This window comes from Salvelinus fontinalis, chromosome 28 (genome assembly GCF_029448725.1).
Source record: "Salvelinus fontinalis isolate EN_2023a chromosome 28, ASM2944872v1, whole genome shotgun sequence".
In the NCBI taxonomy this organism is placed as follows: Eukaryota; Metazoa; Chordata; class Actinopteri; order Salmoniformes; family Salmonidae; genus Salvelinus; species Salvelinus fontinalis.
In genome coordinates, this window is record NC_074692.1 from 4,417,587 (window position 1) to 4,489,675 (window position 72,089).

Genomic DNA, 72,089 nt, shown 5'->3' on the forward strand with positions numbered 1-72,089 from the left:
ACTTGACATGACGGTTTAATAAAAAAAATAGACACAGTGGGCTTTTGGTTTCTCTCCCTCTAAAAACAGAAATAAATCATTCTAAATAACAAGCTGGCTTTATTTACCACAGTGCGAAAGAGTGATAGCCCCTCTATATAAAGTGAGTTTCTGAAAGGGTCCTTCTTTGCTGATGTGAAGAGAGTCCAACTAGGATAGGGAGGGAAAAAAGGTTGCCCATATTTTCAAGACCAGAGCTACTATTTAGTAGGCTATTTCGCAGCATTAAGCTATATTTGTCAGCATAAAGCTGAGTGACTCACTGATTTGTGGCTTTGAATGCCAACATTCTTTCTGATAGTTTTTAATAAAGAAATGTTTTGACCAAATTAATCTACTCATGTTGTGTATGTTCAATTATTTGTGACATTGTGGTTACAGTGAAGAATGTAAACAAAATAAATGGAATAAATCCTATTCATAATGAATAATCAGACAATACAAAACATACACACACAAAGGACAATTGCACCACACCTGCCCATGACTAATAAAGAAACTTGAACTTGAACACACACGGTCAACAGCAGATCCACAGCAGTGGTTTGGTTTTGCATGCAATCATCCATCTTATTGCTATAGCAGAGGCGTAGCCTTGCGGGCAGTGCAGGAATCCTAGTGTCTGTCCGCTGGCCTGGCCAGACCCAGTCTCCCCTGGGAGCCTCCATTGATTCCACTGAATGGCCCTAATGACCTAAGTTACTCCCAGGCCGCCATTTGTCTAACAGGTGACACGAAGGGGTCAAAGGTCAGGTCAATGTGGATGTCAATATGTGACCTCTTAAGAGACAAAATCAAATCACAAAAATAACTCTAAAGCAGGACCTTATTCACGTTCATCAAACAGACTCATTCATTCTCAACGATGCTAACGACCTCTTCACAAATTACATTTATATGTGTTTATTTTGCTTTCTTTTGGTCAAGTCAACCTTATTGAAAACCAAACACAAAATACAGTTGTCAGAACAAAAGCCCAAACCATGTTTTACACATGAATTTTGGATCCAATTTTTATTTTCATGTATATAGTGTAGCTACACTAAATATGGATACTTAAGACAGCTGTATTTTTCTGCATAATTGCCCAGATTAATTCCATAATAAAGAAACTCGACTACATATACAGCTAACTGCCAAAATAAAGGAAACACCAACATAAAGAATCTCCCATAAGTGTTCAATTGGGTTGATATCTGGTAACTGAGATGGCGATGACATATGATTGATATAATTTTCATGCTCATCAAGTCATTAAGTGACCACTCGTGCCCTGTGGATGGGGGCATTGTCATTCTATTGGGCCATAGCCATGGTAGCCCAAATAAGGGCCTACCCAGCATTTCTATACATGACCCTAAGCATGATGGGATGTATATTACTTAAATAACTCAGGAACCACACCTGTGTGGAAGCACCTGCTTTCAATATACTTTGTATCCCTCATTTATTCAAGTGTTTCCATTATTGTGCACTTAGCTGTATATTGATCCATGAAAGAGTTGATATGTGTTTATTATCCTCTATATGATGAGATTCTATTGTTCTCAATCTAATGTAAATGTCATTTCCTGATAGTACAGTACAGTGTTAAATTGTCTTAATGAGGAACATAGCTTGATTTTCAGGAACTGTGTGGAAGAGCTGGGGGTTTAGCACTCTGTGAATGTATTGTTCATCGTCAGCCTTAATGAAATAATGTGCTGCAAATGAACTCTATTAGAATTGAGACATGCAGGAAACGTGGCCTGTTGCAGAAATAATGCAGATGTCAGCCATGTGTGTGTGTGTGTGTGTGTTGTGTGTTGTGTGTTGTGTGTTGTGTGTTGTGTGTGTGTGTGTGTGTGTGTGTGTGTGTGTGTGTGTGTGTGTGTGTGTGTGTGTGAGGCCCAGGGTTTAGGAGGTTCAATTAGTGGTGTTGCACGTTATATCAATCTATCACAGAGTCTAAATCTTATCAAACCAAAATGCAATCCACGGACCAATATTTAATTGAATTGGGAAAGATTACTTATTGGGTAGACTTTTTTCCCCACTCTCTTCGATGCACTACAATGTAATGATAGCACAATAGGCCAATGGATGAGGACAGCGGTCACCATCACAATCTGTCAATCATGCTGATGTTCCATGTGTGACACTAATATCGTGTGATGCATTTCAAATCACAGACACCCTCATTGCACATCCCTATAAACTACAGCAGAATTTCAGGCTATTCCACCCCTTACTATCATGATTGGAACTTGAGACAAATAGAAGTCCGGTACCGTTGCTGAAGAGAAACCATGATCTTACGCTTAAAAAATATAGATTTGCATTCGTCACCTGGTTCTGTTGGATATGAACGCTTTAATAAGCTGCTTTCTCACTGGACGATCCAGCGCAGTTCTGTCCATAGACACTAGGGGGAAGTCAACCCTGTTTCTTCATGAATGAGGAGATCCCTATAAATGATCAAACCTGATGAAAAATATCAATTGATTGGCATTGACTTTGATGTTGTGTTTCCACTTGGTGCAACAATTCAGTGTCTATCTGATTTCCGGGTGATCCTTTGTAATATAAAAGTCTAATGTAAAGCCCTATATTTGTCCTACTGTACTTACATTATCTGTATAAAATGTCCAAAACAGAAGGATAAACTACCAGATCTAACAGCTATTATGTTTTTATTTTGAAAATCACATTTTCTGTAGCTGTGTTTTATAAACTTTTATGAACGATCATTATATCACTTGACTGATTCCTCACGCGTGTTCACGCATGTGCGTGTGCACACGCACACACACACACACACACACAATTTAACCCTAACCCTTACCTAACTTTAATTCTAATCCTAACCCTAACCCTAAACCAAACCTCTATGCCTAAAATAGCCTTTTTCCTTTAAGGACCGTAGAAATTAACCCACTTGCCAAAACCTAACTTCTAAAACCTAAATCTAAACCCAACCCCCGAACCTAACCCGAACTCCTAACCCTTAACCTCACCACTAACCTCTAAACTTAACCCTAAATCGAACCCTAAGCCTAAACCTAACCCCGAAGCCTAAAATAGCCTTTTTACAAGTGTGAACCGACAAAATGTCCTCACTTCTCAGAATTTGTGTTGGTTTACTACTCTTGTGGAACTCAAAAGTATAGTAAAACGTGGACACAGACACACACGTTTGTTTTACTGTCCTTGTGGGGACCGAACAATTGATTCCCATTCAAAATCCTATTTTCTCTAACACCTAACCCTAACCTTAACACCACACCTCTAACTCTAAACTTAAGAAAAAAGGAACGTTTGGTGTGGCGATAAGAATAAAATGACATTCGGTGTGGTGATACAGAGATTTATACTTTTTATAAACACTTAGCTATACGTTTGATATTTCCTGTCTCTGACCTGAGTTTAAGCATGGCAAACTCCTCTATTTTGGAGTCGGATGTGGAAATGGATAGTAAAGCCATAAAATGTGAGACCTGTGACATGTTCATTGTAGTCAAACAGGAAGAGTATACTTACCTATATACTTGTGATAAATGCAAACAGCTCCGTGCCTCAAAGGACCAGGATCATTGAGCTACTAGAGGAGAATAGGGTCCTAAGAGAACATCACGCTCTGGCTAAGGAGACTTCAAGACTGCATGCTATTTTTGATGCGACAATTCTAAATGACCGAGGGGAAATTCTGGGTGCTCTACGAGATTGGGCTCATCTGCAGTAGCTACTGTGGATACTACCTTGGACCACTTTCACATCCCACCGACAAGAACCGGAGATCTACTGCGTTTTTTTCCCTACACCATCAGAAGTAAAGTGGAAAAGAGTTAGAAGTAAGAGATGAGGATGATTCCAATGAATTTTCCCTCTCCCACTCATTCAGACCTACGGCTCTCTAACCGTTTTTCGGCTCTGAGCCCCCTGACTTCACTGGGGCCCTCCGTCAAATGACCTAATCCGCCCCACACGCCCTTCCCACTCAACCTCTGGTCGTGGGTTGCTGAGCCGGCCACGCCCCCTTCATACATCAGCCATCCAGGATCTCTGGCTTTGGGAATCCACGACCCCTCCTCCCAAGGTAGCCATCGTCGGGAGTTCCATTATCCGGGATGTGGTGGTTGTTGGGGCAAAGACTTTCTGCTTCCCTAAAGCCAGGGTGTGTGACATTACCCGGGAGCTTACGGCCATCCTAGACTGAAACCCGGAGCTGCACACGGTGGTCATGCATTTCAGTACTAACAACATCAGGCTGCGGCAATGAGGGGAGTTGAGACAGGATTTCGAAAACCTGAGGGAAAGGCTATTGGCAACCGACAAGCTGATGATCTTTTCTGGCACTATTCCTACACACGATCGTTGAGTTGAAAGAGCAAATGTATTGTCAATTTCAACTTATTCTGAGAACGTCCACCGTTCTTAAAAAAGGACAGCTTGCACCCGAATAGGATAGGAGCTAGGATGCTGAGAGCTAATATTGAAGAAAACATTTATTATGGGATATCAGTCCTTACCCTCAACAGGTAACCCTAATTGACTCTTGTTCATGGCATAGGCTTAAAGGTTCCGTTCTAGGCAATCTCTAAGTATCTATTCCAATTCAAGCAAACCCCATGGTATTTTCTAGTAGGGGGTTACCTGCTGAATATGGCATGTTTGTATTAAAAAATCCGTCTGATCTGAAATCCCGCAGTTGCGGCCTTGAACTGATCCGTGTTAAAAGCCAGAAGTTTGATTACGAAAATGTATTTTATTGCAAACCAACGAGGACATTTTGGTTGTAACTGACTCTAACGCCTACCAAACCCGGATCCGGGAGCCCCCCCATCACAAAAGCTGACTAGCATAGCCTAGCCTAAAGCCACAGGGATATCATATAATAAAATGTTCATGAAATCACAAGTCCAAGACACCAAATGAAAGATACACATCTTGTGAATAAAGCCATCATTTCTGATTTTTAAAATGTTTTACAGGGAAGACAAAATATGTAAATCTATTAGCTAATTAGCAAAAGACACCACTTCCATACTCCACCATTTTCTTACTGCATCAGTAGCTATCACAAATTCGAACAAATAAAGTTAGAAATAGCCACTAACCAAGAAACAACTTCATCAGATGACAGTCTGATAACATATTTATTGTATAGCATAGGTTTTGTTAGAAAAATGTGCATATTTCAGGTATAAATCATAGTTTACCATTGCAGCCCCCATCACAACTCTCACTAAAATGACTAGAATAACTACAGAGACCATCGTGTATTAATTAATTACTCATCATAAAACATTTCTTAAAAATACCCAGCGTGCAGCAGATGAAAGACACAGATCTTGTGAATCAAGACAATATTTCAGATTTTCTAAGTGTTTTACAGCGAAAACACAATATAGCGTTATATTAGCTTAGCACAATAGCGAACATTACAACAGCATTGATTCAAGGCAAAAATAGCTATAACGTATAAACCACCAAAATATATTAATTTTTTCACTAACCTTCTCAGAATTCTTCAGATGACAGTCCTGTAACATCATATTACACAATGCATATAGAGTTTGTTCGAAAATGTGCATATTTAGCGGCACAAATTGTGCTTATGTAACGGATGTGAAATGGCTAGCTAGTTAGCGGGTACGCGCTAGTAGCATTTCAATCAGTTACGTCACTTGCTCTGAGACTTTAAGTAGGGTTGCCCCTTGCTCTGCAAGGGCCGCGGCTTTTGTGGAGCTATGGGTAACGACGCTTCGTGGGTGTCAGTTGTTGATGTGTGCAAAGGGTCCTAGGTTCGCGCCCGTGTCGGGGCGAGGGGACGACGTAAAGTTATACTGTTACACTTATACAATGAGAAAAGTAGCCAAGAGCTCGAGCAATCTGTCCGGCGCCATCTTGGAAAGCCACCTACTCTTATCGAAAACTATTCATAAACTTGACTAAAAAAATACAGGTTGGACAGCAATTGAAAGACAAATTAGTTCTTAATGCAATCGCTGAATTACATTACATTACACAATTACACATTTTTAAAATTAACCTTACTGCGCAATACAGGCTGCGATAACACAATGCTACACTGCAAGCAATGGCGTTTCATGCATTTGACATTTTTCAACAGAACAATGAATTATCAGCATAAATAGTTCTTACTTTTCGATGAACCCTCATCAGAATCTTGGGAAAAGTGTCCTTTGTCAAAAAGAATCGTTGATAGGTTGGAGAACATCCTCTTCAGAGTTGCAATTAGCAGTAAACATTAGCACGAAAGAGAGAGATACCCACATTCCTACAGCGCCAAGGAAATAAATACCCGAAAATCGCAATATACTGACATAAACTGATATAATTCGGTTCAAAATAACAACATTACGATGTCTTCAACACCTATATCGAATAAAAACACAGCCGGAAATGTCTGAGATCTATAACCGATGGTTCCAAAAGAACGTCCCCAGGTCCTCAATTCGCCCGAGCGAAGGTGAAAAGAATCAGCCACCTCGTTCCCAATCAATTTATAAACTTTGGGAACTACGTAGAGACGCCATTTCAAGACTCCCTATTCGCTAACAACCAGGGGAAGGCGTATGCAGTGCATCTCAACCAATAGAAGACAGTCAGAGTTATCCACAGGTCTGGGAACAGCAAGCAGATTTAAGCAATTTCAAATCCTCATAGGAGAATTGCTCTAAGTCTAGTTCTGTTTCACTTACAGATATAATTCAAACGGGTTTAGAAACTAGAGAGTGTTTTCTATCCAATAGTAATAATAATATGCATATTGTACGAGCAAGAATTGAGTACGAGGCAGTTTAATTTGGAAACGAATTTGTACTATGTCGAAATGGCACCCCCCTAGTGGCAAGAAGTTTTAAAAGAAGTCTGTGCCAGACTCTGACGTGTATTTGACTGGTTATAATGTTTTTAGATCTGATACAGTTGGCAGAGGAGTGGGTGTCGCCTTATACATACAGAGCAACTTAATTAAATGTTTCTGTATCCATTACCACCTCTGTCGCTAAGCAATTTGAATGTCTAGTCCTAAATGTGGGACCACCTGACGCTACCGGGAATTTATCACCCTCCCTTGGACTCCATATGTGCTCTTAGTCTGGATTGGTTGATGGCAGTATCTGATGGGCTGAAAGATATTTGTACTGAGCTAAATCTAATTTAGCTGAGAACTAAACCAACTCACCCCAACTTTCAACACCCTGAAAAAATCGAATCTTGTAGATATTATTCTAGCAAATGCCCCTCATAAGTTTATAGCCAATGGGATATTTGCCAATGAGTTCAGTGACCGTTGTCCCGTTGCCTTTATAAGAAATGTTAAAATGCCTAAATCTCGCTCATTATTACAAAAATACATTTTAGGAATTTGAACCCTTTTACATGTCTGATCACATGTCTGTGATCATTGTTGAGTGTTCCGTGTGGCGTACTATCGCAAATATGTGATTGGAACAGTAGCAAAAGAACGTATGATGCGACAAACGTGTTTAAACATCATTGTTATCTGAAAAGCATCTAAACAATGTTTTGTACTGATGGGAAATAAAGGTCTTTACAACTTTATTCCTCAATTTCACCTTTTATTGTATAAGATTAATGCAAACTTCATCATCCAAACATCACACGGAACACAACCACAGCCAAACTCATTCCATAAACCTGTCTAAATAACAGGTTGCGTGGCCCAAAAAAACAAAAACATACAGTGAATTCGAAAAGTATTCAGACCCATTGACTTTTTCCACAATTTGTTACATTACAGCCTTATTTTAAAATGGATTAAATATTTTTTTCCCCCTCATCAATCTAAACACAATACCCCATAATGACAAAGTGAAAACATGAAATACAATATTTACATAATTATTCAGACCGTTTGCTTTGAGACTCGAAAGGGAAGTGGCCAAGAACCTGATGGTCATACTAAAAGAGCTCTAGAGTTACTCTGTGGAGATGGGAGAACCTTCCAGAAGGACAACCATCTCTGCAGCACTCCACCAATCAGGACTTTATGGTAGAGTGGCCAGACGGAAGCCACTCCTCAGTAAATTGCACATGACAGCCCACTTGGAGTTTGCCAAAAGGCAACTAAAGACTCTCAGACCATGAGAAACAAGATTCTCTGGTCTGATGAAACCAAGATAGAACTCTTAGCCTGATTGCCAAGCGTCACATCTGGAGGAAACCTGGCACCATCCCCACGGTGAAGCATGGTGGTGGCAGCATCATGCTGTAGGGATATTTTTCAGCGGCAGGGACTGAGAGACTCTTCAAGATCGAGGAAAAGATGAACAGAGCAAAGTACAGAGAGATCCTTGATGAAAACCTGCTCAAGAGCGCTCAGAACCTCAGACTGCGGTGAAAGTTAATCTTCCAATTGGACAACGACCCTAAGCACACAGCCAAGACAACGCAGGAGTTGCTTAGCCTGTTAAGGCTAGGGGGTGCTGTTGTCACTATTTATGGTAATCGTGTAATTTTTGAAACGGCTTCCTACAAAATTCTTGATCGTACAATATGCATATTATTATTATTATTGGATGGAAAACAGTCTATAGTTTCTATAGGAGTTGGAATTTTGTCTCTAAGTGGAACAGAACTCATTCTATAGCAATTTCCCTGACATGGAGTCAAATTTCAGAAATATTGGCCCCTGTTCTGGAGTCAGTTTTAAGGCCACTGTTATTCCTATGAGTATACGGACACTGCTTACGTCTTCCCCTGGATGCCTTTACGTGATGACGATTTGAATGGTGTCGATTGCGCAATCACAGGCACTATAAATGAAAAAACCCTGTATGTAGGAACTCTTTTCTTGGTGCGTCATGCGCGCGGAGGATACCGACCCACTGTTTTTCCAAGCACTAGTGAAGCCAGTTATATTTCTCCGGTCATATTTCTACTCGTTATAGGAGTTAAAAACATCATAAGGTAGTTCATTTAAAGCGTTTTATAGCAATTTATATCCGTTTAGTGCGATTTTGGGACATTTATTTCTGAGACACTGTGAATCTCTGGGCACGCTTCCAATTCATGCCGAACGCAGTTGGCATTTCCACATGGCAAGAGGACAGCTTTCCACCAAAAGACGATTAGACCCAAGAAAGGATGCTTTGCCCAAGATTCTGATGGAAGAACAGCTCAAAGTAGGAACAATTTATTATGATAAATCGTGTTTCTGTCGAAAAATGTTAGTGGCTTAGGACGCCATTTTTTTTGACTTAGCTTCGCTTGGCGCAAACTGTATTGAAAAGTAAGGATAATTTAAAAAATGTAATTCCGCGATTGTATTAAGAATTAAATTGTCTATCAATCGCTGTCCACCCTATATTTTTTAGTCACGTTTATGAGTATTTATGTATACGACTAGATCACTGTCTAATATGGCGCACAAACATTTTCTGACCAGCTGGGCTACTTTTCTCATTGTCTAACCATGATTTTGGTGGCTAAATATGCACATTTTCGAACAAACTGTATATGTATGTTGTAATGTGATGTTACAGGAGTGTCATCTGAAGAATTCTGAGAAGGTTAGTGAAAAAATTTATATATTTTGGCGATGTTTACGTTATCGCTCTCTTTGGCTAGAATCAATGCTGGGGTAATGTTTGCACATGTGCTATGCTAATATAACGATTTATTGTGTTTCCGCTGTAAGACACTTAGAAAATCTGAAATATTGTCTGTATTCACAGGATCTGTGTCTTTCGATTAGTGTATGCTGTGTATTTTTACGAAATGTTTGATGATTAGTAGTTAGGTAAACACGTTGCTCATTGTAATTATTCTAGTCCATTTGTGACGGTGGGTGCAATTGTAAACTATGCCATCTACCTGAAATATGCACATTTTTCTAACAAAACCTATCCTATACCATAAATATGTTATCAGACTGTCATCTGATGAGTATTTTTCTTGGTTAGGGGCTATAAATATCTTAGTTTAGCCGAATTGGTGATAGCTACTGTTGTTGGTGGACAAAGTAAAGATGGTGGATTATGCTAATGTGTTTTTAGCTAATAGATTTACATCTTTACATATTGTGTCTTCCCTGTAAAACATTTTAAAAATCGGACATGTTGGCTGGATTCACAAGATCTGTGTCTTTCATTAGCTGTATTGGACTTTAATGTGTGAAAGTTAAATATTTAAAAAAAATATTTTTTTTGAATTTCGTGGCTCTGCCTTTTCAGTGGGGGTGGGGGGGGTGTGGCGCTAGCGGCACCCCAGTCCTAGACAGGTTAGGGACAAGTCTCTGAATGTCTTGAACCTAAGACTTGAACCCGATCGAACAACTCTGGAGAGAGCTGAAATTAGCTGTGCAGCAACGCCCCTCAGAAAAATGGGAGAAACTGCCCAAGTACAGGTGTGCCAAGCGTGTAGCGTCATACCCAAGAAGACTCAACGCTGTAATCGCTGCCAAAGGGGGCTTCAACAAAACGCTGAGTAAATGGTCTGAATAATTATGTAAATGTAATATCAGTTTTTTATTTTTAAAACATTTGCAAACATTTTTAAAAACCTGTTTTTCTTTGTCATTGTGGGGGATTGTGTGTAGATTGATGAGGATTTTATCAATTGTAGAATAAGGTTGAAACATAACAAAATGTGAAAAAAGTCACGGGGTCTGAATACTTTCTGAATGTACTCTTAGTGTCGTGACATTACTTTCATTAATCTGCTTACATTTACATTTACATTTAAGTCATTTAGCAGACGCTCTTATCCAGAGCGACTTACAAATTGGTGCATTCACCTAATGACATCCAGTGGAACAGCCACTTTACAATAGTGCATCTAGATCTTTTAAGGGGGGGGGGGGGGCAGAAGGATTGCTTTATCCTATCCTAGGTATTCCTTGAAGAGGTGGGGTTTCAGGTGTCTCCGGAAGGTGGTGATTGACTCCGCTGTCCTGGCGTCGTGAGGGAGTTTGTTCCACCATTGGGGTGCCAGGGCAGCGAACAGTTTTGACTGGGCTGAGCGGGAACTGTACTTCCTCAGTGGTAGGGAGGCGAGCAGGCCAGAGGTGGATGAACGCAGTGCCCTTGTTTGGGTGTAGGGCCTGATCAGAGCCTGAAGGTACTGAGGTGCCGTTCCCCTCACAGCTCCGTAGGCAAGCACCATGGTCTTGTAGCGGATGCGAGCTTCAACTGGAAGCCAGTGGAGAGAGCGGAGGAGCGGGGTGACGTGAGAGAACTTGGGAAGGTTGAACACCAGACGGGCTGCGGCGTTCTGGATGAGTTGTAGGGGTTTAATGGCACAGGCAGGGAGCCCAGCCAACAGCGAGTTGCAGTAATCCAGACGGGAGATGACAAGTGCCTGGATTAGGACCTGCGCCGCTTCCTGTGTGAGGCAGGGTCGTACTCTGCGGATGTTGTAGAGCATGAACCTACAGGAACGGGCCACCGCCTTGATGTTGGTGGAGAACGACAGGGTGTTGTCCAGGATCACGCCAAGGTTCTTAGCGCTCTGGGAGGAGGACACAATGGAGTTGTCAACCGTGATGGCGAGATCATGGAACGGACAGTCCTTCCCCGGGAGGAAGAGCAGCTCCGTCTTGCCGAGGTTCAGCTTGAGGTGGTGATCCGTCATCCACACTGATATGTCTGCCAGACATGCAGAGATGCGATTCGCCACCTGGTCATCAGAAGGGGGAAAGGAGAAGATTAATTGTGTGTCGTCTGCATAGCAATGATAGGAGAGACCATGTGAGGTTATGACAGAGCCAAGTGACTTGGTGTATAGCGAGAATAGGAGAGGGCCTAGAACAGAGCCCTGGGGGACACCAGTGGTGAGAGCGCGTGGTGAGGAGACAGATTCTCGCCACGCCACCTGGTAGGAGCGACCTGTCAGGTAGGACGCAATCCAGGCGTGGGCCGCGCCGGAGATGCCCAACTCGGAGAGGGTGGAGAGGAGGATCTGATGGTTCACAGTATCGAAGGCAGCCGATAGGTCTAGAAGGATGAGAGCAGAGGAGAGAGAGTTAGCTTTAGCAGTGCGGAGCGCCTCCGTGATACAGAGAAGAGCAGTCTCAGTTGAGTGACTAGTCTTGAAACCTGACTGATTTGGATCAAGAAGGTCATTCTGAGAGAGATAGCAGGAGAGCTGGCCAAGGACGGCACGTTCAAGAGTTTTGGAGAGAAAAGACAGAAGGGATACTGGTCTGTAGTTGTTGACATCGGAGGGATCGAGTGTAGGTTTTTTCAGAAGGGGTGCAACTCTCGCTCTCTTGAAGACGGAAGGGACGTAGCCAGCGGTCAAGGATGAGTTGATGAGCGAGGTGAGGTAAGGTAGAAGGTCTCCGGAAATGGTCTGGAGAAGAGAGGAGGGGATAGGGTCAAGCGGGCAGGTTGTTGGGCGGCCGGCCGTCACAAGACGCGAGATTTCATCTGGAGAGAGAGGGGAGAAAGAGGTCAAAGCACAGGGTTGGGCAGTGTGAGCAGAACCAGCGGTGTCGTTTGACTTAGCAAACGAGGATCGGATGTCGTCGACCTTCTTTTCAAAATGGTTGACGAAGTCGTCTGCAGAGAGGGAGGAGGGGGGGGGGGGGGGGGGCGGGGGCGGAGGATTCAGGAGGGAGGAGAAGGTGGCAAAGAGCTTCCTAGGGTTAGAGGCAGATGCTTGGAATTTAGAGTGGTAGAAAGTGGCTTTAGCAGCAGAGACAGAAGAGGAAAATGTAGAGAGGAGGGAGTGAAAGGATGCCAGGTCCGCAGGGAGGCGAGTTTTCCTCCATTTCCGCTCGGCTGCCCGGAGCCCTGTTCTGTGAGCTCGCAATGAGTCGTCGAGCTACGGAGCGGGAGGGGAGGACCGAGCCGGCCTGGAGGATAGGGGACAGAGAGAGTCAAAGGATGCAGAAAGGGAGGAGAGGAGGGTTGAGGAGGCAGAATCAGGAGATAGGTTGGAGAAGGTTTGGGCAGAGGGAAGAGATGATAGGATGGAAGAGGAGAGAGTAGCGGGGGAGAGAGAGCGGAGGTTGGGACGGCGCGATACCATCCGAGTAGGGGCAGTGTGGGAAGTGTTGGATGAGAGCGAGAGGGAAAAGGATACAAGGTAGTGGTCGGAGACTTGGAGGGGAGTTGCAATGAGGTTAGTGGAAGAACAGCATCTAGTAAAGATGAGGTCAAGCGTATTGCCTGCCTTGTGAGTAGGGGGGGAAGGTGAGAGGGTGAGGTCAAAAGAGGAGAGGAGTGGAAAGAAGGAGGCAGAGAGGAATGAGTCAAAGGTAGACATGGGGAGGTTAAAGTCACCCAGAACTGTGAGAGGTGAGCCGTCCTCAGGAAAGGAGCTTATCAAGGCATCAAGCTCATTGATGAACTCTCCAAGGGAACCTGGAGGGCGATAAATGATAAGGATGTTAAGCTTGAAAGGGCTGGTAACTGTGACAGCATGGAATTCAAAGGAGGCGATAGTCAGATGGGTAAGGGGAGAAAGAGAGAATGACCACTTGGGAGAGATGAGGATCCCGGTGCCACCACCCCGCTGACCAGAAGGTCTCGGGGTGTGCGAGAACACGTGGGCAGACGAAGAGAGAGCAGTAGGAGTAGCAGTGTTATCTGTGGTGAGCCATGTTTCCGTCAGTGCCAAGAAGTCGAGGGACTGGAGGGACGCATAGGCTGAGATGAGCTCTGCCTTGTTGGCCGCAGATCGGCAGTTCCAGAGGCTACCGGAGACCTGGAACTCCACGTGGGTCGTGCGGGCTGGGACCACCAGGTTAGGGTGGGCGCGGCCACGCGGTGTGAAGCGTTTGTATGGTCTGTGCAGAGAGGAGAGAACAGGGATAGACAGACACATAGTTGACAGGCTACAGAAGAGGCTACGCTAATGCAAAGGAGATTAGAATGACAAGTGGGCTACACGTCTCGAATGTTCAGAAAGTTAAGCTTACGTTGCAAAAAAATAAAAATAAAATACAAGATCTTATTGACTAAAATGATATAGTACTGCTGGCTGGTGAAGTAGCCTGGCTAGCAGTGGCTACGTTGTTGAAAGTGAAGCTGGCTAGGTAACCTCGACCATTTCACTAAATTTCTCTAAACTACACAATTATCATGGATACAAGGACAGCAAAGACAACTAGCTAACACTACGCTAATCAAGTCGTTCCGTTGTAATGTAAGTTTCTACAGTGCTGCTATTCGGTAGAAGTTGGCTAGCTAGCAGCGTTGGCTAGGTAGGAGGACGGCAGCGCGGCAGGCGAAAAATAGCTGGCTAGCTAACCGATAATTACTCAAAGCTACACAATTATCTTAGATACAAAGATAGCAAAGAAAACTATGTAGCTAGCTAACACTACACAAGTCAAGTCGTTCCGTTGTAATGTAATCGTTTCTACAGTGCTGCTAATCGGTGGCTAGCTGGCTAGCTAGCAGGGTTGACTACGTTACGTTACGTTACGTTAGGGCGAGAATACCTGGCTAGCGAACCTCAGCGAACCTTGATAACTACACAATTATCACCGATACAAAGACGGCTATGTAGCCAGCTAAGTAGCTAGCTAAGATCGAACAAATACAAATCAAAGATAGCAAAGACAACTGTGTAGTCAGCCAACACTACACTGATCAAGTCGTTCCGTTGTAATGCACTCGTTTCTACAATGCTGCTATTCGGTGGCAAGCTGGCTAGCTAGCAGTGTTGGCTACGTTGCGTTACGTTAGGGCAAAAATAGCTGGCTGGCGAACCTCAATAACTACACAATTATGTTTGATGCAAAGACGGCTATGTAGCTAGCTAAGATCAAACAAATCAAACCGTTGTACTGTAATGAAAATGAAAATCTGCTGACTGTTATTTATCGAATCAACTAACTATGTTTGATTGTTACCCGATTAAAGGAATAATTTAACAATTAACTCATTAGTAATTGTGGGCACCATGAGAGCGGTTGTTTAAAGAGTTACCATCTCCCGAAGTAAACTCTAAAGGTCTTTCCCTATCACATCTATAAACAGTCAATGCATTATATCATAACCTCTTATATATCATATCATCATTCTGAACAGTTGTAACCTTCTAGGATCTGCAAACACCCCAGCCTTACTTATGATTCAGTACTACACAGATTGGTAAAATTATTTATTTACTAGCTAACTAAATAATAACACAGAATAAGCATACACACTTAATACATGAGAAAAGGGTCCCTAGCGGACTAACACAACATATGGTGGCTTGTTACACAGAAAATGAAGTACCAGCCCTCCTTAGGAAGGTTGTTGTCCTTTCAGTTGAATGCTTGTATGGCTCTGATTGTCCGAGAGGGGTCTCCCCTGTTCCGTCTTCTACTGATGTTCACTCTGGAAGATGCTCCTTGGAAAGGCTAGCCAGCCGTGTCGACGGTTCCCATTGGTGATGAGCGTAGTAGGATACGGTGATTTGAGAAGAGTAATGGGATGGTCCCCCTTAAATTTGCTTTTCTAGGTATTTGGCTTAGAACAGCTAATCAGCCGTACCAGTGATTGTCCGAGAGGGGAGTTTTCTCCTCTCTCCGCCTCGTGTTGATAGTCAGAGTTTGAACCACTTTACACGGGCAGCTGCAACCTAGCCATGTTCTGGTCTAGTCTCGGAGGTGAGTATATTTTCTTCACCTCGTGTTGAGGTTCAAAGTTCCAACCATTTCCAGCGTGTAGCGACCGCTCCACGCTTTCTGGTCTAATGTTAATCTCTCTACCAATCCTTTTATGCACTCTGGCCCGAAGGGGATGGTTCCGTCAGTCTGACACGCTCTCTGACCTCACTCGGGACGTGGCTACTTACTATGCACAGATTAAAGGAGATAGATTATTTTATGGCTCCTAAAATCAGTCATAGTTTAAGAAAAATATGTTCAGAATTTTTCTTATTTCATATCCAACGTTAAGAATGGAACTTGACAGTTGACGGATATACTTTCCAAGTTACAGTACTTCCTTTATAACCTTTTGTATGACATCATCAAAATAAAAACCAATATGACATTAGTTTTCTATATATCATCTCTGACCATTCCCCATCTTCTTATGTTAGAAATATTGTTGCAGTATTCGCTTTAGAAACTGTTAGAGTTTTGGTGGGAAGACAGTCTGTTAAAACTTCTTATGGCTGCAATCCCGTTAACCGGATGATATGACAACAGCTAGTGAAAGTGCAGGGCGCCAAATTCAAACAACAGACATCTCATAATTAAAATTCCTCAAACATACATGTATCTTATACCATTTTAAAGGTAATCTTGTTGTTAATCCCACCAATTTCAAATAGGCTTTTCAGCGAAAGCAGCACTAACGATTATGTTAGGTCACCACCAACTCACAGAAAAATTCAGCCATTTTCCCAGCCAAATAGAGGAGTCACAAAAAGCACAAATAGAGATAAAATGAATAACTAACCTTTGATGATCTTCATCAGATGACACTCATAGGACTTCATGTTACACAATACATATACGTCTTGTTCGATTAAGTTCATATTTATATCCAAAAACATCCGTTTACATTGGCGCCATGTTCAGAAATGCCTCCAAAATATCCGGAGAAATTGCAGAGAGCCACGTCAAATAACAGAAATACTCATCATAAACCTTGATGAAAGATACATGTTTTACATAGAATTAAAGATACACTTGTTCTTAATGCAACCGCTATGTCAGATTTAATAAAAGCTTTACGGCAAAACACAATATTCAATAATCTGAGAACAGCGTTCAGCCACAAAAGGAAGCCATACAGTTACCCGCCAAATTGTGCAGTCAACAAAACTCATAAAAAGCATTATAAATCTTCACTTACATTTGCTGATCTTCGTCGGAATGCACTCCCAGGACTCCCACTTCCACAAGAAATGTTTGTTTTGTTCGGTAATGTCCATCATTTATGTCCAAATAGCTATTTTTGTTAGCGTGTTTGGTAAAACAAATCCAAAGTCAGGAAGCGAGTTCACTAAAAGCAGACGAAATGTCAAAAAGTTCCGTAACAGTCAGTAGAAACATGTCAAACGATGTATTGAATCAATCTTTAGAATATTTTTAACATAAATCTTCAATAATGTTCCAACCGGAGAATTACATTGACTTCAGATGTGCGATGGCGCAGAGCTCCCTCCCATGTGAACGCGCATGGTCAGAGCATGGTCAGCTCATGGTAGACCTGACTAATTCCTGTATCCTTCGGCCCCACTTCACAGTAGAGGCATCAGACAAGGTTCTACAGACTGTTGACATCTAGTGGAAGCCGTAGGAAGTGCAAACTCATCCATATCCCACTGTGTATTCAATAGGGGCTGGGTTGAAAATCGACCAACCTGAGATTTCCCATTTCCTGTTTGGATTTTTTCTCAGGTTTTTGCCTGCCATATGAGTTCTGTTATACTCACAGACATCATTCAAACAGTTTTAGAAACTTTGTGTGATTTCTATCCAATACTAATATTACTATGCATATATTAGCAACTGGGACTGAGGAGCAGGCAGTTTACTATGGGCACCTTTCATCCAAGCTACTCAATACTGCCCCTGCAGCCATAAGAAGTTTAAGATCATGTTTGGTGTATCTCAGAGGCAGGATCTATACACCAAACATGATCTTAAACTTCTTATGGCTGCAGGGGCAGTATTGAGTAGCTTGGATGAAAGGTTGTGGGTACTGGTGTTACTGACATTATCATACCATTCACAGACTGGAGTATTCCTTTTGATGTTCACTCTCAGTCACACAATATGTTTTAGGAATCTTTTTTGAACCATTGCAAATATTCTGGCCAAGATATTTTGTCTATATTTAGTCAAATATGATACAAGGGAGTATGTGGGTCTTATTTGTGTACAACTTAGGTAAGATGAGATGGTAAGGTACACCAAATCAAACGAATTCAGTCTATACCCTGCCTCAAATGATGATGATTTTGAAAATAGACTACAGGTTTGAGAAAACAAAATCTGTTGCTGGGCTCAAGCTATTAAAAATGGTGTGTATGATCTGCCCTTGATATAATTGACGGCCCTTTCGGCAGGCCACGTTTTCCCTTGTCCCAAATCTGAAGTAGAATTGCTAACGTTCTATAAAAACAGATCAGAGGCTTCCAGGGAAATGTTATGTCCTCTTTTGGCCCATTCAATCCTCAAGGTCAGGTCATTGATGGAGTAGCTCCTCTTTATTGCTACTAGTTCTCACAATCCCAATAACACAATGGTGGAATTCCTATTATCCCTCAGACAGAGAGCTAGCGATTAAAGGAACACCTCTCCAGAAGATTCTGTCATTCTTGCTCTGGAATGGGGTGGTGGGGGTCTGGAGGGGTACATCAACCCCCCAAAGGGGTGCTCTGTGGCACTCTGTAGAGAACAGACTGGTCTGAATAGGCCCCCCTCAAGGGAAAGAAAGGAACCTCTCCAGAGGTTTGTTTTGAGATCCTGCCTCTGAAATGAATGTATTGGCCCAGTTTCTCCTGTTCATATGGAATATGGACAATGGCACTCACAGGCTTTATTACAGCTCCTCTGCACTATCCAATGAATGCCTCATAATGCTTGAGTTGGATGAGAATGACCCCCCGGTCCTACAACACACCACCCCAACCATACAACGGAGGACAGGCAAAGCAAATCAATAGATTGATTTAGCCAATTTCAGGTTATACAAGGACTTCCATTTAGTCTAAAGTGACATTCTGGGCTAAATCAAAATTTAGGATGACAAAACTATATTGAACACCATATCTTGAGCGTCTGGTTTATAATGAAGTAGAACATGTGTTTCTCAAACGTGACTAGTTGGAGGCTTTGGAACGCAAAGTAATCTAGAGTGAGAGGCTTATCAGACCAATGAATTTATCAATGTACTTGACAGGCTGGTGCTAACCTTGTGAGGACCAAACCTGGACTGAGCCAGAAGGGACCAAAACATGTTGAATAACAAGGCCACTTACTAAAGTACATGTCTTTATTTGCTTCTGTTTAAACTATGCAACACTAGAATGTTGTTGCTATTAACCGTGGCCAGGTTACACATGATACTGTAACACAACATCTCCAGTAACAGTTGCAGAGTTGTCTCACAGTTTGTTAAAGTCTGCCCCGCCATCTTGACAACCCCTGAGCTAAATAAAAGCAGGGGTGTAGTGTCATAATACAAACTAACAGTAATTATACTGTATGTATTACACTGAACAAAAACACAACATGAAGTGTTGGTCCCATGTTTCATGAGCTGAAACAAAAGACCCCATCGATATTCCATACACAAAAAAAGTTTATTTCTCAAAAATGTTGAGCTCACTTTTGTTTACATCCCTGTTAGTGAGTATTCCTCATTTGTCAAGATAATCCATCCAACTGACAGGTGTGGCATATCTAGAAGCTGATTAAACAGCATGCTCATTACACAGGTGCACCTTGTGCTGGGGACAATAAAAGGCCACTAAAATGTGCAGTTTGTAACATAACACAATGCCACCGATGTCTCAAGTTTTGAGGGAGTGTGCAACTGGCATGCTGACTGCAAGAAAGTGCCCCATGGTGGCAGTGGGGTTATGGTATGGGCATGCATAAGCTATGGACAACGAACACAATTGCATTTTATCGATGGCAATTTGAATGCGCAGAGATACCGTGACAAGATCCCGAGGCCCATTGTCGCGCAATTCATCTGCTGCCATCATCTCATGTTTCAGCATGATAATGCACAGCCCCATGTCACAAGGATCTGTACACAACTCCTTGAAGCTGAAAATGTCCCAGTTCTTCCACGGCCTGCATACTCACCAGACATGTCACTCTTTGAACATGTGTGGGATGTCCTGGATCGACAGCGTTTCCCAGTTCCCGCCAATATCCAGCAACTTCGCACAGCCTCTGAGTAGTGGAACCACATTGCACAGGCTACAATCAACTGCCTGATCAACACTATGTGAAAGAGATGTGTCGCGCTGCATGAGGCAAAAGGTGGTAACACCACATTCTGACTGGTTTTCTGATCCACTCTCTTACCTTTAAGGTATCTGTAACCAACAGATGCATATCTGTATTCCCAGTCATGTAAAATCCATAGATTAGGACCTAATGAATTTATTTCAATTGACTGATTTCCTTATATGAACTGTAACTCAGTAAATTCTTATAAATTGTTACATGTGTTTATATTTTTGTTCAGAATATATTAATCTGGCATTTTCATTGCGGTTTTAAAACACTCAAAATTGTATGGATGTAACTCATCCCATCCAAGGCCAATGTTTAGGTCTTACCTGGGTGATGCACGGCCGCCTTTTTGAATTGACAATAACAGGGTGAGCCTTAACACATTGGGCACGTTCCACTGCCCAGGCATTGCTAATGAATGCCAGATCTTACAACGCCTAGATAGGTATTTTAAGGATCAGCTAACTACATCATACGTTATAGAAATCTGTCAAACGATGACGTGGCACACAACCAGTGGTTGAGGGTTGCAACGTCTGAGCAGGGGAACACAACCATTGACTGACTGTCATCGCAATGCCTCGACAGAGGGAGGGACAATACAAGGACACATTACACAGTCTTTTGCAAGGCACCGTTTCTGAAGTTGTCCACCATTTGTGCTGTACTGAACACTATCTAACAATACTGAAAGACTAGGAGGAAATTAAAAGTGTAGCTAATGTTTTGCACTGGTAACATATGGATTATTAGGAGTCTGGACACGATTCTCACAAGGCCTCATTTTAACACTTGTCCATTGGCAAATTTCTGCATTAGCTGTCGAGAACAGGTACACGTATGCCATGCCTCTGGTGGGTAAAGTGGGTCCTTCCTGCAATGTCCACACCTCTGATGCGGGAAAGCTCAAGTGAACAGCAGTCAAAAAAGGTCCTCGCTAATATTTCAGAACAAACCTGTTCAAAATTGAAAAACTTTAGATAATAAAAGACTTGAATGTAACCCTCAAGCTGAGTAACTATTTGTAACAATCACGCAACCTGTGGGGGCCTCTGGGATAGTAAGCCTCTGGGCCAATAAAATAGCTTTTCCTTGTGCAGTATTTAATCACAGCCAATTATCAACCAGTAAGTCAGTAAACAAAATGTATTGAGATCAAAACCAAATTCCAAAACACATGGTAATGATTTGAATTTATTAAAAGACAAACTAAACCAGAAATAATAAATACATAGAGTAAGTGTAATACTTTAGAACTAAGAGAAAAAGAAAAGGAAAAAAAAGAAACACTAAAGTGGTGACAGACAAGGCAAACAATGCCTTTTTGGCCAATGGATTGTAAAAGTATCCCAGCTACTTTTGACATATCAGGGAAAATATATATCTAAAAAGATACAATTTGCGATTTGTCTTGTACACGTCTCTGAACTGATTGAAAGCATCATAGTCCAATAATACATTGTTTGGTGTTAAGGTTATACATTTTCTACAGGCCCCCAAAATATATTGAACTTATAACCCAGTTTCCGAGTGGGTAGGGAGGATGTGGGCGGGAGGGGGGGGGGGGGGATGGGCCAGCTTCATATTCTTTTATTTGATTGTTTTTGTGCTTGTAACCCCCCTCTGAAAAAGAAAAATGACAAAACTAAATAAAAAGTTGGTCACAAAAGAAAACATGGTGTTCAGAGGTAAAAAAGAATCTTCCGTTGACCTAATCACGAGGTATAGGGCTAGGAATAGGAGCCAAGTGCAGTCATTAACCGTCGAGGGTAGAAATTAAAATCACATACCAATAATTTATCACAAAGAAACATCTGAAATTAGGCAGGATTGATACATTCATAGTGTGCATACTCTCCACCTTTCAAATAAATAAGAACAAGTGAAGACTTTTGACAGCTCTTTAAAAGCTTGAAATGGGCTGGGTCTAACGTACTCGACATCCAAAAACACACAGTACGAGTCAAATGTTTGGACACACCTACTCATGGAAGGGTTTTTCGGAAGTTTTGCTATTTTCTACATTGTAGAATGGTGAAGACATCAAAACTATGAGATAACACACATGGAATCATGTAGTGACCAAAAAAAGTGAGAAACAAATAAAAATATATTTTATATTTGAGATTCTTCAAAGTAGCCACCCTTTGCCTTGATAACAGCTTTGCACACTCTTGGCCTTCTCTCAACCAGCTTCATGAGGTAATCACCTGGAATGCATTACAATTAACAGGTACTTCATGGCCCGTTTAAAAGTTACATTTGTGGGGCCTCCCGGGTGGCGCAGTGGTCTAGGGCACTGCATCGCAGTGCTAACTGCGCCACCAGAGTCTCTGGGTTCGCCCCCAGGCTCTGTCGCAGCCGGCCGCGACCGGGAGGTCCGTGGGGCGACGCACAATTGGGCTAGCGTCGTCCGGGTTAGGGAGGGTTTGGCCGGTAGGGATTTCCTTGTCTCATCGCGCTCCAGCGACTCCTGTGGCGGGCTGGGCGCAGTGCGCGCTAACCAAGGGGGCCAGGTGCACGGTGTTTCCTCCGACACATTGGTGCGGCTGGCTTCCGGGTTGGAGGCGCGCTGTGTTAAAGAAGCAGTGCGGCTTGGTTGGGTTGTGCCTCGGAGGACGCATGGCTTTCGACCTTCGTCTCTCCCGAGCCCGTACGGGAGTTGTAGCGATGAGACAAGATAGTAATTACTAGCGATTGGATACCACGAAAATTGGGGGTAAAAGGGGCTAAAAAAATAAATAAAAAGTTACATTTGTGGAATTTATTTCCTTCTTAAATGTGTTTGAGCCAATTGTAACAAGGTAGGGGTGGTATACAGAAGATAACCCTATTTGGTAAAAGACCAAGTACATACTATGGCAAGAACAGCTCAAATAAGCAAAGAGAAACGACAATCCATCATTTCTTTATTAGACATAACAGTCAGTCAATCCGGAACATTTCAAGAACGTTGAAAGTTTCTTCACGTTCAGTCGTGGCCTCCCGAGTGACGCAGTGGCCTAAGGTACTGCATCGCAGTTGCTAGCTGTGCCACTAGAGATACTGGTTTGAGTCAGCCGGCCACGACTGAGACCCATGGGGCATCACACAATTGGCCCAGCGTTGTCCGGGTTAAGGGAGGGTTAAGGGAGAGTTTGGCCGGCAGGGATGTCCTTGTCCAATCGTGCTCTAGCAACTCCTGTGGCGGGCCGGGCACATGCAGACTGACACGGTTGCCAGGTGTACGGTGCGTTTCCTCCGACACATTGGTGTGGCTGGCTTCCGGGTTAAGAGGGCATTGTGTCAAGAAGCAGTGCGGCTTCGTTGGGTCGTGTTAAGGAGGACGCATGACTTGCGACATAAGCCTCTCCCGAGTCCTTACAGGAGTTGCGGCGATGAGACAAGACTAACTACCAACTGAATACCACAAAATTTGGGAGAAAAAGGGGTAAAAATAATTTAAAAAATTATAAGTTCCATCGCAAAAACTATCAAGCGCTATGATAAAACTGGCTCATAAGTATCGCCACAGGAATGGAAGACCCAGAGTTACCTCTGCTGCAGAGGATAAGTTCATTAGAGTTAACTGCACCTCAGATTGCAGCCAAAACAAATGCTTCACAGAGATCAAGTAGCAGACACATATCAACATCAACTGTTCAGAGGAGACTGCGTGAATCAGGCCTTCATGGTCGAATTGCTGCAAACAAACCACTACTAAAAGGACACCAATAAGAAGAAGAGACTTGCTTGGTCCAAGAAACATGAGCAATGGAAATTAGACCGGTGGAAATCTGTCCTTTGGTCTAATGAGTCCAAATTTTAGGTTCCTACCGCCGTGTCTTTGCGAGACGCAGAGTAGAACGGATGATCTCCACATGTGTGGGACTATCATTTGCTTTTCAACAGGACAATGACCCAACACACTTCCAGGCTGTGTAAGGGACATTTGACCAAGAAGGAGAGTAATGGGAGTGCTGCATCAGACGACCTGGCCTCCACAATCACCCAACCTCAACCCAATTGAGGTGGTTTGGGATGAGTTGGACCACAAAGGGATGGAAAAGCAGCCAACAAGTGCTCAGCATATGTGGGAACTCCTAGACGATTGGAAAAGCATTCCAGGTGAAGCTGGTTGAGAGAATGCCAAGAGTGTGCAAAGCTGTCATCAAAGCAACAGGTTGAAGAATCTGAAATATCTTTTGATCTGTTAAACACTTTTTTGGTTACTATATGATTCCACATGTGTTATTTCATAGTTTTGATGTCTTCACTATTATTCTACAATGTAGAAAATAGTAAGAATAAAGAAAAACCCTTGAAATGAGTAGGTGTGTCCAACTTTTGACTGGTACTGTATCCATGCTTAGCTTTCTTAATGAACCAGAAAACAAACTGTTTGTCAAAGTTATCTGGCTAACTCATTGATCCTGCTTTGTAGTATACCCCTCTGTCCAGACAACTGTTCTTTACTCCTGAACGGTGTGTGTGTGTGTGTGTGTGTGTGTGTGTGTGTGTGTGTGTGTGTGTGTGTGTGAGAGAGAGAGAGAGAGTCAGTAAGCCTAGGAAAGTCTGTACATAGAACAAGATATGCACAAGGGTATGAGTACACACTTGTGCTCTACTGGTTCCTCGTTGGGGACTCTGAAGAAAGAAGGCCGCAGGGTTGCTGTAAAACTATCAATCATCAAATCTACAGCCCACCGGAGGGGTCACTTACTTGGCAGCTCTTTCAAATAAAAACACATTTCTAAATTCACAATTTGATCCATGAAACAAAAAACAGAAGACATAAAATTGTAGTTTCCCTACTGGCTCTACAAGGGGAGGACGGGTACAGGGGAGGGTGGAGGAAAGAGGCCGTAGCTTACCATTGGCATTTGACTTGACACTTCTATTGATCAAAAATGCCCTTTTAGTTGTACACCAACCTAACAGCAGGGATCTTACTCACATTCACACGTACCATTCCCTTGGCCACGGCTTGTGTGTTGCTGCCCTCGCTGACTGTCGTCACACCTGTCAGAAGGGGCACAAGTTTCTCTCAGCTCTTCCAGTATGGCTCAGTTTGTACCAGGGACAGTAAAAGGGGGGATAAAATATTTCACAAATCATAAGGAACACACATTTAAAAACCCATGTTCGTCCTTGGTAGCCAGTTAGACATATTTCAATTGAACAGTTTCAAGTGATGGGATCTCAGCAGGGACTCTCCCAGTGAGGTGTCCCCTCCTCCTTCTCCAGTAGCACAAGCATCGCAGTGGTGACCTCTTATTGGCTGCTTTAGTTCACACATCCCTTTACAACATCCAAGCCCCCCCCCCCCCCCCCCCCCCACAGTATGCAGAGAGAAGGTTCTCTGCTGCTCTGTTTAAGACTGTACACACACACATATTACCTTTACTCTCATTTATATTAGTGTCTTTTGTTAAGGATTTGCGAATCCCGCTCTCAAAATAAAAAGGTAGTAAAAGTCAAGTTAAGAGTCATCCATGAAGGAAGCACTGGGGGGTGAACCAGGGGTTCTCTGCAGATATGGTCATGAGTGACGTGGCTGTGGGAGGGGAGAAGGGTTGTCCTTAGAGCCCTGCCCCACACAGTCGTTTCTGAACGGGGCTGGAACAGAGCCCAGTGGGATACCACCCTGACCCTGGGGGAATGCTGCTATGCCGCCATGAGATACTGGTGGTAGAAGAGGCCGAAGATGGAGGTGGAAAAGAGGCAGGCAGCGATCCACCAGGTGAGGAAGGAGAGGAGGCCACGGAAAAGCAGGGGGGTGAACACTGTTCGCAGGCCCCCGAGGGCCACCGACAGCTGGACCACCGATGCCTGGGCCTCCACAGCCAGTCCTGGAGCTGCAGTTGCTGCAGGGTCAGAGTTCATCTCCATTGGGCAGGGGAGGTCTTCCTCAGAGTACACCCCCCAGGAGTGTCCACCTATTACACAAAGAGTAGGGTGCTACATTAGCAGTGTGGTGGACTAACGACTGCTGCTAAATGGTTCAATTTAATACATGAGCAATAATTTCTGATGATGTGCCAAACTCACCTAAGGTTTTTAGCAGCAAGGTTGTATGCAGCAACATCACCAAGGGTGCCACATACTGCAGTGCGATTACACATAGGTAGTAGAAAACACGGGCCACCTTGGAAACAAAAGAGAACTTCCAGTCAAGAGGAACTCTTAAAACCCCATTTGTTTTATCATACTCTGCCCATCCGTCAAGGCCAAATGATTGGCCGACTCGAGGCGCCACTCACCATCTTCTGCAGGTCAACGGTGCTGATGCGTCCCGCCTCCTTCTTCATCTGCTCCACGCCCTTCTGGGCCAGGTTGAGGTAGGCCTGGAGGTGGTGCCTCATCATGGCCAGGCGCAGCACACACAGCAGCAGGATGGCCCACAACCGCAACGTGTCATAGGTCTCCTCAGTCATCCTGGTGAGGAGTCAGAAAACAGCAAGTGTGTGAGTGAGAGAGTGTGAGAGAGAGAGTGAGAGAGACGGGTGAAGGAAAAATAAGCCAACGCACGTCGATAATGTGAGAAGATGAGGCAGTGTGTGAGGGTACGAAAGCCAGGAGTGACAGGGAGAGGTGGAAAGAGACGTTACAGAGACGTGAAACTTTGCGAAGGCTTAATCCTTTGACCACGCATGTGGTTGGGAAAATGTACCGACAAACAAAACAAGGTGAACTTACAAAGGCATACTCCCCTTCCCCAGGGCAGGATTCAGGAGGTAGTCCTTGGTTATAGGCTTCACCCACAGCAGTACCATAATAAGAGGGGAAAGGAAGTTGATATGAAGCAAGGTCCTGGAAGAGAAGAACAAAATATATGGTCACACATTCTTGTCAGGAAAACGCTTTGCTTATCCAGGAGGAATGTGAATACTGTATGAGACCTATATGTTTATGGCATACTATCATCTACACTCGTTGAGGACCGGCTAGTAGACCACATCACTTATTGGTTTATTCAGATCCCCATTAGCTTTTGCCGAAGCAGCAACTATTCTTCCTGGGGTCCACAAAAAAACAATAATTTAAACTCACACCTACTTCAACCAGCCCATTTATGAATGGGACAACAGTGTAACTGCAGTGAGGGTGAGGAAGACAGGAGAGAAGAGAGGGACTCACTGTGTGACTTTGCCTGTGGTCAGGTTGAGGGCGTCCAGGTGCATTTGAGCCAATCGTAGGCCGGGGAAGGTGAGGAATGCACCAATCAGAGAGCAGAGCAAGGCCAGGATCAGCTTAAAGGTGAGTTTAGATATGGGACCCCTGGAGAAAAGAACAGACAGTTATACTGGGCTAAAGTGTACCTCACAGTCATAGATGTGAAAGCGCACACACACAGTCCATGAGTCAATTACATTCATGACCCATGCATACTGATAAAAAAAAAAGAAGCTCATACTTACTGGGACTCTAACCCCTGGTTTTCCAAAAACTGTGTGGCACTTTCAGAGAAATTTGCAAAACCTAGATTGAAATGAAAACACGATTCGATTTTCAAATTGGTCCTACAAAGTCCAGAAAAATGACAATTACAGTACATTAGACAAAACAAATGGAATCTATTCCTCTAGTAACGGATTTAATCTATTCCTCTAATGTAGTGTTCTTCCACCCTGGTCCTAGGGAAGCACAGGGTTTGCAGGCTTTTGTTCTATCTCATCACTAACACCCGCTAGTTAGATAGAACTTGATGTGTTAGTACTGGTCTGGAACAACAGCCTGTGGGCCCCACGGGTTGTACTCACTAGGAAGCAAACGGTACGAAAATGCTAGTTTTCGTTTTCCATTACAAAATGTTTTGCTACGTTTTGTACTAATGAATAGGACCCAGGTGCAGGATGGAAGAGCACTGTGGGCTAGCCATACTGACAGATGGCTCATGGCCCACTCACCTGTCTCCAGGCCAAACTCCAGGTAGTTCTCAGTGACGATGAGGATGGCCATGGCTTTGACAAAGAAGAAGAAAGCGAAGGTGATGCAGAGCGAGCGCTCGCCACCTTCCTCCAGCTTGAAGTAGAAGGCCGTCAGGGAGAACAGGGTCTTACTGTGGGACAGGGGAGTTAAGGGAAACGCCAGCAGAAACACACAACTCGTGAAATATAGCCTACTAGTCATATTGCTGTGAGCCATGGCCGTGTAGAGACGTTTCTGGAGTAATGGTGGCGGCTCATCAACATAACGGACTCGAAGGATCAGAAGCACGCAACAGTACTGCGCAGTGACCCTGCAACAAGCATGCGCGCACACAGTCTAGCTTCTCTCACTCTCTTAAGCAGCGGCTGTCACACATTACCATGGGGCTCAATGGGCCGGGCTTCCTCAGAACTAGAATGGTGTTCCTAGCGGGCTAAGTAAGGACATGGCGTGCTTCTAGAGCTGCCTTGCATCTCCAAGGTGATGGAGCTCAGCCTTTATTCCACATAGCAATCTCTCAGGCCATTCTGAATGGGGAATTGTGGTAATGTAGGCAAGCCAATGGATTTTCCTTTTCCTGGGGGTCACAACCAGGATACTAAAGGCTGTATTTAAAAACAAAAAAGGTATCTGACAACTTAAGAGCTAGTTTCTCTCAAAGGAGCAATGAACCACCATTATCAGAGCTCAGTGAGGCAGCTGCTAATGTCGCCCTAAATACTACTTGGGAAGCAGTCACAGAACGCAAGTGGCAAATTTCGATGCAGCATTTCAGCGAGAGCAGCCCACTTCGTTATACCATCACTGATTGTCAGGATAAATCTAGGCTAACCAACAGGCCACTCGATGGGATGTCTACCTGTCGTGCATTCAACTTCATCAACGCTTACCGAAACCCCTTTCTGTTAGGTGGAAATCACAGAGCTTGGGAAGAATCAGATGTTCCAATACCTCATACTGTAACTTCACAAAAAAAATGTAATCTGCTAAATCCATTCCAATTTGGCAGTTTTAAGATTCCATTCCATGGCTGAGGTGTGTTAAGTCGAGGTTAACACACCAGGTGCCCGGCTGCAGCCTCTGGCTCTTAACTTCTCCAAGAGGGTCGCCCGAGACGGGAATATGAAATCAAGTGTGCCATTAACACACACACCCATCACATCACCATCTTCATCATCCACCTAGCCGTGCACCCCCTCCTCCACGTACCACCCCCTCCCAGTCACCTCTTTTCCCAAGCAAATCAGTCTGGTGGGCTGTGAAAATTGGGCCTCCAATCTTCCTCAGCAGGCATGCAGGAAATGGCATGCCTTCTGACCGCACTCAGCCAGGGAGCGTGGGAAAGATTGATCCCCGCGCACTGTGGCGGAGGATAATGCGTATGATTTGGTGACGCGTCGGCAGAAGAGAGTAGCAGGGAAGCATGTGGTGGCAGGCAGTGGCTGGAGCTGTGTCTGTCAGTTTACGGCTACTTACTGCCGTCTGCCTGCTGAAATGGAACCTGGGAACAATCAAGGCTCTCTCACATGTTGTTTTTACACTCTCGTAGACAAAGAGATGTTAACCGGCAACAGGTAGGGAACAAAAAAGGAAGAATTCTCAGTATGTGCACATGAGTGATTAAATGCAAGAACTCTATTGACATTTTACTAGGCCTTTGATGTCATCGTTTTTTGTTTTGTGGACGAAATAGGGGCGAGGTACGTTGAGCAGTGTGTAAATAAATAAATAGAACAGCAGAATATGTGCTAGCGTGCATGTAATGTTGTCACAAGGGAGGAAAATAGTGTTCACTGTTCGCAGTAACGTCTTTGTTATGTAATAGACGTTTTCACCATTAATGACTTGGCTTGTCAAACGTTGCCATTCGTTGAGATTGGGGTTCCACTGAAACCCCCGACATCCTCTAGACCTGGATCGCTGTTCAGCAGAACATTGGGACAAATGGATGTTATATAGAAGGAATGATCGAAAGAGAGAAAAACGTATTGGACGATGTACGGACTGAAGGATACATGACGAAGGCGAGGACGAGCAGGCACCACACCACGCTGATGTTCATCTCCCCAGAGGGCTGGGCCACTGTGTAGTACAGCTCGGTGATCAGATACACCACTGTGGCTGCCACCGTGAAGTCCACCAGCCACTGGAACTCTGGGAAGTAGTGCAAAGCTGCAGGAAACGAGCAGGAGGATGAAGAGGAGGATGACTGATTTATTAACTGTTCTGTTACTTGGTTGATTTATGACAGTATTTCTGGACTGTGATGATGTGCTCAGATACTGAATGACGAAGATTTGTTGAGGTTTAAGAGAGAAAACAAAACTGGTTAAAAAGATATGAGGATAACTGAATGGTTTCAGTAGATATGGCCTCATACCTAACGTGTCCACTTCTGTGATGCACTTGGTCTCCAGCTGCAGGTCTATGTCCTTGGGAATGGTCAGAGGCTTGTTCTCTATGTGGCCATTGTTCCTCCTGGGACAAAAGACAAAGCGCCAAGTCAATACTAGACAGATATGGGGGAGAGAGAGACAGACATGTCCTATGTTGCAGGCAGGTGTACTCCACGTCATTTTTCTGGTCATTAGTCCACCTCTAAAACACGGGCACAGCAGAGAGTGCTAAATAAAAATCTACTGCTATCGTGTCAATTTACTGGCTGTCCTGACAGAAAAACACATCAGATGCTGGATTATATCAAACTTAAATCTGTGTACTAGGTCATTTGGGCATCTGCGAGATTGCTAGTGTCATGGAGGTCACGAAAAACGTGACAAAATATTATGTGCGCACATTGATGCGACAGAAGGCCACGTCGTGTTTCTGAGCGGTCAGATAGTTAGCGACAATGACAAGAAGCTGCCATGAGAGGAATCGCAGGTGGCTCATTTCAGCTCGTCGTATCTTTTTAATTGATACAATGTCTAGTTGACTCACGTCAGGTCTACCCTAACATGGCAAAAATGTGCAAGCTAGCTAACAAACAACTGTAACCATGTATTTGAGAGACACCAAGTGCTCATTGTGAAAATGCATGTTTTAAATAAACATTTGGAGACTGAATATAGTTTACATGTTGTCAACAATCCAAGCCAACCCAGTATGTTTTGGCCCGTAGTTGCACACGCGTCGGTTTTGTTGCTAAACAACCAACCAGTTTATTGTCAACCCAACCAAGGCGTACTGAGCACTGACGCTACCTCTTTTGTAGTGCGGAGTAGGGCCCCATGTAATTCATAAGTCCAATATTTTGTCATAGAGCTACAGGGGGCAACATGCAGCACAGACTGCAGGAGCAGCACACGGCAGGGGCTGGGCCAGCTCTTCCTTGGACAAGCCAACCTTTCTATAGGGCCTCCGGGACACAGGGCAGTGTTTGTTCAGCCATGTGTGTGTGCTGGATTCAGAGGACAATACTATGGCAAGACACTGGGGCCAAACTTGAAATGTGTCCAAGGAATCTTTGGGGGACCTGACAGGAAAAAGTGCTCGTGGCTTCACAACAAAAAGAATCGAGATGTGTGGCACTAGCAGTCCGTTTTTGAAGCGTAACACGGAACCCAAACTGGCTGCGCGATAAACTCAATGTTTATATCCCAGGACAAATTAGCTATTAACAGCAAGCCAGCTAAATAGGAGAAATTAGCTAGCAAATGCAAGCTAACTAGCCAAATTGCCATACATGTTTAATGCTTTTCGACCTGTCCCCAATTTAATGTCACTGGTCAAAGTTTGTTTTGATATTTTCACCTGCGTGCCGCGATCGCGTTTGGTGTAGGGCGACACAATACATTTATTCACGATAGCGCACGCGCGCAGTGGGTTTGGGTTCCGTGTTAGTAAACATGGCGCCGAGCGCCAACCTGCATCACGGAGGCCTAGGAATTGGACTAGAACTACATAATGGCTCCAAGCAAGAATCTAGAAGATCAACTTCATAGGCTTCATTTTCAAATGTTCGAGAACATTTCACATTGCTAAACCTTGCTTTCTATTAGGCTAAAAGGCATGTACACAAAATGGAGATGAGGAATAAATATCTACATAACATAGGTCTTATTTCAGAACTCGCCATAGAATCGTCATGACTTCTTCCCCAAACATTACATGGGTTTAACCCTAAAGCTTGTTTTGTTGGGAGTCTTAAACTGTTGTTCATACACTACTGAAAGATGTCACCTGCATGGCCTGGACTGACCAACCATTCAAGGTTCTACCACCTCAACTCACTACCATAAGACAGCCAGAGACCATTCTAAGGCAAGCTTCACTCATAGGCAGAAGCAAACAAACAAAAAAACGTCAGTCCTCTCACTTCAAACAGGCCTTGAACAAGCCTCCTAAACACATCAGCTTAATCACTCAACTGCCACGCCCGTGTTCACCATCCATCTCACAACGTCTGCCTTTCCTTCCTGCCTGATGAGAGGTGCCATTCGCTCCCCCCCACACTTACCGGTCTTTCTTGCTCTTCGTTTTTTGTTGCTTTCCGGCAAGGCTCCTCAACTCATCTTCCGTAGGGTGCTGGTACCACCGCAGACTGGGAAAGGAGGAGACAAGTGAGTAATCTAGGTAGCTTTAGAACTACACCAGTGGTCCCATGTCCTGGAGGGATGAAGGGTGGACAGGTTTTAACACATCAATCAATTAACTAACCAATACATCAGTTGGATTGTTGTTTTTTTGTGTTGTGCAAGAACAATATATTTTACACAGGCTATGGCCCACTAGGACCAGTATTGGTGACGTAATACCTCACATACTCCAAAAAGTGAGCCCTTCTATTGTTTGTGGTTCCAGGCCTTCATGATTGAAAATGATTAGGACCATCAATTAGCAAACAATCTGGGTTTTGCGATAATTTACCTGAGAAAATACACACAAGACATCCCTCAAAGCATATTCAATGTATTCGAGACAACTAATACACCTATGACAAATACTTGCCAGAAGTTTACAAAGAGGGTAGTTAGTGTCCTTTGAGGACTGTACTTAAAACAAGAGCTAATTTAAGAGCAGCCTTTTGAAGACTAACATTTCACGCAAGCTCTAACTTTGTCACAAGCCCTGAGAGGCATAGGCGTGAGAGGGAGGGGTGGAGGGCTTGTTTTCATTCATTCATCTTTATTTATTTATTAGGGGAAACTTAATTGCGGATCTCTCTGAAGCAACACTGAGCCTCCTGCTTGGGCTAAAGTTTTTGGAAAAACACATCAACAGCCCCCTAGAAAAAAACAAGCACTGATGAATTATTAAGTGTTTTCTGGGGAGCTGTTTACCCAAAAACACATATCGCACTAATTAGAGGAAACGAGACGGGTGCATTATTTTTATTGCCCGTCCTCTCGGGTTGTCCCAATATTTGATGACGCCCTTTGGTCTATGCGACGCGACTTAAATTATTATTATTTTTATTCCCTTTCAGCAGACAATGAAAAAAGAGACTGTTTACAAATTGAGCAAATACTATTTTCCGCATTGTTAAGACTTGAAATGAATTGTTCTGATGGGAAAACCACTGAGGAGATTAAATCATGGCTCTTAAAGACACCATCAGAAACATTAAATGTCAGGAACAGAGTTCTACATTACCTGCCACTGCAGAGTAGCCATCTTGCAAAGGAATAATGAGGTATGATCTTCTGAATTACACTGGCCATTACCATAGTAACCACCAGCTGCACACCGATCACACCCTGAGGGAGGGAAAACAAATCAAGTTATAATCTAATAGGAATTGGACAGATATGAAATACAGTACACACATACAGTTGAAGTCGGAGGTTTACATACACCTTAGCCAAATGCATTTAAACTCAGTATCACAATTCCTGAAATGTAATCTTCGTAAGAATTCCCTGTCTTTATGGTCAGTTAGGATCACCACTTTATTTTAAGAATGTGAAATGTCAGAATAATAGAGAGAATAATTTCTTTCAGATGTATTTATTTCATTACATTCCCAGTGGGTCAGAAGTTTACATACACTCAATTAGTATTTGGTAGCATTGCCTTTAAAATGTTAAACTTGGGTCAAGCGTTTTGGGTAGCCTTCCACAAGCTTCCCACAATAAGGTGTGTGAATTTTGGCCCATTCCCGCTGACAGAGCTGGTGTAACTGAGTCAGGTTTGTAAGCCTTCTTACTCGCACATGCTTTTTTCAGTTCTGCCCACACATTTTTAATCGGATTGAGGTCGGGGCTTTGTGATGGCCAATCCAATACCTTGACTTTGTTGTCCTTAAGCCATTTTGCCACAACTTTGGAAGTATGCTTGGGGTCATTGTCCATTTGGAAGACCCATTTGCGACCAAGCTTTAACTTCCTGACTGATGTCTTGAGATGTTGCTTCAATATATCCACAATTTTTCTTTCTCATGATGCTATCTATTTTGTGAAGTACACCATTCCCTCCTGCAGCAAAGCACCCCCACAACATGATGCTGCCACCCCCATGCTTCATGGATGGGATGGTGTTCTTTGGCTTGCAAGCATCCCCCTTTTTCCTCCAAACATAAAAATGGTCCTTATGGCCATGCCAGTTCTATTTTTGTTTCATCAGACCAGAGGACATTTCTCCAAAAAGTACATTTTTTGTCCCCATGTGCAGTTGCAAACCGTAGTCTGGCTTTTTTATGGCGGTTTTGGAGCAGTGGCTTCTTCCTTGCTGAGCGGCCTTTCAGGTTATGTCGATATAGGACTCGTTTTACTGTGGATATAGATACTTTTGTACCCGTTTCCTCCAGCATCTTCACAAGGTCCTTTACTGTTGTTCTGGGATTGATTTGCACTTTTCCCAACAACGTACGTTCATCTCTAGGAGACAGAATGCGTCTCCTTCCTGAGCGGTATGACGGCTGCGTGGTTCCATGGTGTTTATACTTGCGTACTATTGTTTGTACAGATGAATGTGGTACCTTCAGGTGTTTGGAAATCGCTTCCAAGGATGAACCAGACTCCAATTTCTTTTCTGAGGTCTTTGCTGATTTCTTTTGATTTGCCCATGATGTCAAGCAAAGAGGCACTGAGCTTGAAGGTAGGCCTTGATATACATCCACAGGTACACCTCCATTTGACTCAAATGATGTCAATTAGCCTATCTGAAGCTTCTAAAGCCATGACATAATTTTCTGGAATTTTCCAAGCAGTTTAAAGGCACAGTCAACTTAGTGCATGTAAACTTCTGACCCACTGGAATTGTGGTACAGGTAACTATAAGTGAAATAATACGTCTGTAAATAATTGTTGGGAAAATTACTTAGTCATGCACACAGTAGATGTTAACAAATTATAGTTTTGGTAAGTTGGTTAGGACAAGAACTTTGTGGAGTGGTTGAAAAATGAGTTTTATCCACTATAATTGATCATTTCAATAAGCATTTTTCTACGGTTGGCCATGCTTTCCACCTGGCTACCCCTACCCCGATCAACAGCCCTCCACCCCCAAAATTCGCCCAAGCCTCCCCCCATTTCTCCTTCACCTAAATCCAGATAGCTGATGTTCTGAAAAAGCTGCAAAATCTGGAACCCCTACAAATCAGCCGGGCTAGACAATCTGGAACCTCTCTTTCTAAAATGTTCTGCCGAAATTGTTGCAACCCCTATTACAAGCATGTTCAACCTCTCTTTCGTATCGTCTGAGATTCCCATAGATTGGAAAGCTGCCGCGGTCAACCCCCTCTTCAAAGGGGGAGACACTAGACTAGAGGTCGACCGATTAATCGGAATGGCCGATTAATTAGGGCCGATTTCAAGTTTTCATAACCGGTAAATCGGCATTTTTGGACACCGATCACGGCCAATTACATTGCACTCCACGAGTAGACTGCGTGGCAGGCTGACTACCTGTTCTGCGAGTGCAGCAAAGAGCCAAGGTAAGGTGCTAGCCAGCATTAAACGTATCTTATAAAAAAAACAATCAATCTTAACATAATCACTAGTTAACTACACATGGTTGGTGATATTACTAGTTTATCTAGCTTGTCCTGCGTTGCATATAGTCGATGCGGCGCCTGTTAATTTATCATTGAATCACAGCCTACTTCGCCAAACGGGTGATTCAACAAGGGCATTCTCAAAAAAAGCACTGTTGTTGCACCAATGTGTACTTAACCATAAACATCAACGCCTTTCTTAAAATCAATACACAAGTATATAATTTTAAACCTGCATATTTAGTTAATATTGCCTGCTAACATGAATTTCTTTTAACTAGGGAAATTATGTCACTTCTGTTGCGTTCTGTGCAAGCAGAGTCAGGGTATATGCAGCAGTTTGGGCCGCCTGGCTCGTTGCAAACTGTGTCAAGACTATTTCTTCCTAACAAAGACAGCCAACTTCGCCAAACGGGGGATGATTTAACAAAAGCGCACTTGCGAAAAATGCACAATCATTGCACGAATGTACCTTACCATAAACATCAATGCCTTTCTTAAAATCAATACACAGAAGTAAACATTTTTAAACCTGCATATTTAGTTAAAAGAAATTCATGTTAGCAGGCAATATTAAAATAGGAAAATTATGTCACTTCTCTTGCGTTCATTGCACGCAGTCAGGGTATATGCAACAGTTTGGACCGCCTGGCTCGTTGCAAACTAATTTCCCAGAATTTTACGTAATTATGACATAATATTGAAGGTTGTGCAATGTAACAGCAATATTTAGACTTTTTGGATCGGGTGGCATCCAAAAAGATAAAATACGTAACTGTACGTAAAAATACGTATTTCACTGAAAGAATAAACATTTTGTTTTCGAAATGATAGTTTCCGGATTTTACCATATTAATGACCTTGTAACTTGTTTGAACAGTCAGTATACCGAAAGATATTTGAAAAAGACCTGCGGTGTGAACAAGGTAGATGCAGTACCATGTGTATGGGATCCAACCTGTGGCCTTCACTTCTGATGAGAGCATCATTCATGTGGCTTTGGTATGCATGGTCTCTTGTAGTGTTGGCACAACATGGATCATTTGTGCTTAATTTGATACAGCCTAGCCAAAAGGTATACAGGGTGGAAGTGGTGGATTTGAGATTTGAGTATTAGTGCCGCATAATTTATTTTTTTTGGGGGGGGGGGGGGGGGGGGGAATACAGTTACAAATCACAATATTATTTTGAATACTATTACAGAGCATTCGGAAAGTATTCAGACCCCTTCACTTTGTCCAAATCTTGACTTGTGGTCAAATATTGATATACAGTATTCAGACCCCTTCCCTTTTTCCATTACAGCCTTATTCTAAAATGGATTCAATTGTATTTTTCCCCTCATCCATCTTCACACAATACCCAATAATTACAAGGCAAAAACAGTTTAGAAATACTAGCTAATTTATATATATTTTTAAAACGGAAATATCACATTTACATAAGTATTCAAACTGTTTACTCAGTACTTTGTTGAACCAATTTTAGCAGCGATTACAGCCTTGTATCTTATTGGGTATGACACTACAAACTTGGCACATATGTATTTGAGGAGTTTCTCCCTTCTCTGCATTTCCTTCAACGTCATTCCTTCAACGTCACGCCGCACAGCTATTTTCAAGCCTTACCAGAGAATTCCGAGCTCTGGCTGTGCCACTCAAGGACATTGAGATTGTCCCGAAGCCACTCCTGCGTTGTCTTGGATGTGTGCTTAGGGTCGTTGACCTGTTGGAAGGTGAACCTTCGCCCCGGTCTGAGGCCCTGCACACTCTTGAGCAGGTTTCCATCAAGGATCTCTGTACTTTGCTCTGTACATATTTCCCTCAATCCTGACCAGTCTCCCAGTCCCAGTCGCTGAAAAACATCCCCACAACATGATGCTGCCGTCACCATGCTTCACCGTAGGGATGGTGCCAGGTTTCCTCCAGACGTGACACTTGGCATTCAGGCCAAAGAGTTCAATCTTGGTTTCATCAAACCAGACCTTGATTCTCATGGTCAGACTCCTTCAGGTGCTTTTTGGCAAATTCCAAGCGGGCTGTCATGTGCCATTTAATGAGGAGTTGCTTCCGTCTGACCACTTTACCATAAAGGCCTGATTGGTGGAGTGCTGCAGAAATGGTTGTCCTTCTGGAAGGTTCTCCCATCTCCACAGAGGAACTCTGGAGCTCTGCCAGAGTGACCATCGGGTTCTTGGTCACCTACCTGACCAAGGCCCTTCTCCCACAATTGCTCAGTTTGGCCGGGCGGGCAGCTCTATGAAGAGTCTTGGTGGTTCAAAACTTCCTCCATTTAAGAATGATGGAGGGCACTGTGTTCTTGGGGACCTTCCATGCTGCAGAAATGTTTTGGTACCCTTCCCCAGATCTGTGCCTTGACAGAATCCTGCCTGAGTGCTACGGACAATTCCTTCGACCTCATGGCTTGGTTTTTGCTCGGACATGCACTGTCAATTGTGGGACCTTATATAAACAGGTATCTGCCTTTCCAAATCATGTCCAAATCAGTTGAATTTACCACAGGTGGACTCCAATCAATTTGTAGAAACATCAAGGATGATCAATGGAAACAGGATGCACCTGAGCTCAATTTCCAGTCTCATAGCAAAGGGTCTGAATACTAGTAAATTAGGAATTTCTGTTTTAGTTTTTTTATTATTATTATTTGTAAACCTTTCTAGAAACCTGTTTTCGCTTTGTCATTATGAGGTATTGTGTGTAGATCGATTACATTACATGTTTACTTTATCAGTTTTAGAATAAGGCTGTAAGGTAAAAAAAAATAAAAAAGGGGTCTGAATACCAATATTTGACTACAAGTCCAGTGCTTTCCATAAGCACCGGTCCAGTATTTTCCACCTTATAAATTAACTAGGCTTTTCATTTAAAAGTTTCTATTCGCTAGTCAGAAAAGTCTGTAAAGCCTTCTCCCGCTAGAATGAACAATACGCATCTTCTAGTGATCTATTGACAGGACATGTGCCTTTCCGTCACAAAGCGAGCGATGACAGGAAACTACTGGTTTGTCAGTCTGCGCTTTGTCCTGCCTCTCTTTACCTGTGATGTGGTTGGCTGCACTCACATTTATTTTCACGAATGGAGAGCATGATGCTTCTTCATCGTCTCATGCGAGTGAATTTACACATCCCATGTAAGTGTTAACGATGAGTTCTAATCCACTTAATTATTATAATAATTCATCTTCTTTCGCGTGTATCATAGGTCTTTAACCAGCCACTGAGTCGGGGCACAGAGGCTATTTACTGTTCCTTGATTGACGACCGAACTTATGTTGCTTAGTTTATAAAAAGGTGTCAAACTGACTGAATAAGGGGCCTCCCGAGTGGCGCAGAGGTGTCACTACAGACCATGAGGGGTGCACAAATTGGCCTAGTGTCGTCCGGGTTTGGCCGGCCGGAATGTCCTTGTCCCATCGCGCTCGAGCAACTCCTGTGGCGGGCCGGGAGCATGCACATTGACTTCGATCGCCCGTTGTACAGTGTGTCCTCAGACACATTGGTGCGGCTGGCTTCCGGGTGACAGACAATGCTGCGAACATGAAGGATGCTTGGTCTGAAGTGGAGGAGTACTACCCATTGGCTGTGCTGCTCATGCATTGAATCTGCTCCTCAAGGACATCATGGCACTGAAATGGTTAGGTATTTGAAGGATCATCAAGTTATAGCAGCAATCTACCTCACCAAGCAAAGTGAGAAGAATAAGAGCACCACATTGAAGCTGCCCAGCAACACTCGTTGGGGTGGTGTTGTCATCATGTTTGACAGTCTCCTGGTGGGGAAGGAGTCTCTCCAAGAAATGGCCATATCACAGTCTGCCGATTATGGACAGCCACATCAAGAGGATCCTTCTGGATGATGTATTTGGGAGAGAGTGGTAAGCAGCCTGTAACCTAAAGCAGTAGCCATTGCACGGATTGAGGGAGACAATGCCATCCTGTCTGATGTTCAGACTCTGCTTGCAGATGTAAGATAATAAATCTGTACTGCCCTGCCCACTTCACTGTTGCTCCAAGCAGAGGAAGCTGCAGTTCTGAAATAGATCAAAAAGCGTGAAGTTCATACATGTTGTACCCCAAGTATGCTGGCAAGAGCATCCTGTCTGATGCAAAGATCAACAAGGCCAATGTCGTCATCACTACCGTGTCTCGCCACCTTGGCCTGGATGAGGGCAAGGTTCTTGGCAGTCTGGCGAAGTACACTTCCAAGCAAGGGCTTTGGGATGGAGATGTAATATGGCAGTCGTGCCAACATATTTCCTCAGCCACCTGGCGGAAGGGACTTTGGGGATCTTTTGGGAAGGCAACCAAAGCTTTAATATTTCTGTTAATTCCCATATATTCCCGTTAATTCCCAAGGAAAGTTTTCACCTCTGAATATTCCCCAAAATGTGCAACCCTAGGAGTAACTAACATTTTGATGATCCATCCTCAGTTCTCTAATCACAGCCATTAAACTCTGTAATTGTTTAAAAGTCACCATTACCCACACGGCGAAATCCTTGAGCGGTTTCCTTCCTCTCCGGCAACGAAGTTCAGAAGGACGCCTGTATCTTTGTAGTGACTGGGTGTATTGATACACCATCCAAAGTGTATTTAATAACTTCACCATATTCAAAGGGATATTTAATGTCTGCTTTTTTTGTTTTACTCATCCACCAATAGGTGCCCTTCTTTGCAAGGCATTTGAGAGAAAAAAATATGTTTTTTGGGGTTGAATCCTTTAAGTCTAGACATTTAAGCTTCTCATTTTTAATACATTTGTAAAAATGTCTAAAAACATAATTCCACGTTGACATGGGTTATTGTGTGTAGGTCAGTGACGCAACATTTTAAATTCAACCATTTGAAGGAAAAAGGAAACCGCACACTGCTCTTGATAGTATCACTGATCTTTAATAAGCTTAACGTATCGGCCTCACGGCCTTTCGTCAGAGTTTTTGTGATTTAAAAAAAATGTGCGGTTTGCCTCCAACCATCGAAGGGGGTTGGAGGCAAAGGGAAAACAAATAAGTGCTACCAAATATAACAATATGCAATCCATAAATATTACAAAAGTGTATAAATAAGACGTATTAAAAAACGTCTGTAAAACCACAATGAGGACATAGCAAGTTTCCATTAGTCATTGGGTACATCGTACGAAAAACATCAGAGTAATCTACAATAGGCACATATTTCATGTTCAAATTCACAACTTAACATACATAGGCATTTCATCATTAAGTCCTTTAGGAACTAATGTCCGGAGGGTGAAAATCCTAAAACACTCTCTTTTACTCAGAGTATTATTAATATCACCTCCCCTGTCTGATATCTTAACTTTCACTACGCTACAAAATCAAAAAAAAAAAGGTAGAAATTTCATGCTTCAGGTACAGCGACTGGATAATCCCTGTCGTTTCTCCTGATTGAACTTTTATGTTCACCAATTCTCTGTTTGACAGAGCGGGAGGTTTCAACCATTTTAAATTCAGGCTGTATCACAACAACATGTTGAAAAAGTCAAGGGGTGGGAATACTTTCGGAAGGCACTGTATATGGCATTATTAAATATATTGATATAGGCCTACTGATTTGATTAAAGTGTCGACTGCTGCTTTCTGTGTAGCAAAGCCAATGTTTAACACCTGCTTCCTTTTTCCAATCGTACCTTTAAAACCCTTTCCCTCCAATTCTATATTGTTCCTCAACAGGGAATCAATGTTAACGACAGAATCTATGCTCTTGACAGAACACAACCTTTATTCTTAGGTTTTTGCAACAATATATTTAATTGACAGACTCGTTTTTCAGACTAGATTACTAATAGTGGCTGTTCCACTGGATATAAGGTGAATGCACCAATTTGTAAGTCGCTCTGGATAAGAGCGTCTGCTAAATGACTTAAATGTAAATGTAATCAACCGCCTTCCCTCAAAGTCCCACCCACAGTGATTGACAGGTCTGAACCCCTACCAATGCTGTGACTCACAAACATCCTGCCTCCTCCCCTGACAATCCCACCCAGAGTGAATGATTGACATGACAAACTGTTAAAAGGGATTATTCACCCAAATTACAAAACAAAATTGGTTTCCTTAAGTGTCCAGAGGAGCAGAGCCAATAAAATACATAATTTGAAGAACAAACATCAGTGTGGCAATTGATATATCTTGCAGTAAAACAGTAACTATGGCTTTAATCTCAAACCAGATTTAATGTTAAAAAAGGTTACGTTAGAAAATACCCCCGATCATATAGGCGATATCCAAAACAACTCACACTGAATTCATACATTTTCAGTCATTTTAAAGTTGTCTTTCTACTCAATACACAACTCATTTGACAACGCTGGGAGGTAAAGTCGTTAAAGTATTTAATAATGTAGTTGTGTATTTCGTGTGGAATCAAGACAGAGGTAAGCAAAATACAGATTCTTTAATAACTCCCTGGTTGGTTATTTTTTCTAGTTGGCTGGCTACTCCATGTACGCCTACTTACAGAAAAAACTGTTAGGAAAGAGAAAGGGGGATACCTAGTCAGTTGTACAACTGAATGAATTCAACTGAAATGTCTTCCACATTTAACCCACCCCCTCTGCTAGGTCGGCCGCACCTGCGCCAAAACTATAGCTTGTTGTCCATCTTTTTAAAATAGTGAGCCAACATGTTTTCAGCACTTTGATTTCCCTGACTGATCAAAACTCGTTTCTCTGCAGCAGACATATTAGGAACATCAAATCGCAATACATATAGAAGAATCATGAAAATAGCAATATCGGCACCAAAGTAAAGAGATAATATCGTATAGTGAGGTTACTGGCAATATATATTCAAAAATATATATTTTAAACTTTGCAGTGTGACATTAACAAATAATGCGGGACCGTGTTTCTCAGTTGCTCAATGCACTTGCAACGTCAGGGTTGTGGGTTGGATTCCCATGTGGGACCAGTATGGGGGGGAAGAAAATGTATGCACTCTCACTACTGTAAGTCACTCTGGATAAGAGTGTCTGCTAAATGACTAAAATGTACAGTACTGGGCATAGACTACATAGGCCTAGACTACATAGGCCTAGACTACATAGGCCTAAACTACATAGGCCTAGAGATTATGGTGTGGCTGTTCATAGCCTACTATTTTTTGCAACATGTCTTACTAAAACTGTGCAAAGCACTGCAAAATCACTGCAAAGCAAAGAATGGAAGTCGTGTTTACGTTTGATTAGATTACATCAATTCGGGTAGGGTACGCCAACTTCTACAATGACCTTCAACTGAGTTGAGATAGGGACAGGTAAGAGTGGAAAGCGGGGTTAGTAGTCCCTCAATGTCATTTCTCCTTCTTGTCCTCCCGACCAAAACATGAGAGTAGAGATAAGCTTATTTTCCTAAAAACCCGCAGATATTGCAGGTCATAACCAATGTTAAAATTTTTAAAAAGCTGGCACTGAGCAAATTTCAGGTCTGCCGAGAGCAAAACTTGAACATTGTGAAAATTGTGTGCAACTTCCAGCACGCATTTTCTGAGAACACTGAGGCGGTACCCGCTTTAAGTTACATTTTTAACAGAGGCCAAGTAGGTTACTGTGACTATTTGATCATAATGTAGGCCTACCAGGGGCCTACCATAGAAAACAGTGAAAAATGCAACCCATAACATTTTAAAAACATGGAAATAGCTGTTCTATCATTCCACCTACAGTAGCAGCAAATGTGTGGTGTTCAATCCTAAAGTACATTCCATGACTTTTGAAAAAAAACAAGACAAGTAGGGCTACACATTAACCTGTTTATCCTCTTGTTCTTCAGACAAGGTGGTGACTGAAAATGTGTTGTTTGATGCAAGAAACTACTTAACTAAATCAAATATTCCCATACCATTATAAGAGAATCCAAAATTATGCTAGCCTCCGCCTATTGGCTACTTAGCTTATTCAAGACCGTCAATACAACACTGCCCCTTTAAGACAGAAATAAAGCTCGTTACCTCACTTGCTTTTCAAAGATGGCTAGAAATGCACACGTTTTGTGCTCTTGAAGGAAGCAACCACTCCCCCACTATTGACTAGAAATGAGCTAAAACTGGGCTAATAACTCAGATTGGAAAAAAATGTGCACAGGTGGCTACATGCAGCTCTTCCTTTGATCTCAAAAGAAGCACATCAGAGTGCTCATGATGTAAAAAGTCAAGTTCAAAGTGAATGGCACATTTCTACAGTGGGGCAAAAAAGTATTTAGTCAGCCACCAATTGTGCAAGTTCTCCCACTTAAAAAGATGAGAAGCCTGTAATTTTCATCATAGGTACACTTCAACTATGATAGACAAAATGAGAAAAACAAAATCCAGAAAATCATATTGTAGGATTTTTAATGGATTTATTTGCAAATTATGGTGGAAAATAAGTATTTGGTCAATAACAAAAGTTTCTCAATACTTTGTTATATACCCGTTGTTGGCAATGACAGAGGTCAAACGTTTTCTGTAAGTCTTCACAAGGTTTTCACACACTGTTGCTTGTATTTTGGCCCATTCCTCCATGCAGATCTCCTCTAGAGCAGTGATGTTTTGGGGCTGTTGCTGGGCAACACGGACTTTCAACTCCCTCCAAAGATTTTCTATGGGGTTGAGATCTGGAGACTGCCTAGGCTACTCCAGGACCTTGAAATGCTTCTTACGAAGCCACTCCTTCGTTGCCCGGGCGGTGTGTTTGGGATCATTGTCATGCTGAAAGACCCAGCCACGTTTCATCTTCAATGCCCTTGCTGATGGAAGGAGGTTTTCACTCAAAATCTCACAATACATGGCCCCTTCATTCTTTCCTTTACACGGATCAGTCGTCCTGGTCCCTTTGCAGAAAAACAGCCCCAAAGCATGATGTTTCCACCCCCATGCTTCACAGTAGGTATGGTGTTCTTTGGATGCAACTCAGCATTCTTTGTCCTCCAAACACGACGAGTTGAGTTTTTACCAAAAAGTGTCATTTTGGTTTCATCTGACATTCTCCCAATCTTCTTCTGGATCATCCAAATGCTCTCTAGCAAACTTCAGACAAGCCTGGACATGTACTGGCTTAAGCAGGGGGACACGTCTGGCACTGCACGATTTGAGTCCCTGGCGACGTAGTGTGTTACTGATGGTAGGCTTTGTTACTTTGGTCCCAGCTCTCTGCAGGTCATTCACTAGGTCCCCCCGTGTGGTTCTGGGATTTTGCTCACCTTTCTTGTGATCATTTTGACCCCACGGGGTGAGATCTTGCGTGGAGCCCCAGATCGAGGGAGATTATCAGTGGTCTTGTATGTCTTCCATTTTCTAATAATTGCTCCCACAGTTGATTTCTTCATGCCAAGCTGCTTACCTATTGCAGATTCAGTCTTCCCAGCCTGGTGCAGGTCTACAATTTTGATTCTGGTGTCCTTTGACAGCTATTTGGTCTTGGCCATAGTGGAGTTTGGAGTGTGACTGTTTGAGGTTGTGGACAGGTGTCTTTTTGAACTTGTTATCAGTATAACAGGTGCCATTAATACAGGTAACGAGTGGAGGACAGAGGAGCTTCTTAAAGAAGAAGTGAGAGCCAGAAATCTTGCTTGTTTGTAGGTGACCAAATACTTATTTTCCACCATAATTTGCAAATAAATTCATTAAAAATGATTTCCCCCCCCCTCATTTTGTCTGTCATAGTTGAAGTGTACCTATGATGAAAATAACAGGCCTCTCTCATCGTTTTAAGTGGGAGAACTTGCACAATTGGTGGCTGACTAAATACTTTTTTGCCCCACTGTATATGGCAATGGCTATTTGCATACAGTGCATTCGGAAAGTATTCTGAGGTCGAAGGAACTGTCCGTAAAGCTCCGAGACAGGATTGTGTAGAGGCACAGCATATGAGGTACACATGAACAGTGGCCTTTATCTTTCATAAATTAAATTAGTTTGGAACCACCAAGTCTCTTCCTAGAGCTGGCCGCCCGGCCAAACTGAGCAATCGGGGGAGAAGGGCCTTGGTCAGGGAGATGGACCAAGAACCTGACCAAGAACTCTGACAGAGCTCCAGAGTTCCCCTGTGGAGATGGGAGAACCTTCCAGAAGGACAACAATCTCTGCAGCACTCCACCAATCAGGCCTTTATGGTAAAGTGGCCAGACGGAAGACACTCCTCATGAACAGAGCAAAGTACAGAGAGATCCTTGATGAAAACCTGCTCCAGAGCCCTCAGGACCTCAGACTGGGGCGAAGGTTCACCTTCCAACAGGACAATGACCCTAAGCACACAGCCAAGACAACGCAGGAGTGGCTTCGGGAGAAGTCTCTGAATGTCCTTGTGGGGCCCAGCCAGAGCCCGGACTTGAACCAGATCGAACATCTCTGGAGAAACCTGAAAATAGCTGTGCAGTGATGCTCCCCATCCAACCTGACAGAGATTGAGAGGATCTGCAGAGAAGAATGGGAGAAACTCCCCAAATACAGGTGTACCAAGCATATAGCTTCATACCCAAGAAGACTCAAGGCTGTAAATCGCTGCCAAGGTGCTTCAACAAAGTACTGAGTAAAGGGTCTGAATACTTATGCAAATATGGTATTTTAGGTTTTTGTTTTGTGTGCAAAAATGTCTAAAAACCTGTTTTTACTTCATCATTATGGGATATTGTGTGTAGATTGGAGGGAGGAAAAAAACAAATACATTTTAGAATAAGGCTGTAACGTAACAAAATGTGGAAATAGTCAAGGAGTCGGAATACTTCCCAAATGCACTGTATAGGCCTAATGCAGCTCTGATTGGTTATAGCGCACCGGTCTGTGTAGAGTCTTGCATGTCAATTACAATAGAATCCTACTCCAATGCGCTCTGCCTACAAGAACATCTCTTGCACAGTTAGTATTCAAAACTAAGTCTTGCATAGTTTTTTTGGGGTCCGGTATATTATATTGATAGCGGCTAATATTGTGTTGATTCGAGCACAGTTACCACAGTAAAGTGAAATATTGATAGTGTTAACTAAAGGGGAAAACTCTAGAAAGTTGATTGAAGTTCAATCTTGTGCTTCTCTGTGGGGGCTGATATTTAACCTGTGCGCAGCTTAGAGTGAACATTGGTTGTAACTGCTTTTACAGATAAGGATTATGAAAGGGGAGTCAATGAACATCTCAAAATGCTTTTGAAATTGTGCTTTGAGAGTTCACCTCATCCACTTTCTCTTTAGTCCTTCCATCCTCAAAAGGTTCTACAGCTGCACCATCGAGAGCATCCTGACGGGTTGCATCGCTGCCTGGTATGGCAACTGCTCGGCCTCCGACCGCAAGGCACTACAGTGGGTAGTGCGTACGGCCCAGTACATCACCGGGGCCAAGCTTCCTGCCATCTAGGACCTCTATACCAGGCGGTGTCAGAGGAAGGCCCGAAAAATTGTCAAAGACTCCAGCAACTCTAGTCATAGACTGTTCTCTCTGCTACCGCGCGGTACCGGAGCGCCAAGTCTAGGTCCAAGAAGCTTCTAAACAGATTCTACCCCAAGCCATAAGACTCCCGAACAGCTAATCAAATGCATACCCAGACTATTTGCATTTTAGTCCTTTGAAGATAACAGCTTACGGGCTGTTAGGGAAGAAACTGAACAAATCATTATTGAAACAATTTCCTGAGCCACTAATAGAGTTGTAGTGTAGCATGTGTTTTCAGACATGAATTTGAACTTCGTGCAGGAGACAAACTCAATAACACGAGGGATTGTTAGAGAAATAATATTAGGAAACAATTAGATAAGGCTTAGTAAGCAACTTACGAGAGTACACATTAACTCACCGTCAACTGAAGTACACTCCAATAAAAAAAAGGGGTCTCTAAGATACCCATTTAGGACTGTTAAACCTGTATAATGCAGAATCGCTCATACACTCCCCCTGAAAGTCCAACAATTTGTCCACTGTCATTTCCAACAATGAAGTAGGCTACACAGCAGCAAAGTGCACTTCTTCAGTTACGATATACAACTGCAGTAACAAAGAAGTGAGACCGTTAAATGTTTTTATTGGTACATTTGAGGCACTCGCAAAGAACAGCCATCAGTGGCAATAAAAAGAAAACGTGCGACTCTCAGCACCTTTGATGCTCATCTGAGAACAAGCAGCACTCAACAGTGGAAAGCTGTTCCTGTGATAGCCAGCTTAGGCTTTAGCACAGGGGATTCAATTTCAACCCTTACGGATCAATACTCTCTTAAACGGGCTGGGTAGAATCATTCATATCTTGCTGTTACTTTACACGCTCAGTGTAGGGTAGTCCAACTTTTACCATAATAAGTGGGCTTAGCCATATCAGCACGTACTCATGTGGATGCGCGCCCGCATACACAAACAAATGTAGGCCTTTGAATAGCACTAAATCTTACACACATTTTTGTCATTTGAATAATGATCGAGTCGAGTTGTCAAAGTGACGAAAACGGTGGGCCATTGTGGTCAACAAAATGCCCTTTCACGTGCCACATTTTAGTCACACGCCACATTTGTATGCCTCATTAACCTATAGTAAATATAAAATCACTGACTATGTGCAAACATACATAGCCTTGTCCTACCAACATATTTTTCTGCATAACATCCTATTCTCTTCCCAACAGCAGAAATATGACAAACATACAGTACCAGTCAAAGGTTGACACATCTACTCATTAAAGTTTCTTAAAACTATTTGGGGAGTTTCTCCCATTATTCTCTGCAGATCCGCTGCTCGTTTTTAATTCCGTAAAGCAGCTGGTGCTTCTTAACCAAGCAAAGGGTAGCTAACTAGAAGGCTGGTGGTGACTGAATAGCTACTGGGAAGCAAGAGTTGCCTGCGAGATGTATATAATCAGAGCCGGAGCGGAGACTGTCTGCCCATACTCAACGCTTGCGCTGCGCATATATGCAGCTAATATTGATTGTGCTTATCACTGAAAAGCTCTCAATCTCTCCAAAAACTATTTTCCAGACCATTTAGTAGTCACATTTTAGTCAGAGAATTTTGTCTAGTCTCGTTTTAGAAAAATCATTTTTGATTAGTTATAGTTTTTTCTGGGTCCATTTAGTCAGCGATAGTCTTGTCAATTACCATGGAAAGATTGGCGTTAACGAATATTTTAGTCACTATTTTTGTTGATGAAATTAACACTGGCTCAGAATACATCAAGAAGCCTTGGACAACTGAGACTGCCTTTTCCATCAGCTGGGAGACTGCTACTCAGAGAAAATTAAGTCATCATGTAGGGGAAGAAATGTGAGTGAAAGGGTGACTTTTATAGTGTTTCTACTGTGCATTTTTATGGCTAATTGTACCTCACTTTCCCCTCTAAGAGTACTCTACTGCATAATCTACTGATGTAGCACCATCTTGAGGCTCTGTGAGCAGAAAATAAGAGAAATTTAGTGTTTTAAGTTCACCGGTTTCCTGATTCTGACCTGACCACTGAATCTGTTGGGATTTGGTCAACAGATGGACTATTACTGGATTTGAGAGAGGGAACGGAGATGTGGGTAGAGAATGCGGAAGATGGGGGGAATAGATGCGTGTGTGTGTGTGCGGGGGGGGGGGGGGGGGGGGGGTGACTGGAATTTGGGAGACCCCAGGCAGGCATCACACAGTGCAGCATGCACTCTTAAAGCCAAAGTCAATACCTCCACTAGAGTCACAGAGGGGGGACTAGGACCCATAATGTTGCAATTTACTCTTCTGACATCTGACATCATGAGAAATGTGACCTCTGGTATCTGACAATAACAGGCAGGATGGAATTTCTCAGACTCTTGGATGTACAGGGTATATAGGTCAAACACACACTAACACACAGTTGGGTCGGTCTTGAACATTCTCCATAGGGTACTCTAGGAGTCTCAAGCCTGGGGAAATTGAACATCAGCATGGGCTCTCTTATCTTCCCCAGTCCCCACGACCCCATCCACACAGGGGCCAAATGAAGGCCAAGGGGGGGGGGGGCACAGGGGAGATAAACACCTCAGAGCTCAATCGCCCCCAACAGGCGGCCTGCCATCTTGCCCCTGAAACCAACTGGAGACCAGAGGGGAGCCCATCTCCACTGCCCCCTGCTCTCTGGTTAAGCTGACAGTTGGTGGAAAGCTTCAAGGTCTCCCCGCCTGGAAATGGTACTCACTACTAGCAATATGGATTCACAGAGAAAACATACAAGAATATCAAAGTCAGTCAAATAATTCTGTGTAGACCAATATCACTTGTGAATAATAGACAATAATGGTGTGCTACAAGGGCACTGATTGATTATTGTTAGGCTATTATCCATCTACTATTGAGCCGCCATAGTGCACCCCATTAAAACAGCGTACTACAGCCACCTTACCTGTGAATCGTGGGCCAACAGCATGAGAGCTGCAAGCACAGGTAAGGCAAATCAGTGACTTTCTGACTGTGTCCCACTGACCATCACAAATGACAATGTAGCCTAACAGTTTATCTAAATGTCCAATCTGAATTGCCCAGGCATCATAAGACATAAATGCCATTAAAAAAAGGTATCTCCATTATGTTAGAAATGTGTTATAAGCTGCTTATAATTAGCATATCAAAGACCAAACTCTGTGGGTGAATACATCCTTAAAAGTGACAGTGAAGTATCCTAAATCTCACACCTGTGCTTCCGTTACTCACAAATGAACTATGAGTGCTTTCAAGTCCCTTTTTTAAATTGCAATGAATTCCAGCACTATCTGAAAAAGATAAGGCGCCTTGGTGTAACCTAACTACTAAATTAAGAATTATCCTTATCCGCAAACCTAGGCCTATAGTTCAGGAGACCTTATGATAACACACAATTCACCTAAACATAAATGGACATCAAAAGTAAATCTAAATTTAGATCAGAGATGGTAGGCCCATCTCTTCCCATTCAGAATGTTTTAAATTGTACTGTTCAGTCTTCGGTAGTATATTTGAATTTTAGAACATGCCATGATATTGTACGGCATCTGATCCTACTTTTATGTTACATCGTGTTGTACATTCGGGGGGCCATACAACGTATAACTTGAGGAGTTTAAAGTTATTCTTAACAGATTAACCTGGGGATTTAGCAAGCATTACCAGTACCATAATATTATAAGAGACAAAAGTACGAGGGACATAAAGTGTATGGCTGATCAAATGCAATATCACAACATGGCAAGTTAGAAAATAACCCACAAGCATACCGCCTCGCGGAGGGCATTCTGAGGTCAAAACGAGTGGTCTATCTAGAGGTGAGAAACACCTTTCCCTACCTGCACAATTCTCATATGTGCAGGTAGGGAAAGCAAAGTGAACATGGCAAGCTAGCATAAGCAACGTGAACATGGCAAGCTAGCAAGGTTCTAGTTGTTCGCTGAGCATCACGAGCGCCAAATTCTCCAGCAATCTAAGTACTTGTCAGAATAAGATGGATAAAAACATTGGCTAGCTACTAATAGTAACTAATTGGAGTTCACTGCACAGGTGTTTGAGGTTCGATAGCTACCTGCCGGTAGGTAGCTAACATGCTAACCTAACGTCAGCTACATAGACTTGAAACTAAACATGCAATATTACATCTGGTTGTGAAACTTCAGTATATATTATAAAGTTCTGCATCAAGAGCTAGTGCTGCAGCATATGTGTAATATTATCTAGCTAGTTAGCTGGTTGCTCTCTGATATCAAGCTAACGGCTAACTGGTGTGGCATAGAATACTCACCATGTTGATGCAGTTGTGCTGAAATGGACTTAACGCCGACAACTGTCACACTAAGCTCCCCGAGTCGGAAATCGAGCGGCGCGGAGCACATAAGCCTTTCTGAAGTTGGTGATAGTTAAGATTAATTTATTTATAAATCAAACTGCTGCAATTATATTTCAATGACCAATTCATTCAAGCTCGGTTCCCAAGTGTTTTCAACTGCAGTAGAGGTCACGCTAAGACTCTGGGTATATAGGCGTCTCTGGATATGCCTGTTTACAGTGTGACTTATGTGGGCGTTACATTCTTTTAAACAAAAGCCTGGCGCATTGCATTTCATACGGATATCTTTAATGTAAACCCATACTTACGGACAATGGAATATGGCATACTTTCTATTGTAATATATGGATTTTATTTAGGCATTTTAGAACACAATAAATGTACCTAAGGACCCCAGAACGGAAGACCTGAAGGTACACGTGACTTTTATTTTCACCAGTCTATCAACGGATCAGAAACCCAGCAAGATCTGAATGTTAAAACTAAAGAAGAATGTGCAGTGTTTTAGAAATGTTTTATTTGGCAGGTGAAGATTTTCTGGTATTTGCCTATTACGAATTTGAAATAGCCTCATGCGCTACAGTGGGTTATACTACTTTAGTGAAGCCTATGGCCTAATTTGACATGACGCACATTTCAATGAATAGTTGAAAAGAAAACATAAATGATTATGTAGTAAGTGCAGTGGCGACCCGTCATTCTGTTATGTGACGCGTATCAACGCCAAAATAACAACATGCAAAATAAAAATAAAAAATACACCTGTTTAGCTAAAAATAAATCGTTTTGTGTTTTTTTTGCCTGTTTTGCATGTTATTGTAAGGAAACAGGCAGGGAGCAGGTTTCGAATCCTCGACCTTCTAGCCCGAGGTCCGGCGCGCTACCGAATGTGCCGCAAAAGCATGCTCGTGCGGCAGAGTTGATTTCCGTGCTTATAAACCCAGGGTCGTTACACTACTCCCTCCTTTCAAAGTTCTCGCGCTAGCTGGCGACTCTACGTCTTACAGGAACGCGCTCACCGGCCAGGCACAGGCACTGTCGTGGATGCAAGGTCCGATAACTTCTGACACCAATTTAATGACCTCACTAGATCATAAAGGAACAATTGTCCAGACAGAGGATTGAGTTTACGAATTGACGGTTTATTAACCCAACTTTACACAGGCTACTGTTTGGCTGTAGCCCATGCCAAATAAATGAAAGATACCCCACAAGCCAACCGTGACCTTCTCCTGTGAAGGACAGATGTAAGAGAAAGAACAATGGCTAAACCTGGTCTTAACTTCCAATGCTCTATCCCCCTGCCCAACCCCCCTCCACGCCACTCCGCCAACCACCAGGATGCCCGGCATCAGAACATTCCAGGCATTCCCGTGATTGGCAGATAGCAGGTTGATTGGCATGTCGGATCCCCTAACACTGGTAAGTACAACACAACCCACTAATAGCCTAACACATAACACACCGCCGTCTGTGCGGGTCCTGGAGTCTCCGGGCATACTCCGGCCCAGAGGGAACATGAGGGCTATCCAGGGGCCGAACCAAACGCCATCTCCGCAGGGGTGCGGATCTCTCTCCCCAGCATGAGGAGGGCAGGCGTGCAGGAGGTGGAGTCTTGGACAGTGGAGCGGCATGCCATGAGGACCATAGGCAGGTGCTTGTACAAACCTCATGTAGTACGAGGCCAGGCCCAGGAAGCTCTTCAGCTGACGCTGGTCGGTGGCGGTGGGCCAGTCTCGGACAGCCCCAACCTTGTCCTCCATGGTGTTGATCCCCTCCTTCCCCACTTGGTGGCCCAAGAAGGACACCTCTCTCATGAAGTGGCACTTCTCGGGGTGGAGCTTCAGACCTGCGGCAGCATACCTCTCCAGCACATGCCGTAGCGCCACCAGGGCTGACTGCAAGGAGCTGCCATGGGCCAGGATGTCATCGAGGTATACCAGACACTGCTGTCGGGGGATGCCATCTAGCACCCTGTCCATCAAACACTCCAAAATAGCTGGAGCGTTGCACAGGCCGAAACACAGGACCTTGAACTGCCAGTGTCCTCTGTTAGTGGAGAACGCCGTTTTGGCTCTGGCCTCTAGGGAGAGGGGCACCTGCCAGTAGCCACTGCGGAGGTCTAGTGAGGAGAACCAGGAGGACCCCCTAACCAGGTCCAGCGACTCATCCATACGTCGTATGATGTATGAGTCCTTCCTGGTTACCTCATTCAGCCGCCTGTAGTCTGCACAGAACCTCAGCTTGCCCCCCTTCTTCGGAGCCATGACCCAGGGGCTGTCTGAGGGCTCGATGAAGTCTGCCCGCTGCATCTCCAACACAACCTTGTCTGCCACCTCCTGGCGTGCCAGCGGGATACGGCGGGGACGCATCTTGATAGGTCGAGCATCACCTGTGTCGATCTCATGCTGCACCAGATGAGTCTGACCCACCTCTTCCTCACTCAGCGCAAAGCTGTCTCTGAATTCAAACAGCAACTTCCACAACTGTTCCTGCTGCTCGGGGTCAAGACCAAAACAGTTCCTTCCCCATATCTCCCTCACTGCAGACAGTGTCCTCTCCTCTCCCATCTGGGGTAGCTGGGCTGGGGGGGGCGCGGCCCGGGCTAACAGAGGGCTGTGTTGTGGAGGTAGCTGGGGGAATGTAACACACAGCCATAGGTGACAGGCTCGGGAAATGTCACATACAGATGTGGGAGAGGGGGGGCAGCCATGAGTCTCTGCTGTTTAACTGTTGTAGTAAAGGGTTTGTTGGGTTGAGTGAATGTGACTTTAGAGGGGCCATGGTGACTTCCGGCCCTCCCTGGAAGCTCAGTGTGCCCCCATTTAGGTCTAACTGGCAGCCTGTGCTCCTAAGAAAGTCCAACCCCAGTATACAAGGGTCCTGCACAGCCGGCACCCACACAGGATGACGCACAGACCTGCCCCCTACTGTCAGAGTCATTATTCCCTTCCCTTTCATGGGTGCCAGCTCACCTGTGACTTTGCGGAGCTGCACAGTTGTGGGCTCGCACAGTTGTGAGTCCAACCTGGCACAATATCTGGACTCACCAGGGTTACTGTGGACCCAGTGTCCACCAGGGCAGAGCAGGGCACCCCCTCCACAGTGACATGACAAAAGTCCCCAACACAGGTCCGGCCCACCACAACAACAGGCTCCATCCACTTGCCCTTGTCTGCTTCTGGGGGAGCCTTGCTTCCCCGTCTGTGCCGGTGGGCTCCTCCTGAAGAAGATGGTGGTTGGGATAGAAAGCCAGGGGTCCGCACTACCCGGTCTATGCGGACCCCGAGCCGTTTCCCTGAGCTCTGGGGGACATGGGGTAATCCCGGCGCAGATGGCCTGGCTGGCCACAACCCTAGCAGACCCTGGGACCAGGGAGTGTGTTTCGTGCCACCTGTAGCGACACAGCACAAATTAGTTCTGTCATTTCAGCCACCCATGCAGGCTTTTCCGGCTCCGGGCTGCTCTGCACCCCAGCTCGCACAGAGGGTCTGTCTCCCTGCACCCCCACCAAAGTCCCAGCCCACACCAGCTCCCTCTCCAAGCCATCTCCAAGGCTATCTGCAATGACTCAGGATGAGCCAGCTGGGTCTGTATGCGCAGCTCCGTAAGAGAGAGAGCCTGTATGAACTGGTCCCGTGCTAGCTCGCTCTGCACGGAGGGGGGCATATGTGAGCATATGCCCGCCGAGAGAGGTTCTCAATGTCATTAGCTAGCACCCGTAGAGGCTCTCCAGGCTGCCTGCGTCTATTACTCAGTTCGGAGGGCAGTAGCCCGGGCTGTACACTGTCCATAGCGCCTCCTCAGTGCTCCCACTAAAGCACCATAATCACGTCTGTCCTCGGGGCTAATCAATATCAAACAGGCCAGAGCATCATCCGTGAGGCATAAAGCCAACTGCAGTGCCCTATCTTCATCCGACCACCCCCTAAAATGAGCTAACAGTTCAAACTGAGCATGAAAAGCTTCCCAATCCGCCTTACCGGAATACTTTCGGGGTCTTAACAGATACGGACGCAGCCGGGAACAGGGCACCGCCATGTTTGTTTACATCCTGAGCCCCAGATTCCTCGTCCCGCTGCGTCGACGTCACCCCTTTGGTCCGCCAACCAGAATCCGCGCGAAGCACAGTCGACGAAGGACTCATGCCCGCTTCAGCTGCCATCACTCTAACGTCCTCCCTCAAGCAGCCTCTGGGCTCGACGCCCTGGCAATCTCCTCAGCCAGATCCTTCAACGTCCTCCTTGGCCATAATCGTCCCCTACCTCCACCTTCACTTTCGGATTCCCTCAAAGCATTTTCAACCCCCGTTCTTACCTACGGTAGTTAGCCCACAGAAGTCAGCTAGCTAGCTGGCTAACTTTTATCAACGTTTTTACTTCTGACACCAATGTAATGAAACAGGCAGGGAGCAGGTCTCGAACCCTCGACCTTCTAGCCCGAGGTCCGGCGCGCTATCGACTGTGCCGCAAAAGCATGCTCGTGCGGCAGAGTCGATTTGGGCGCTTATAAACCCAGGGTCGTTACATTATTTTGACGTTAATACGCATCACATACAGTGGGGCAAAAAAGTATTTAGTCAGCCACCAACCGCATAACATGGTGCCTGAACGGTCACACGCTCCTTAAAGCGAGTGCTGGGAGTTGGCTCTGGTCTGAAATCTAGCTCAGCCAACCACCCCGTGTGCCCCCCTGCCTCTCGTGCCGGGCTGTGTATACGTTGTTTGTTGGCATCCTTGTACTTTACAAAGTTTTTAGAACAGATTCCTGTTGGAACGATCCATAAATTATGCATTTACATTTAAGTCATTTAGCAGACGCTCTTATCCAGAGCGACTTACAAATTGGTGCATTCACCTTATGACATCCAGTGGAACAGCCACTTTACAATAGTGCATCTAAACCTTTTAAGGGGGGGGGGGTGTCAGAAGGATTGCTTTATCCTATCCTAGGTATTCCTTAAAGAGGTGGGGTTTCAGGTGTCTCCGGAAGGTGGTGATTGACTCCGCTGTCCTGGCGTCGTGAGGGAGTTTGTTCCACCATTGGGGTGCCAGAGCAGCGAACAGTTTTGACTGGGCTGAGCGGTGTGGTGTGTGGTCTAAGTCTGGGTTTAAGGTATCTCTAAGTCTGGGTTTAAGGTATCTCTAAGTCTGGGTTTAAGGTATCTCTTCGTCTTCAGCTACTTAAGTTGTGACATTTTATTCTTGCATAAACCAGTGATACTGCACAATGATTCCACATCTAACTTAACGAGTGAATTCACATCGGCTACAGCTTTTATACGTCTCCCACAGCAACCCCAGCAGTTCCTTCCATGTCTGCCCTGAACTGGGGTTGAACCAGGTATGCTCCACACACATGCCAACCATGTTAGCTGACAGATCAAGTGGTTACTGTGGTCTGGTACTACATGAGAGAAAGTTGACTTTTTAAGGCTGGTTTCCTAGACACAGATTAAGCCTAGGCCTGGAATAAAAAACATTCTCAATAGAGAATCTCCATTGAAAATCCATTTTAGTCCAGGACTAGGCTTAATCTGTGTCCAGGATACCGGCACTTAGAGTGCAAGGAAGGTGACTTCACTAGCCAATGGCTCTGCTTCTAGCATGCCACAGCTAACCCAGTAAGCATAACGGCATTGAAAATACTTCTAAAAGGCATATTTTGCAGCATCAAAAAAAGACGTCCAATAGATGTTGTTGTCTGTCAGTGTTTAGCGATTTAATACCGGCTACAATTTCACCAGTGTCAACCGCACACCTAACACAATGCTAGCATAGTGTAAGCTTTGACTTTGACTCTGCATGTCTGCAGAAATGGCTGCCATGACAAGTCATTGCTACTACGAGGATATTCATCAACAGTATTTTTAGGGATCTCCATTACCCAAGGCACCAGCTACTATTCCTGGGGTCCAAACACATTAATGCACTTATATCACACATAAAACAAAATATGAAACAGTACATCATAAAAGGATTACACCATTACATATCTACAATACAAAATGTTTAATACCACCATACAAAAATATTACAATGTATGTGTGTGTAGAGTGCATTTGCTAGCGTGTGTGCGTATGCGTGTGTCTGTACCTGTGTGTGTGTCTCGCCACAGTCCCCGTTGTTCCATAAGATGTATTTTTAAATCTGACTCTAATGCTTGACTCTAGGTAGTACTGTGCGCCTCCGATAGTCTGTTCTGGACATGGGGATTGTGAAGAGACCTCTGGTGGCATGTCTTGTGGGGTATGCATGGGTGTCCGAGCTGTGTGTTAGTAGTTTAAACAGACAGCTTGGTGCATTCAGCTTGTCAACACTTCTTACAAAAACAAGTCGTGATGAAGTCAATCTCTCCTCCACTTTGAGCCAGGAGAGATTGACATGCATATTATTCATGTTAGCTCTCCGTGTACATTTAATGGCCAGCCGTGCTTCCCTGTGCTGAGCCAATTGTAATTCATCTAAGTCCCTCTTTGTGGCACCCAGAGTATGTGAGCAGAGTTGAGTGGTTGGAAGTCCCACTTATCGCTCTGGATTAGAAAAAACTGCAGCTCCGAATTCGCTCCATTCATTAAAATCATAATTTGACCAACACCCATCTCTTTTTTGTGACTCCCTGGACCATTTGGTTTTGAAGTATTGAAACCAAACCATATGATTTGAAAAGTACAGTATTTGAATAAATATTAAAAGGTGAATGTAAGAAGCACACATAGAATACATGTCATATTAAACAGCATATAAACACTCGAAATAGGTCAGGAGACAGACAGGGAGCCTAAGAAGAAACGAAGATGAATTATTTAGACTATATTATTTATATTATTTCAAGGCTATAGCCTAAAAATAAATACATTGTGAAGCATTTGCGAGTGTGATACAATAGGCTGGTAGAGACATAAAGCGCTCAGCATTTAAACAACATTTTGTTGTATTAAATCTATGTAGTCTATAAATTGTGCGTATCTAGGCAATGACTTACTTAGAATTAAATACAAATTAAACAAAAAATGTCTTATTAGTGCCTTTTGAATTTATTTCTAGAATCACCAGTTTGGCCAGTCCGTGGTTTCAGGCTCATGAGACGGTGGCCAGCAGTGGAAAACATCCTCTCTAGACTTGCAGAGCCAATGGGGATGCAAAGCACCCTTTTGGCCACTTTCGCAAGGCTGGGCGGAGATGCAGTATTGTTTATTTTTCTGTAGGTAGGCCTAAAGGTTTTTAGGCAACCTAATCTAATCAATCTAAGGCAACCTAACCTAATCAAAACGTAAAGCTTCTTGAACGTGGGAATATGCCAGGCCTATTGGGCCAAAATCAATTATGGCTTATTGTATAGATAATAGCACCAAAATGAACAAAACATTTAAAATATCAGATTTTTGTTCATAAATACTTCGCCACAATGACAATGTTATCTATCCACCTCGGTCCTTTATTTTAGCATGTGCATGTAGGACATACACAATCATGCTTTCGGGATATGTGTCTTTTCAGATTCACTACATCACCGCACTCCCTCTCTTGCTGTTGGTCCTCATCTTTGTAAGTCACCTTGATTTTGTATCTGTGTGTTTTATCAGTTTCTATATATTTTTTTAATTTAACCTATAACTAGTCTGTAAGGATCGTCTTCGGGAGAAAGAGAGGAGGACCAAAGCGCAGCGTTGTAAGTGTTTATGTCTTTAATAAAAATCCAAAAACTGAACACAGGAACAAAAACAATAAACGATGTGATCAAACGAAACAGTACCGTGTGGCGACAACACTGACACGGAAACAAACACCCACAAACCAAAAGACAAAACAGGCTACCGAAATATGGTTCCCAATCAGAGACAACGACTAACACCTGCCTCTGATTGAGAACCATATCAGGCCAAACACAGAAACAGACAAACTAGACACACAACATAGAATGCCCACTCAGATCACACCCTGACCAAACAAAACATATAAACATACAAAGCAAACTATGGTCAGGGCGTGACATAGTCAAGTCAGTTATATAGTCAATAGTCAAAACACATTTTTATTTACAATGACGGCCTAGGAACAGTGGGTTAACTGCCTTGTTGTCACGACTTCCGCCGAAGTCAGTCCCTCTCCTTGTTCGGACGGCACCAGTCTTCTAGCCATCGCCGCTCCACCTTTCATTTTCCATTTGTTTTGTCTTGATTTCCCACACACCTGGTTCACATTCCCTCATCAGACTATATTATATTATATATTATATGTATATTACCCTCTGTTTCCCCCATGTCTGTGTGTGGAATTGTTCTTTGTGTAGGGTGTTACACTACAGGCTGCCTTGCGCTAGGTTTGTTTCAAACCTAGGTTTGTTTGTTTTGTTTAATCCGGTTCATGTTACCGTGGTTGTGCTTTGTGCTGCCTCATCTGTGTATATTAAATTTATCCTGTTATCACCCATCTCTGCTCTCCTGCGCCTGGCTTCCCGGCAACCAGTCACTCACCCCGTTACACTTGTTCAGGGGCAGAACGACAGATTTTTTATCTTGTCAGCTCAGGGATTCGATCTAGCAACCTTTCGGTTACTGGCCCAACGCTATAACCACTAGGCTACCTGTCGCCCCCTATATGAAAATATTTTGCGAACTCCATGACAGTAGCTAAAGCTAGGGGCTATAGCAGCACACAAGTAGACTAGAAATGCATGCTGAGCCGGGCATTCCCTGAGCTCATGAAATTAGTTCTACTGGAGCACTACTGGACCGTTACTGTAGCGAAAGTGTAGCGGGCGAGAAGGCCGATCCTCCAGCCAAATTGGGCATGTTCTGCGCCTCGCTCCAACTCCTCTCTGCTCACATACTCTGGTGGCACCTGACCACACAACTGAACAGTAGTCCAGGTGCGACAAAACTATTGTCTGTAAAACCTGCCTTGTTGATATTGTTGTTAAGAAGTCAGAGTCGCCCTTTATTATGGACAGACTTCTCCAAATTTTAGCTACTGTTGTATCAACATGTTTTGACAATGACACCTCAATTTACTCAATTTCCACATTATTCATTACAAGATTTAGTTGAGGTTTAGGGTTTAGTGAATGATTTGTCCCAAATACAATGCTTTTAGTTTTTGAAATAATTAGGACTAAGTAGTGTATAGTGTTGAGTCATCCGAAACCTCAAAGCCATTGGAATATCATTAGTAAAGATTGAAATAAATAAATGGGCCTAGACAGCTGCCATGTGGAATTCCTGATTCTACCTGGATTATGTTGGAGAGGCTTCCATTAAAGAACAGCATATGTGTTATGTTAGACCGGTAAGCCTTGTCCACAATATAGCAGGGGGTGTAAAGCCATAACACATACGTTTTTCCAGCAGCAGACTATGATCGTTAATGTCAAAAGCTGCACTGAAGTCTAACAAAACAGTCCCCACATTCTTTTTATCATCAATTTCTCTCAGCTAATCATCGGTCATTTGTGTAAGTGCTGTGCTTGTTGAAAGTCATTCCCAACAAGCATGCTGAAAGTCTGTTGTCAATTTGTTTACTGTAAAATAGCATTGTATCTGTTCAAAAGACAACTTACTAAGGGGTTGGTAACAGGCTGATTGGTTGGCTATTTGAGCCAGGAAAGGGGGCTTTGCTATTCTTGGGTAGCGGAATGACTTTTGCTTCCCTCCATGCCTAAGGGCACACCCTTTCCAGTAGGCTTAGATTGAAGATATGGCAAATAGGAGTGGCAATATTGTCCGCTATTATACTCATTAATTTTCTATCCAAATCAAGTCAAATGTGATTTGTTTCATACATGTGTTCAACAGATGTTATTGCGGGTGTAGCGAAATGCTTGTGTTTCTAGCTCCAACAGTGCAGTAATATCTAACAAGTAATATCTAACAATACAGACAATCTAAAGTAAAGGAATGGAATAAAGAATATATGAATATTTGGACGAGCAATGTCAGAGTGGCATAGACTGATACAGTAGAATAGGATAGAATACAGTGTATATTGTACATATGAGATGAGTAATGCAAAATATGTAAACATCATTAAAGTCACTAGTGTTCCAATTATGAAAGTGGCCAGTGATTTCACGTCTATGTATATAGGGAAGCAGCCTCTAATGTGCTAGTGATGGCTATTTAACAGTCTTATGGCCTTGAGATAGAAGCTTTTTCAGTCTCTCGGTCCCAGCTTTGATGCACCGGTGCTGACCTCGCCTTCTGGATGATAGTGGGATGTACCGGTAGTAGCTTGGGTGTTTGTTGTCCTTGATGATCTTTTTGGCCTTCTTGTGACATTGGGTGCTGTTGGGCGGTGCTGTTGCCATACCTGGCCATGATACAGCCCGTCAGGATGCTCACAATTGTGCATCTGTAACAGTTTGTAAGGGTTTTAGGTGACAAGCCACATTTCTTCAGCCTCCTGAGGTTGAAGAGGCGCTGTTGCGCCTTCTTTACCACATTGTCTGTGTGAGTGGACCATTTCAGTTTGTCAGTGATGTGTACACTGAGGAACTTGAAGCTTTCCACCTTCTCCACTGTGGTCCCTTCGATGTGGACAGGGAAGTGCTGCCTCTGCTGTTTCCTGAAGTCCACAATCAGCTCCTTTGTTTTGTTGACGTTGAGTGAGAGGTTATTTTCCTGGCACCACACTCCCACGGCCCTCACCTTCTCCCTGTAGGCTGTCTCATTCTTGTTGGTAATTGGGCCTACTACTGTTGTGTCTTCTGCAAACTTGACGATTGAGTTGGAGGAGTGTGTGGCCACACAGTTATGGGTGAACAGGGAGTACAGGAGGGGGCTGAGCACGCATCCTTGTTGGGCCCCAGTGTTGAGGACCAGCGAAGTGGAGGTGTTGTTGCCTACCTTCACCACCTGTGGACGGCCCATCAGGAATTCCAGGACCCAGTTGCACAGGGCGGGGTTCAGACCCAGGGCCTCGAGCTTAATGATGCGCTTGGAGGGTACTATGGTGTTTTATGCTGAGCTATAGTCAATGATCAGCATTCTTACATAGGTTTTCCTCTTGTCCACATGGGATAGGGCAGTGTGATGGCGATTTATTGTCTGTGGATCTATTGGGGCGGTAAGAAAATTGAAGTGGGACTAGGGTGTCATGTAAGGTAGAGGTGATGTGATCCTTGACTAGTCTCTCAAAGCACTTCATGATGACAGAAGTGAGTGCTACGGGGCGATAGTCATTTAGTTCAGTTACCTTTGCTTTCTTGGGTGCAAGAACAATGGTGGACATCTTGAAGCATGTGGGGACAACAGACTGGGATAGGTGACAAATTGAATATGTCCGTAAACACTCCAGCCAGCAGGTCTGCGCATGCTCTGATGACGAGGCTAGGGATGCCGTCTGGGCTGGCAGCCTTGCGAGGGTTAACACGCTTAAATGTCTTACTTACGTCGGCCACAGAGAAGGAGAGCCTACAGTCCTTGATAGAGGGCCGTGTCGGTGGCACTGTGTTATCCTCAAAGTGGGCGAAAAAGGTGTTTAGCTTGTCTGGAAGCAAGACGTCGGGGTCTGCGACATGGCTGGTTTTCCCTTTGTAGTCCAGGAATGTCTGTAGACCCTGCTACATCTGTCTCATGTCCGAGCCATTGAATTGCGACTCCACTTTGTTTCTATACTAACGTTTTGTATGTTTGATTGCCTTACGGAGGGAATAACTTCTTACGGCTGAAATCCCGCAAAGGGTTCGATATGACAACAGCCAGTGAAAGTGCAGGGCGCCAAATTTAAACAATAGAAAACTCATAATTAAATGTCCTCAAACATACAAGTATTATACACCATTTTAAAGATAAACTTGTTGTTAATCCCACCACAGTGTCCGTTTTCAAAAAGGCTTTACGACGAAAGCATACCATGCGATTATGTTAGGTCAGCACCTAGTCACAGAAAAACACAGCCATTTTTTCATCCAAAGAGAGGAGTCACAAAAAGCAGAAATAGAGATAAAATGAATCACTAACCTTTGATGATCTTCATCAGATGGCACTCATAGGACTTCATGTTACACAATACATGTATGTTTTGTTCGATAAAGTTCATATTTATATCCAAAAATCTCAGTTTACATTGGCGCGTTATGTTCAGTAATGTTTTGCTTCCAAAACATCAGGTTATTTTGCAGAGAGCCACATCAATTTACCTAAATACTCATAATAAATATTGATAAAAGATACAAGTGTTATGCATGGAACTTTAGATAAACTTCTCCTTATTGCAACCGCAGTGTCAGATTTCAAAAAAGCTTTACGGAAAAAGCACACCATACAATAATCTGAGTACAGCGCTCAAAGACCAAAACAAGCAATACAGATACCCGCCATGTTGTGGAGTCAACAGAAGTCCGAAATAGCATTATAAATATTCACTTACCTTTGATGATCTTCATCAGATTGCACTCCCAGGAATCCCAGTTCCACAATAAATGTTTGTTTTGTTCGATAAAGTCCATCATTTATGTCCAAATACATTCTTTCTGTTTGTGCGTTTAGTTCACAAATCCAAATTCACGAGGTGCAGGCCAGACGAAAAGTCAAAAAGTTCCATTACAGTTCGTAGAAACATGTCAAACAATGTATAGAATCAATCTTTAGGATGTTTTTAACATAAATCTTCAATAATGTTTCAACCGGAGAATTCCTTTGTCTTTAGAAAGGAAAAGGAACGCAGATACCTCTCACGGGCGCTCGCCTGACTGAGCTCATGGCATTCTGCCAGACCTCTTACTTAATCAGCTCTTATTCGCTCCTCCTTCACAATAGAAGCCTAAAACAAGGTTCTAAAGACTATTGACATCTTGTGGAAGCCTTAGGAAGTGCAATATGACCCCATAGACACTGTGTATTCGATTGGCAAATATTTGAAAACTACAGACCTCACTTCCTGGTTGGATTTCTTCTCAGGTTTTTGCCTGCCATATGAGTTCTGTTATACTCACAGACATCATTGAAATAGTTTTGGTAACTTCAGAGTGTTTTCTATCCAAATCTACTAATAATATGCATATCTTAGCTTCTGGGCCTGAGTAGCAGGCAGTTTACACTGGGCACCTTATTCATCCAAGCTACTCAATACTGCCCCCAGCCATAAGAAGATAACTACACTGTTTGTATTCGGCCATATTCCCAGTCACCTTGCCATGGTTAAATGCGATGGTTCACGCTTTCAGTTTTGCGTGAATGCTGCATCTATCCACGGTTTCTGGTTAGTGTAGGTTTTAATAGTCACAGTGGGCACATCTCCTATACACTTCCTGATAAACTCAGTCTCCGTATCAGTGTATACGTCTATGTTTCTGTCTGAAGCTACATATCCCAGGCCGCGTGATCAAAACAATCTTGAAGATTGGATTCCGATTGGTCAGACCAGGAATAGTCCTTAGCATGGGTACTTCCTGTTTGAGTTTCTGCTTATAGGAAGGGAGGATCAAAATGGAGTCGTGATCAGATTTGCCGAATGGAGGGCGGAGGGTGGCCTTGTAGGCATCCCGGAAGTTGAAGTAAAGTTGTCAGACCCCTATGGCTTGTTAATAGACAACAATAGTGTTTTCACATGCTTGTATTTCATAATTTTGTCATGTACTGTATTCCTTGGATGTGTAGTGTTGGCCTTTTTTGCTAGCATGTCATGCCAGCTAATCTTGGCAATTAATTTGTTAAAGTATTTGGCAATATCAGTGGGTTTTGTGATGAAAGAGCCATCTGATTCAATAAATGATGGAGCTGAGTTTGCCTTTTTGACCAAGATTTAATTTAAGGTGTTCCAAAGCTTTTTACTATCATTCTTTATATAATTTTTCTTTGTTTCATAGTATAGTTTCTTCAACTTATTTTTATTTAGTTAAATTTGCAGTACATTTGCCAATCGGTTGTGCTGCCAGATTTATTTGCCATTCCTTTTGCCTCATCCCTCTCAATTTAAAACTGTTTAATTCCTCATCAATCCAAGAGGATTTCACAATTTTTACAGTCATTTTCTTAATGGGTGCGTGCTTATTATTAACTGGAGTAACCAATTTCATAAATGTGTCAAGTGCAGCGTATGGCTGCTCATTACACACCACAGACCAGCAAATATTCTTTACATCGTCAACATACATCGTCAACAACATCACTACATTGTCCAATCCACATTGTGTTTACCCTTCACGACTTTTTGTGTTGTGTATAGCTATGGTGAAAAGGGTTGACATTGTCCTTTGGGTGTGACTGATAGATGCTAATTGGTCCATAAACAGTTAGACAGGTTGAATGCCCCTCCCTATATAGTACATCAGTTTAAATGTCCATTCGCAGTAGGCTAAATTACGTTTGTGTATTTCTGAATCATAATACATTTTACATTGAAAAGGCCTTCATCAACAGTGTAAATAGGGAAATAGCCTATGGCCAATTAGATTTTGTATGCTGCACAATGTTCAAGAGATGGCCTTCTCCCGGGGTACTCAAATCTTACCCTGGAGGTCCAAAGTACTGCTGGTCTTCTGTTCCCTGATTAGAGGGCAAGAATAAAAAAAGCAGCGTTACTGGCATCAAGGTCCAGATTTCAATTTGAAGGGCCTACTCATATCCTTTCCATAATGAATAAATGGAAACATATGGCTCATGTTTAGGACTTAAGAAGCAACATAATTACAATACTGTATTATTCCAACAGTCTAGATCATTTATTTTGTAGATATGTTGCCCTAACAGTAAGGGAAGACAGTATACAGCCTAGTATAAGACCGCCTAAACAATCTGGCATAGTGTTGCAAAATTATGGATTGATACGCTGTAGCCTACAGTCAGTGTGTATTGAGTTATCAACAAGTCTACATTGTTTCTTAACTTCCTATTCTAAAAGCAATCTAAATATCTGCAGTGATTCATAGCAGGCCTACTGTCAGTCTCAACATGACTTGTGTCATGTATACTTACCATTGATATCAAAGGGTGGGAGATTGGGGGAAGTGTTGGGAGTGTGAATGTGCATCTGCATGGGTCTGGGCAGCCAGCTTTAGGGTGTGTGCGAGTGTGTATGTATTTGCAGATGCGCATTTGTTCATTCGCCAGTCCAGAGCCCTCCTCTCTTATTGCAGGGATCCCTACCCCCATTATGCATAACTGCAGCCCACACACACACACACACACACACACACACACACACACACACACACACACACACACACACACACACACACACACACACACACACACACACACACACACACACACACACACACACACACACACACACACACACACACACACACACACACACACACACACAGGAGTGTGTTTCTCCCCTGTTTCTCAATCTGCAACGTCACTCATTTCCCTTGTTAAGAAATCACACCTCAGGCCTGAATTGAGCTTAATGTGTTGTAATCTAAAGTCAGCAGAGAATGCAATTAATTGTGGAAATAAGGTCACATGCATACACCACAAGTTCTATACGTACGTATTTGTGATACTTTTCTGACAGTATACTGTGACTTAGTGACAATAACATTTTAAATTCGTAATGAAAAGCAATGCTCTGTATTATATTGCGTCCATGCTGTAAGCCCCCATACAGTCAGCAGCTCTGTCATTGCTAGAACATGGACTGTATTCTCTGTGGAACAGAGGAGTTCTGTTCTTAACACAGCCCAGATCTCAAGTCTAGTTTTATTTTTAGATGAAACATTATCGTCGGCATCCAGTGCGTACTGCTGAGTTTCAAACTCGTTCCTGGTTTAATCCATGTGACATCTCCTCAGTGTCTCCTGCTCTTCTGAGTTCCCGCTCATGAGCCCTGCAAGATAAATAAAGCTGATAGAAATATTACAGTAAAACCTCCGCATAGTCAATCAAACACACTCATTGCGCAATGTCACACTTCACTTTTAATGACAGAGCTTTTTGGTATTTGAGAGCTGGTGAGCATTATAGATAATTTCCTTCTTTTACTAGTCATTCAACAGTTTGAAATGCATGCTACTAATCTCAGCAGTATACTGCCTCGGTGAGGAAGGAAATGGAACAAGAAGCCCAGTCAACCCAGACACTGAAATGGTTCGCGGAGCAATTTTGAAGTCTCTTTGGTGTAGTGCCTCCTTCCTCATTCGCTCTAATCTACAAGAATGCAAATGAAAATGCAAATGAAAATACTACTGAATAATTGATGTATTGTATTCCTTAATGCAAACCAAGATCTTTCCATTTAAATAGAATAATGTAGCTTTGGAGCATACATTTGTTTTCGCCGTAGCAATGCAGCATACAAACGATTCTGTTTGACTATTTGGTAGAAGCTGCACATGTAAACGTCTACTCGTGCTGTATTTTATAAGGATCATCAATACATGCTTCTGAATCGTATTCTTGTGTGACAGGCTGGGTTTTTGCTGTGCTGTATTCAACCTGACCTCCATAATCTCTACCATACCTGAATGACAGTAGGCCTACTGGACATACTAGGGAGCTGATATACAGACTCTAGTCTATTTCATGACTTTCTTGTGCAACATGTACCTGTATTTTAAATCCACTGTCATTGCTTGGAGGGAATGGCCATTGTTTTGAATATTACATACTTCATTTTTCCTCACAAATGATTTGTGAAATTTTCTGGAGCTATAGCAGATCAAACATGTGGGTTATTTTAATATTCTCTGCCTCTGCTATTGAATATGTCAATATGTAAACCACTGACTTTAGCTCCTCACCATCTGATGCTAACTCTGCATGATACAACCCGGCATCTTGAACCTTTCAATGCCCTTCCTTGGACCCCGTGCAAAAATAATCCCAGTGTTTTTACAGTACAAGCTTTTCCCTCAATTATACACTGTTCCACCACACATCCACTATTCAGTAGGCTATATAGTTTCCTATTTCAGGAAATATATACGTTTTCTGTATACAGTTCCTTCAGAAAGTACTCATACCCTTTCACTTATTCCACGTTTTGATGTTACAGCCTGAATTCAAAATTGATGAAATATATTTAATTTCTCTCCCATCTACACACAATACCCCTTAATGACAAAGTGTAAACATGTTTTTCGAATTTTATTGAAAATGAAATACAGAAATATCTAATTGACATAAGTATTCACACCCCTGGGTCAATACATGTTATAATCACCTTTGGCAGCGATTATGGCTAGCTGTGAGTCTTTCTGGGTACGTCTCTAAAAGCTTTGCTCACTTGGATTGTGCAATATTTGCAGATTATTCTTTTAAAAATTCTTCAAGCTCTGTCAAGTTGGTTGTGAATCATTGCTAGACAGCCATTTTCATGTCTTGCCATAGATTTTCATGCCGATTTAAGTCAAAACTGAAACTAAGCCACTCAGGATCATTCAATGTTGTCTTGGTAAACAAGACAACTGTGTTTTAGGTTATTGTCCAGCTGGGAGGTGAATTTGTCTCCTTGTGTCTGTTGGGAAGCAGACTGAGTGAGGTTTTCCTCTAGGATTTTGCCTGTGCTTAGGTCTATTAAGTTTATTTTTTATCCTTGCCGATGAAAAGCATACCCATAACGTGACACAGACACCACCATGTGTGAAAATATGAAGAGTGGTACTCAGTGATGTGTTGTGTTGGATTTGCCCCAAACATAACACTTTATATTCAGGACAAATGTTCATTTCTTTGCCTTACTTTAGTGCCTTAGTGCAAACAGGATGCATGTTTTGGAATAGTTTTATTCTGTACAGGCTTCCTTATTTTCCCTCTCTCATTTAGGATATGTATTGTGGAGTAACTACAATGTTGTTGGTCCAACTTCAGTTTTCTCCTATGACAGCCATTAAACTCTGTAACTGTTTTAAAGTCACCATCAGTGGAGACCCGTCATTCAGGGCAAGTGAGGCAGAGCAAGCCGAGCCCCTACAGTTTTAAGCTCCACCTTTTTTAGCCTAAACAATAAAAAAAAAAAAAAACGTTTTGGGTTGCCTGATTTGCATGTTATTTTGGCATTGATACGTGTCACATATCAGTTTGCAAACAATGTGCATTTTTTTTATAAATAACAGTGAGTTAATAAAGCCGCATACAATCTCGGTCTCCTTTTGTAGCTCTGAAATGCAGGGGTTTCAGCCTAGCTCAGTGCTTTCTGTGTTTTTCGTTGTTTTTTTAAATTTAACCTTTATTTAACTAGGCAAGTCAGTTAAAGAACAAATCCTTTTTTACAATGACGGCCTACAATGGCCAAACCCAGACGACGCTGGGCCAATTGTGCTCCCCCTATGGGACTCCCACTCACGGTCGGTTGTGATACAGCCTGGATTCAAACCAGTGTGTCTGTAGTGACGCCTCAAGCGCTGAGATGCAGTGCCTTACACCGCTACGCCACTCGGGTGGTGGGGCAGCCAGTGGAAAATACAGAGCGAAGGGGTTTGTAATGTTCTCTAGTTGCTCCTTGATTGGCTCAGCGTTGTGTCACTCATGGGGACACTAAATCACTGCCAAATCTAAGGGTAGAGCTCGAAAATTCAAGGCCCTTGGGTGCTTCCATAGAGTTACATTAGAAGTGCCCATCCAATAAGACTCAATGTCATTGGCCACAGATAAAATTAGGTCAAATCACGTTATATGTACAGTAGCTTTGATTGGTTTGATAATGTCAACATCATACTTTCAAAATCTTAGCTAGCAGTTATCATCATGAATCAAGTCGACAATCTACTGGCTAATCCTCTTTCATCCTTGTCATATGAAGATAAATAATTAAGAGAAATTATATATAAAACGTATCAGTATCAGAAACGAAGGTAAGACCCACATGCAGACAACCTCGAATTAACAATGGTTTAATAATCCAACAGGGGCAGGCAATAGACAGGTCAAGGCAGGCAGAGGTCAATAATCCAGAGGTGGGGCAACGTTACAAGTCAGGGGCCGGCAGAGTGGTCAGGCAGGCAGGCTCAGAGTCAGGACAGGCAAGAGGCAAAACCAGGAGGGCGAGAAAAAGAGACTGGGAACAGCAGGAGCTGAGACACAACCGCTGGTTGACTTGACAAACAAGATGAACTGGCAATAGACAAAAAGAGAACACAGGTATAAATACACAGGGGATAATGGGAAAGATGAGCGACACCTGGAGGAGGGTGGAGACAATCACAAAGACAGGTGAAACAGATCAAGGTGTGTCAATCGGTGCTCATCGGCCATTGGACTTACACATTACACAACCATTTGGAAATCGCAAATTCAACAATGAGTGGTTTGAAAGGAATAAGTGGCAAACTGCAAGCATTGCAAAGCAGTCACTAGCCTGCTATTCAGTGGAGTGGATGTGTGGTCCAAGTATGGGTTTAAGGGTTTATTTTCCAAGCTTAAAAGGATAAACATTAAACATTGGCCATGCTGTCAATCCAGCATGACTTCTGCTGTGTTCAAAACAACTGGAAACTCAGGAACTGGGAAATCTGACATTAGTGAGTTCAAGACAACTGGGAACTCAGGAAAAAACAAGCGCAGACTGGGAAAATACGTTTTGAACTTCATTCAACTCGGATTGTAAGTCAGGAACTCGGGCCTCTTTCTAGAGCTTTGACCTGAAGATCACTGACGTCATCATGATTCGACCTTGTTTTTTTTTCAGAGTTCCCAGTTGTCTGAAAGCACCATGAATACAGAGAATGAGAAAGTTTGATGACAAAATTTGCCTACGAAGTACTGCCACAACACCTTCCTGTTCAAGTGAGCACAGCACAACAAGATGAGTCCAAAAATGTATTGTATGCTGCTGCATAAATTATGTAATATTCCAGGAAGATATGTATACTGTAGCTAAGAAAGTAATACTAAGTGTATGTTGTGTAGTAAGCTGTTAGTAGCCCATGTGCCTCACCCTAATCATTTGGTCTCTTTTCCCCTCTTAATTTCACCTACTGTTCTGACTTGGTGGTGCACATGTAGCCTATAGCCTGTTTTAGAGAAATGCAATTATTGAATATTGTAAGAGTTTAATTTCATGCTTATATGCCCCCTTTATTTATATTACGGTTCTGACTAAGTGTACAGGGAGAATACTGTAAGAACGGCCCATGTTCTCAAATCTGTCGCTGTACATTTCATAAGTGCTGAACAAATAGTCCGATCTAGTTTGCTCATTAATGTCTTAATCGAAATTACGGATTGCCTCTTATCCGCTCGTCGTCCCCTTATGCCATAGTCTGTACATCTCAATTGTCAGTGGAAACCATATATGTATAAGCAAGTCAGCCATTATCAGATATGTTTTTTTTAAAGGGCAGTAAATGAGGCTGAATTAACTGTTTTGCTGCCAGACAAGGCTCCGCTAATAGCCAGGTGTAGCAGTGGTAAGGTGTTGGGACTGCTGTTGGGACTCTGCTGTTGGGACAGCTTTATGTGGGCCCTACAGTTTGGGAGCACTGTTTGTCACCGTTATAGTCCAATGAATGCATTGTTTAGTGTTTAGTTGTGTTGTGTAATGACTTTGCTGGCATGCATCCAAAACTTTTCTTTTTTTTGTACCACCAAGATTTACATGCTAAAATCGTCACTGGTCACCGTTAGCCTCATGGTGAAATCTCTGAGCGGTTTCTTTCCTGTC

General features: G+C 43.3%; 1 protein-coding gene across 2 annotated transcripts; it reads right to left on the reverse strand.

The window, feature by feature from the left end:
• Nucleotides 1-25,243: 25,243 nt before the first annotated feature.
• On the reverse strand, nucleotides 25,244-51,732 carry LOC129825979 (transmembrane protein 161B). Of its 2 annotated transcripts, none has more exons than XM_055886176.1 (12): nucleotides 51,499-51,732; nucleotides 33,446-33,549; nucleotides 32,310-32,393; nucleotides 30,231-30,328; nucleotides 29,866-30,022; nucleotides 27,829-27,980; nucleotides 27,340-27,400; nucleotides 27,059-27,199; nucleotides 26,618-26,731; nucleotides 26,182-26,356; nucleotides 25,970-26,066; nucleotides 25,244-25,857 (listed from the first exon to the last, which is right to left on the reverse strand). In XM_055886176.1, exons 1-12 carry the CDS (start codon nucleotides 51,499-51,501, stop codon nucleotides 25,586-25,588), a joined length of 1,458 nt encoding a protein of 485 aa, XP_055742151.1. In that variant the 5' UTR covers nucleotides 51,502-51,732; the 3' UTR covers nucleotides 25,244-25,585. The 2 variants fall into 2 exon arrangements, with proteins under 2 accessions (XP_055742151.1, XP_055742149.1); XM_055886174.1 differs by lacking the exon at nucleotides 51,499-51,732 and adding an exon at nucleotides 50,134-50,152.
• Nucleotides 51,733-72,089: the final 20,357 nt, after the last annotated feature.

What these genes read in the sequence shown, in the direction of transcription:
- LOC129825979 (XM_055886176.1), bottom strand. An exon ending in TGGCTACTCTGCAGTGGCAG is followed by an intron (nt 32,394 to 33,445) that starts GTAATGTAGAAC and finishes CTCCTTTCCCAG; the next exon opens with TCTGCGGTGGTACCAGCACC. An exon ending in CACAGAAGTGGACACGTTAG is followed by an intron (nt 30,023 to 30,230) that starts GTATGAGGCCAT and finishes CGTTTCCTGCAG; the next exon opens with CTTTGCACTACTTCCCAGAG.